The sequence below is a fragment of the Calidris pugnax genome, unplaced genomic scaffold, assembly GCF_001431845.1.
Source record: "Calidris pugnax isolate Ruff unplaced genomic scaffold, ASM143184v1 scaffold31, whole genome shotgun sequence".
Lineage (NCBI taxonomy): Eukaryota > Metazoa > Chordata > Aves > Charadriiformes > Scolopacidae > Calidris > Calidris pugnax.
In genome coordinates this window covers 1,423,142-1,485,210 of record NW_015090786.1, presented here as the reverse complement: position 1 = coordinate 1,485,210, position 62,069 = coordinate 1,423,142, and the positions used below count along the sequence as shown (strand labels likewise).

The 62,069-nt window shown below is 40.7% G+C and overlaps 1 long non-coding RNA gene across 5 annotated transcripts; it reads right to left on the bottom strand.

The window, feature by feature from the left end:
• Nucleotides 1-3,670: 3,670 nt before the first annotated feature.
• LOC106902736 lies at nucleotides 3,671-28,147 on the bottom strand. 5 transcript variants are annotated; one of them, XR_001414574.1, is made up of 6 exons: nucleotides 27,991-28,147; nucleotides 26,697-26,818; nucleotides 23,098-23,409; nucleotides 13,101-13,223; nucleotides 5,700-5,760; nucleotides 3,671-4,222 (listed from the first exon to the last, which is right to left on the bottom strand). It is a non-coding gene; the product is annotated as an uncharacterized LOC106902736 (long non-coding RNA). The 5 variants fall into 5 exon arrangements; XR_001414572.1 differs by having other exon boundaries at nucleotides 27,862-28,146; XR_001414575.1 differs by lacking the exons at nucleotides 26,697-26,818; nucleotides 27,991-28,147 and adding an exon at nucleotides 26,415-26,588.
• Nucleotides 28,148-62,069: the final 33,922 nt, after the last annotated feature.

The following is a 62,069-nucleotide window of genomic DNA, read 5'->3' as shown; positions in this document are numbered from 1 at the left end:
ACCCCCCAGCCTTCTACCAGAGATGAATTCTTCCCCTCATCTGAGTCAGTAGAAGAGAATCCGGAGCCATGATTCAAGCCCACAGCTAAAAATTGTGAAGGAAATATTCAGCAGTTTAAACAGGCAGAACTCCAGGTCCTTCTAGTATTTTCTGAAAAACAAAAGAAAAAAAAAAAAGGGGGGGGGGGGGGGGGGGGGGGGGGCAGGGAGAGGCCGGGCCAGCCCCCGCCCCGCCCGCGCCTGCGCACCGGGCGGCCCCCGCATGCGCGCCGGCCGGCCGCACGTGCGCCTGCGTGCCGCCCCGCCGCCTGCCCCCCCGCGCGCCTTACATAACGGCCCCCACGTGCGCCGCCCTCACGTGTCACAACAGCGCGCGCCGCGCAGGGAGCGGGAAGGGAGGCGGGGCGGGCGCTTCCCATGCAAATTCCGAGGGGCCGCGGGCCAATGAGAGCTGCGCGTCTCCCCCAGAGGTGGGCGGGGCGCGCGTTCCCGCCGGGGCGCGCGTTCCCGCCGGGAGGGTGAGGAGGCGGCGGGAGCGGCGGGGCCCCAGGGCCGCAGGGAAGGGCGGGCGGCCCTAACGGAAGGTACCGGGCTCCTCGGTGTCGGTCCCGTTGGTCAGGGCGTGCAGAGCGCCCATCAACCCCTCTGTCCGGCCCAGCGCCACACCCGAGAGGATGGACACCTGCCGTACCCGTATCAGCTGTGTGGAAGGTTACAGGCGGCAGCGCTCCCTTAGGGGGAAGTTGGGAAGTTTATGGGACCCCCTTCCCTGCGGAAAGTATCAAAGGCCTGGAGGAGATGGAGGCTGCACCAGGCAAAAGGCCTCAGCACCAACCCCTTGGGCCTGGAGAGCAACTTTGGCTTGGTGACTTCCTCACGTAGCTGGAGACACCTCATCTGCCATCCTCGAGCTTCTCATGGGTGTAATGATAAAATAAAAATAAATTAGAAATCTGACCTCAAAGTTTTCAAGTTCCTCACTTTGATGGCATTTTCAATGAAAGTGAGTATGAAGTTGTGGATGTTTTTCAGCCGCTTCTGGTGCCCGTTGTGTCCCAGCTCTGCCTGGGCACAGGGGGGGCAGCCCACAGGTTGGCAACCTGCAGGTGCAGGGAATGTGCCTTTTTAAAGGCTACCTAGGCCCTAGGTCTGGGAGAGAGGTTAAGAAATAGGTCATCAACTGAAAAACACGTAGCATGGTAAATCATTATACACATGATCTAAGAAAAAGGAAATAGTAATATAAGCACATGGACAGCAGAAACACCTGAGCTAACTCTAGAAAGAAGGTCTGGCAGCCCCTCAGGAGACCCCTCTCCAAGGCAAGGTGTGTTTAGATTTCAGTCGCACTGGTTACAGAGACTCTGAAAAGAAACTGATTCAAATCAAAAGGATACGTCTAGGAAAATAGTTAACCCAATGAACGGTAAAATGCCATAAAATGAACTTCCATATTCTGCCAGCTATTTTGCAAAACTTAATCACAAACTTAACACAAAATTATTGTTTAAGAAATTGTTCTATGGAACTAAAACTAGTATTTCCACAACAAATCCTCATCAATCGACGGTGTTACAGATGTTTTATCTGTTTACAGTTCTCAAAAAAAAAGTGTCAAAGAATCAAAGTCAGCTTGCCCCGCTTCACTTTACAGTGAGAATAAAGCACGGTGGCACGTGAAAAAAATGGAGAGCCTGAGAGTCTGCAGGAAAATGAATTTACTATTTCCATTTAAAGCCGTGTATCCCACACGGCCGCTCTCTCCTCAGCGTGAGCAGCCTGCAACAAACTCACTGACTGACGCTGGCTGCACCATTCCTGAGAGGAGAAGTCACAGTTACTAAGTTTATGGCTTAGCTTGTCAGGGTCAGCATTTGGAATGATAAGAGTTAGAAGAATGCCTTTTAAATTCAAGCACAAGTTTACAGTAATTGCCCAAGTAATTTTTCATCCTGACGTCCACGCAGCAAGCTCCTACCAGGCTCCATTTATCTGGCTACAGATGCTAGATAAGCGGAGGGAACATGGTTGTGACTGAATCTGGACACAGTATTGCTCCCCATCTTACACTTATTGTTTGCAACATACACTTGAAAATTGGAGTCGATCTGCAGAATTGTTGGGCAATATTTCAAATTGTGCTTTTAAGTGCTGAATTATTTCAAAAGGTGAGGTGCTGTATCAATACCTTTTGCTCAGACAGAAGTGGAAACATGCACTTAATCTTTTGCATTTCACTAGTAGCTTGATCATCATCTTGGCGAGAAAAAACATTGTATAACCTGATTTCCAACATCTTAACAGTTGAGGGAAGTCTTTTAAGTTTTCTTGCTAAAATTCAGTTTAGGAAAAAAAATTTTCTTTGGAAGCCTTAAAGCTTCAGTTATTAATTTAACACTTAGCATAAAATGTTGCTATGTTCAACTCAAGTAACCTTTCAATTAGTTTTTTATTATCTTACAAGGTCTGCCCACAAGGTAATTGCTTGCCCATGTTCATAAAGCTGCCTGTGACGTTATTTTACAAGTCAGCAATTGCAGAACTCACCAGTCTTTAACCTGGAGCTGTCAGACTTCCCAGTGTCTTCGTGAGCAGTGCTATCCATCATCTTTTTCCACTCTGCAGTAAAATTTTCCTCCATTCAGCTAGCAGAAATCTGGTAATTATCAGTTTGAGACAGATTGAGCTATTTAAATCACAATACAGTTCTTGCCCTTCCCTCACTGTAAAAGCTGAAGAGTGTAAAAATTTTTTTATTATTGTGAAATGCTGGGAATTCAAAACACACAGATCTCTCTCCACATCCCCTAACTAACCCCTTGAGCCCCAGCAGATGCTGTTCCTCCCCTGCCTCGTTCCCCCTCCCTAGCACCCACAGCTCTCCCACATGCAGGGGTTTCACTATGGCCTAGTGCTCAGGGACTAAGAGAGAGCTGCCAACAGGGAACATCTCATTTCCAGCCCTTTCTTACAGCTTTCCTAGAGAGGCTACATCGGTAGCAGCATCTCAAATCTGTGCAGGAAGCCAAGGGAATATAGCTAGGGAGCTGTTCATATCACTACCCATTTTATTTTGACATCACATGTGCTTAGAATCACAACCACCACTGGTCTCTTCCTCTCATGGTAGAGCATCAGGCAAACTTCACAGCAGTCACATACTCTCTAAAAGGAGCTTTGGCCACGGATAGTCCTGTTTTAAAGTGGTTTAAGAAAAATAATTTGGGATGGGGATTCTTTGTTCTACAGCATACTTATAAACAGAGGTCACAAAACAGCCCTCACGTAACAATACTCTTCTGATACGAACTTCCCCTATCTTCTCTCACTTCCTATTTCCTTCCACCAACCTGGGATGTACAACAAGGGTCAATGCTGTCCTGTTGCTATGGCTCTTGTAAGTCTGAAGTGCAATCTGTCTGAACTCCTGTTACATCAGACTCTGAGTAAAGCCTATCAGCTCCCCAGGGAATACCACTCTATAGATTTTCCTTAAGACACGCAGCACGATGCAAAACAAGCAACTGAAAATGACAAGGGAGCCAAAGGGAAGGTGACAGATTTCAAGGTGATGCTCTCCTCTTTTTGTGACCACTGTTTGTCCTGACTGACGTGCATGACACTTAAAGGTTCTGGCAACAACAACGTAGTAAAGAATGACACAATCATCCTGTAATTCTGAGAGTTACGTGCTATAACTTGTTTTTCACATACAGTTGCCTTTATTGATCCCTGTGAAAGCAGAAGACAAACCAGGTACTGAGCCTGCATGTATGTTGCCCCTGGAACAAGCACAGAAGGCCACATGTAAATCATCCTGGGATGTCAGTGGTACCAAACACCATCATTGGCACTTCATAGCCAAATTTGATGCAAGCCTTCCACCTCTAAAAAAGGTATTATGCCATTCAAATAACAGAAAGTGCTTCTAGAGTCCCAATTCTGCACATATTAGGTTGTTCTTGAATTAGAAGCGGCTCTAAGAGGTCTGGCTTTAAATTAATCTTCCTTGAACCTTGGACAGCCTTTGAGATGTCTGTGTTCATGATGAAACTGGGTAGAATAGGCAAGGTAGGTGACATTTCAGAGAGTTTCTGAAGAGATTGTTCTCCAAAGCCAATATCCTTTCAGTTCGCTTTATGCTGCCCTTGTGCATCTGACTGAAGTACTGTTCATTTTTTTTTTTGATGGCTAAGTGATTAATTTTCCTTCTCCACATGCCCTGCAGGAAAAGCAGATGGCACAGTCAGCACACCGGATATCTAACAGACAATGATATAATAAAGACTGGCAGTAAGTTTTAAAATTAAATTATGATTACTGTTCCCCACAGTAGATCTAAAATTAAGCTATGATTAGTGAAACCCATTTCCATTCATGACCAATGGCTTTTTTTTTTTTTTTTTTTTAAAGGAAAATTCAGACCTACATTCATATTTACTACCAATCCTTCAAGACAGCTTGCTATGGAAATGGCACAGAAGTGGTATCCATTTCTTAGTTGCTTATGTATGAGAAATACTTGATTTAGGCTTTTCCCAATTAGACAGGATGTTTTATACCCCATGAAAATCCGCAGTGTATCCTAAAAGACTATTTTCTCATACTTACAAGGAAGTTACAAACTTGGAAAGGTGTATTTTAAAAAAAGCTAAGATAGCATTCAATTAAATGCAGTCAGTTTCTTTAAAAAAAATTAAGTCTTAAAATGCTTGAAGCCATACCTCTCGTCCCTTAAAAAAGAAGACAAAAGAACAATAATATCCAAGTCTAAACCTATTTCTTAACATGCTAAGAACGAGTTCCAAGTTCAGGCCAGACTATCTGATTTGAGGGGCTTTCTGCAAAGTTAAAGTATTTGGAAGGATGGCAGATTTGGGGAAAAAGGGAAGGAGGCTTCATGGGCAGCACCGCCTGCCAGAAAACTTTACAGAAGCTTTAGAGCAGTTTGTTGTGCCCATGTGTCGGTAATTGCGGAAAAACAGTTCCTATGGTAAAAAAACCTAAGCATATGTGCTCAGTTGGTTATCCAAACTTAACACTGTTTTATTCCAAAATGAAAAGCAGATACAACAAACTGTTACCACAGTTTTCTCAAGCTTTCATTTCTTCAAGTAGGATTTTATAACATAGAAGTTCTGAACATTATGGCAATGAAGGGCTCATAAATCAAACCGAGTAAGGCATGAGAAGAAACTTTTATCTAACCTGAAACTAGTTAAACAAGCATGTACTGTATCCATGATTCTGTCATTCAAAGGCCTCCATTTCATGCCCTTTCACTTTTGGACCTCCTTAAAATTACTGTTGTGCCAGCTCAATTCCAGAGCTTGAAAGAAGAACATGGCTTGCATCAGTTTACTCTTATCGAAAGCACAGTAGGAATTCTTCACAAAGTACCCATGAGTAACTTTAACCATATATTTGACATGTAAAATTAACGGCGTTCTTATTAAATTTTAAAATTAAGTTTATTTTCAAGAATAAATTATATTAGATATTCGTCTGCTTCTTAAGGCCATTCAGAGATACGATATGAATGGACAAAAACCACCTGCTCTGTGGTTGTGGAGTCTGTCATGTCATATCTCTCCTTATGCTAATGGCCATTTAACAACTCTCTTCAGCCTGTTTAAAACTGGAAAACCCTCAGACTGAAAACAGAACAACGGTAACTGGTGAACCTAAATCTAATTTACCTGAAATGTCGTCTTCCGTGGCTGTGTCTAATCCACTGTTGTTCATTGCTTGTTCAGATTCCTGTAAGTTTTTATAAGGGAAAAAATAAATGACTTGATTTCAAGAAAATATGACCCAAATTACTAGTTTTCTTGTATTGTGAGCAATGCTATAGAAAGTAATTACTTGCTGTAGTTTTCATAGGATTCTGCTATTTCCTTCCCAGTTTGGTTAAAACTACTGCTGTGGCAGCCTCCCACCAGGGTTCATTGGACAGCTGGTGACTGAAATGCTATCTATGCTGCAACTGCAATAGCAGCTGTCATCACCTTTGTTTAGTTAGTAAAATGTAATAAAGCTATTTTTGAATTTGCACCAATGTTTTTTTTTTCCTTGCTAGGCTGCTTGTTCTTCCCCACACAAACTGGCTATTATGCTGAGAGCGTATGTTAAAAAAAAAAATAAACAACAAAAACAAAGAAAAGGACAAAGCTGCAACTGGTAACCTTCTGTATTTTGCAGATGTAAGAAACAAATATAGACAGAGCATCTGGACTTCACTGTTCTGGCAGATTCTGTCTGTTGTTTGTACATGTTTGGTGCCTTACCCTGAAACTTTACAGTAGTCTCAGCAATGTATCACTTCCTCCTCTGCCCTCCTCTAGGTAAGAGCAACAATCATGTCCCAAAGCCACCTCCTTTAGGGACATTACAAATAACAAATTAATATTTCTTTCATTTCCCTACTCCTCATTAAGGTCTGTCACTCAGTGCTGAGGAACAAGTCTCAGACATTAGTGACAAGTATTACTGTTATTATTGGGAGGAGCAGGTGACACCACAAGGCTGTGCTGCCATACGGCCAAACCCGGACAGGCTGGAGGGGAACCTGATGAAGTTCAACAAGGGCAAGTGTAGGGTCCTGCATTAGGGAGGAATAACCCCATACACCGGTGCCAGCTGGGGGCTGACCTGCAGAGAGACACCTGGGAGTCCTGGTGGACAACAAGTTGACCATGAGGAAGCACTGTGCCCCTGTGGCCAAGAAGGCAAATGGTATCCTAGGGTGCATTAAAAAGACTGGGGCCAGCAGATGGAGGGAGGTCATCCTGCCCCTCTACTCTGCCCTGGTGAGGCCACATCTGGAGCACTGTGTCCAGTTCTGGGCCCTCCAGTTCAAGAAGGACATGGAACTACCAGAGGGAGTCCAGTGGAGGGCTACAAAGATGATCAAGGGAGTGGAGCATCAATCTTATGAAGAAAGGCTGAGACACATTGGCCTGTTTAGCCTGGAGAAGACTGAGAGGGGATCTCATTAATGCTTTTAAATACCTTAAAGGGTGGTAGGTGTCAAGAGGATGGGGCAAGACACTTTTCAGTGGTGCCCAGTGACAGGAGAAGGGGCAACAGGCACAAAATGGAACACAGAAAATTCCTTGTCAACATGAGGAAAAGCTTCTTTACTTGGAGGGTGCCAGAGCAGAGGTGGCCCAGAAGGGCTGTGGAGTCTCCTTCTGTGGAGATACTTAAAACCTGCCCAGATGCGTTCCTGTCCAACCTGCTCTACGTGAACCTGCTTTGGCAGGGAGGGTGGACTAGGCGATCTGGAGAGGTCCCTTCTAACCCCTGCCATTCTGTGGTTATGAACCAGAATCTGTACTCTAAACCTGTACACTGAATTCTTCTTTTACCAAGCCAGTCACACACACAGGACCACTTACAGATTTACTAGTGAAATTGCTAAAGCAGCCCCATGATACTGTTCAGAAACTGCTGTCCTTTAGTTCTCTTCAGCTAGGCACTGCTCCTTCAAAAAACAGAGAACACTGCTTTCTCACATACCTCCCCTACTGTTTCCAGGGAAGCTGCATCTGTTCTGAGGCCAGAAGAAAGGTTAATTCTTTAAGATATTTATCCAATCCCATAAACTGTCCCCTCAGCAAGCCTTTACACTGCCCTTTTAGTTTGCCAGTTTCCCTAACTTTTCAAAATCGTGGTTTGTCAAGATACTCTTTCCTAGTTAGTGAGCTTGAACATTTTTATTGCAGTTTGTTTTATTCTGACCCTGCCTAGAGCAGATCTCAGGCTTAGGAACTTTATTATACTGACTAGTTTCTTTTCACAACTATTCACCAAGTCCGGCTGGCTTAAAAAAAACAAAACAAACTCTTCAAAAACAGCTGAAAATTTTATCACTACTGCTGTGAAAGCTGTGTTTTTAAGACATTATAAAGCTAAGACTAAATCTCGTTTTCTGTATGCATGTCTATTGAAGCCTGTAGGAGACATTATGGAAATAAAATGAAAGCTTTGTTTGCGTGAAGTTTTAACACTACACTAAAAGCAAAACCAAAACACAATTGTACTCAAACATGCAGCCAGGGTAATGGTCAACAAAATAAAGAAACGCAATGTTTCTCTATGCCTACAGATCTAAAATTACCTATCTATGGATATTTAATTTAAAATTTACAGAACTTGCCATTAGATCTGCGGAGTTTCTCTGGAAAAAAAATAAATCTATAGCCTGGCAATGGCAGTTTGTAACTATGGCTAAATCAAGATGATGTAACTTGAAAAAAATCTCTCTCTCTTGTATTGTGTACGTAGTTGCCAGGTGACCACAAAGCACAGAGCTCTCCTTTCGAAGGCTCAGAGGGAGGGAGAGAGGGCCACAAACCTGACATAGGGGCTCTAACCATGGTTTGCACAGGATGACTTTCTGTGAAGTCTTTCTTTATCCTCATGGTGAGGAGGGATATTTCTACTTAACATTCGTAGGACAGCGCTACCAAAACCAGCATCAGGTGTGTGGCTGGCAGCCACTCCTGGTAATGTGGTTAGCATAAGTAATGCCATTTTATAAAGCAAGCAGCCATCCTCTGTGACTGACTGGGTCCTGCATTTTTTCCCTTATTAGCAGGCACTGAAGGTACTGTAAACCAAATACACAAACAGATTTCTTCTTCCCCTCCCTACTGGCCTCAAGGTTGCTGGGCGCCAGGACGATGACTCCCTTCCTTGCTGGCCTTGAGGGTGGCAGGCACACGGCCAGGCTGGTGAGCCCAAAAAAACCATAACAGCACACAGAGCACTGGCTATAAAATCAAGCAGCTGCAAGTCCCAAGTGGGAACCTGGACCCCAACTGCTGCTGGACAGTGAGACCTGTGACCCCCCCCGGTGACCAGGGACACCTCCATTGTCTTCTGCATCCTCCCAGGACTGAGGGGGTGACTCATATTCTCGTATATGATTTTTCAAGTCTAGATTATAATTGTTATATTGATACAGCAAACCACATACTAAGATTTGACCCGACTTGCAGAGGATCCAGGTGATTAGAAATTGTAAGTTGTATTATAAATGCTGTATTACACTATTTATAAATTGTACTTTACTGAATCTTCCTTTAGAAATCTTATGCCATTCTAATGATAAATTCTGTGCTATACTAATCATAATATCCAGTTAAGAAAATGAAATTTTAATGGTAACTACAGCTTACTGCCATCATCATTCTGCCCAGGATCCCTAAAAGAACCTGTCTGTCCCCTTAGTGTTGGGTGACACAGGTGTGGATACACCAGGACTGAACACGTGAACTGAGTTTGCACGGACACCGTTTATATCTCTACTAAACAGTGGGATGCCCAAGTCCTCATGGAGACCTTTCTGACTGGGCCAGGCACCTACTTTCTTTCAGGCTCAGTGGGACCGCAGACCAGTCACCTCCAGTATCACACGGGCTGCAAGTTCAGCAGCTTCCCCCAAATTCTGCACAGAAAGTGAACAGAACATCCACCATACAACCAGCCTGAGAAGTCCCCATGAGCACTGTTTCTACCATCAGCCCACAGACTGCTCAGTTCTCCAGGAAAACACTGTTTTCACTGTCAGCGTAGAATAAAACAAAGGACCAAGAGACTTCCCTGTCTTCTCCAAAAAACGTGGCAGCACTCTGGAAAGGCTGTGGTCACCTCAGTACTGCACCAGTTCACATCCTGCCCCACGCTGCACAATCAGTTATGCTAACAGTTGAGCCTTCCAGATTTAGTGAGTGTTAGTTGTAGGGCTCCAGCTTCTGACTCATCCTCACTGACAGGACAGCTGGAGAGGTCAAAGACATCTGACAAAGGCATTTTGAGTCACCCTACTACTTCAAGGATAGAATCAGTGGGATTTTAATCAGTGCCTAACCCTTTAAATACCCATTTGAGATAGCTCACGTAAGCTAGACACTGCTATACTTACTCACTGGCACGAGGGTTTGAAGAAAAGGCTGCATCGTAGAGAAAATTAATTAAGGGCGGTAGATGGACATGCTTTTACAAAAAAAAAGTTCGGTTCACCCACCAAATTTTGGATGTGGACACAGCAGAAGTGGCATGTTATACACAGATATTTAAGACTCATTTCCCAAGCATTCTGCCAAAGATCCAAACCTGGATACAACGTTCATTTGCGTGCTGAAGGGTTCTGACTTAGTATCTGTCTTGCTCATCCAGATGAGGCAGCATCAGTTCTGCCTGTTTCTTTTTTCTTGATGTAACCTAGGTTTGCACCAGGGATATGGTGGTTTCTGCTCATCCCTGAGCAGCTGTTGATGATTCAGTATGCCCATTTACTAGTACAAGCTATCTGTACCTACCCAAACACAGCACAGAATTCTCACCTAAAAACCTTTTCTATTCCGAGGAAAAATGTGTTAGAAAATGCTGCTATTAAATACAGAAGTATTGCTACATGTAAGACTGTGGGTGTATGCTGCTCTACTATTTAGATACTGATCTGGAACTGGTAAAGAATGCAGAAATATTGCTATGAATCAACTGTTTACTCAAGATTATTTTTTTTTTAAAGTCATACATAGGTGTTGACAGACAACACTAATTTAACTACAGTGTTACTGAATGAAGCATGCCAAATTCTGACAAGTTTTTTTTTTTTTTAAAAAAAACAAATAATAAAATTGTCTGTTGTTGCATAAATGAGTAAAGAACCAACTCTTAAACCCAAGGATCTGTACTACAGATGGCACGAATCAGAGGCTGACAGGCACTGTACATGCCTGGCCAGTTCTATTTACTATTTTATCTCTTTTCTAAAGAGAAAGGCTCCTAGGGGAAGCTGTCAGAGCACTGGTAACAATGGAAAGAACCATTATATGTAGCCTTACCACCTGTTTTCCCTTTTTCCCACTGTGGGATCACAAGATCTGTGACTTTTCCTTAACAGCAGTTTAAATTCAAGGCTCCACCAGAGCAAGCATTACTCCTAACGTACGCTCAATAATCATGAGGATCCCACTGCGAAAAATACAACTGTGTTTTTAGTATTTTTAGATCAATAACTGCTGAGGTAAAGCAAGAAGAAGTGGCAACCTCTGCTGCTTTACAAATACACAGTGTTTTATACCACAACATCCAAAAATAAGCGTTTTGGTTTTGGATGAGAATTATCCAATGAAAATCACTCAACCTCTCAGAAAATGTAACTTACTAGCTGAATTGTGTCTAACAGGCATGTATCCTCTTTCATTTCACAATGACTTGGAAAAAACACTCAGATGCTCTCCCCAAGTCTGAGAGAACTTGTTTTACACCCTAATCACAAGTAATCTTCTGATCTTTCCTCTCCACAAAACAGTAGGCATTCCACATGAGAAAGTTTCAGATCATCAAAGATGCTCTCAAACGTGACAAATGCTGATTTTAGGTTAAAAGCTTCCAAATAAGATTTTACTTAAAAAAACCAGAGGCTATTTGATTGTGAACTGGTAGTGGAATGTGTTCAGGCAAAATACACCACAAAATTTTATGTTTTATTTTTATTGTTAGTGACTTAACACATCAGTATCTTAGCATCATCGTTCGATGTACTGTAGAAACATTTATAGCAGATGGACTGCAAGGAATGTGAAGAAGGAAAGCCAGCTCATGCTGTAGGGAGGAACACATAGTTCTGGCATACTAAAAATAAAAAGAAAGCATTAACACACCATATGCTGTGCAGCAGCAAATAGCATTATTTAGAAGTGTTCCAATAAAAGCTAATGACGGCAAAAGTTCAGACCTGCTAAGAAAAACTAAGGTGACTTAAATCAGCCACATGCTTCACTGCATAAAATAAATAGCAGTTTAATACTAGCAATGTAGTTTTTTCATTTTACACAAACCTTAGGATAACATACACTCAATTAAGGAGTCTTCCTTGGTAACAAAATTATTAACCATGCCAGACAGGAGTTGAAATGCAAGAGTGGTGAAGCAAATTTTGGGTTGTACACAGCCCACGACTTTTTTCTTAAATGACTGACTTGTCTTACGCCTCAGTTGTAGTACCTTTCCATGGAGTAAGTTGTTTCAACCCCTCTATTAGCTCTATTGTGCAGACACACATTCTCTCTCAAGGTGTATGAGCAAAGCAGTAAAAAAGGGAGAAGGTCTTTACTAAAGCCAAGTGTTTTCTTCCAAGTAAAATTCTTTGTTATCATAAAGCCATGTAATTTCAACTCAAGTAATGTTTGTTTTCAGCATTTTTGCAAGCCACAGGCAACAGGGGTGCAAGAACATAGATGTCTTTTGTGTGCATGCAAAGTGGATAGTCAACAAACAAGCAATTTTTTCTGTAACTTTAAAGTGAAGATAGCAGCCAGGACTAGATAATTTCTTAGAACGTGTCAGCTAATGATTTTGCAACTGGGGAGAAGCCTAAGGAGACTTAGGAGAGGTAAATCTTTCAAGCAATATAAATGCTTCAAACTGCCACACAACAGACAAGACTCACTTTTCAACTTATAACCTGCCAAGTGAAAAAGAATAATACCCTGAGAATCACCAGGCCTGGAAGGAAGAAGTCTCCACAGAGACACAAAAAGGCTCCTTTTTCTCACCTTCGTTTCTGTCAATGTAAGGGACTGCTCCCAGCCCCTTCATACCTGAATGGAGCTTTTAGAAGTTGCATTTCTTTTTCTTAATTCATGGAGTAGGGTAGGCCAGGCAGGGAAGAGCAGCAGCACACTTTTTTTGAGCAATCTCATTCCTCTATACCCACATTCAAACATAAGGAATGCCTACTAACCCTTCCCAACATACACTCCTGCCACACATAATATGCTTCCTTTCTCCTACTACTGTACCCATTTTTTAGTTCAAAACCAGCTAATGCAAACCAGCTATGACCACAACCTTGAACAGGCTGAGCCAACTGCCGTGAACCTGAGCAACTTCAGACACAGCTGAAGGCGAGCAGGAAACAAGGAGGACGGATATTAGTTCAACTTGATTACAGCAAAGCTGTCCCCTCGTTGTTACAAACAGACTGACCAGGCTCAACTCCAAGATCAGTCTTTTTCCTTGTTTAGATAGGTCTGAGAGTTCTGGTACTGTTTTCCCCTTAAAATTAAATGCATTGCTCTTACTCTTCAGCTGTCCTTTTGTGTGTCCAGGATGTGTCTGCTTCAACTCTTCATCGATCGAGGCCACGAGCTCCAGCTTCAAATTTTGTTTCTGCCTCCTGTCCCATCACACTTTTTTTTCAAACTCTGAAAGAAAAAAAGGTGACTCAGTGATTGCTTGTAGGCAAAAAAAAACCAAGACGACCTCAACTTTGCCTTATGCCAAGCTGCCGCTTTCTTTGAAATGATTAAATCTTTATTCAGTGTAAAATTAAACAAAAAAAAATAATCAAAGCTATATGGTCCTATTTAATTTGTTACCCAAGTTTAGGTTATTCAAAGAACGTGAGGAGCAGACTGCTACAAGCACAAACAGGGAAATGAGGATACCTAATGACAGTACTGAATAGGGTACCCTTGCTTCAGCGTTGCTAAAGAGCAGAGTGGATGGATCTCCAGCAGTTTCCTCGCTCTACGTGTAGATATTACACAGTATATGAAAGCTTTGAACTTCAGTCATTGATAACACCAAATTGTTGACCAACATCAACAAGGATCAAGAACAGCCTGGTTTTTTTCCAATCCAGAAATTTGATAAAAATGAATTTATCAAAATTCATTTTTAAGAGAAAAGTAATTTTTCCGTGACATTTTGATCATAATCACTACATTTAACTCAATCATTTTTGTCCCTCTTAGTTGTTTAGTGTTTTTATGGGAACATTTGTAGGCAAACTATCAACCTCATTATCCAAACATTTTGACTAGGAAGAGCTTAATATTTGTCATGGAAAGGAACATCATCCTCTGATAACTAGAGCTGTGAGGCCACCAAGTTATTTTTCTACTCTTTCAGCAAAGCACTCTATTTTTATACAGTCCCTCAAACCCCTCTCATCTCAGAAGGCTCCAAACCCTGCTTAAATCAATACTTTAATTGTACCATGAGTTTTCAATAAATAAAGCTTTTCAAACTAATCCAGAAAGCAGATCTGGCACTTTAAAATTCAGTAGGGAACTAAGTGATCCCAGGTAACAATCTCAAGAATATATATTAAAAATATATATATTTTTTTTTTCATTTAAATACATTGTATCCTTGCTTGGTAAATTACAGTCCCATACAACTAGTATGTAAGAATACTGTGTACCTTGAGTTTAATCTCTTTCTCAATATTTCAGATAAATCATTAAGCAGCATAGCAATACTTAATGTAGTATATCTTTCAGGAAATGAATATTTTCCAAACGAGTTTAATAAAAAAGCTAACTCCTCTATTTCCATGTATTGAGATTACTGTGCTAACAGTATAGTCTGACTCCTTAAATATTTTTCTACCGCACTGAGGTTCTTTGACTCAAGACTGAACAAATGCCATTTCAATGCTGTGTATGAACTTGAATACTTAAAAAAAACCACGTTCTCAAGAACAATGATTTAGAATGACCATACGTAAGTGGTATACATAAGGCATACTTTCAGGATGCCATGAAGAATATGCTTTTTTCAATCAGATATTTGACCCTGAAAAACACACATGAGAACACATTAAAACTGATGCAGGTTTTTTTTTTTCTTTAAATTTAGAAAACCACAAAACATCAAGACTATCCCAAAACTGCAATAGTACTACACAGAACAGGGGCAAGAGCACTCTTACAGCGAGGTCCCAAAAGTTAGCGCATACTTTTCAGCTGTATACATTCCTTACTGCTTTCATATAAGATTATTTACCTCTCACATTGGTATTGAGAAAAACAAACATACTGTAAGAACTCCATTATTCGCATAAGTGTTGGTTTAAGACCACAAAAAGTGATGATGATTATTACCAAGCTAAAAAACTAGCCAGCTCAAGGAAAAATGAAAAATCTCTAAGGGAATTCTTTCTCTACACCCTTAGGAAGTGCTGAGTAGTACTGACTCTGTTCTAATTAACTGCTAAGCTCATTGTATCATCTATCCATAAGCTATGAATTCAGATGTACATTGAGTGTAGCTCCAGCCACGACAGAGCAAGTATGTGCTCAACACCACCAGCTATCCTAGAGAAGAGCTGTAAGTTTTTAGGGTTTGTGGTAAAACAGTTGCTGGCTAAGAACACAGAAAAAGAAACAAACAAAAAAAGAAACATGAGAAATTTTACAGGAGTTTGAGACCAGTTGTTTTCAACCAGTGTCATAAGCGTGTGGATCATGAATTTCTTTTAAGAGACCTGCAAAAGATAGTTGGTAAAAACAAACCTGAATCTGCTAATATTGCAAGTGTTGTATGTGTATGTTCTTATCCATCATAATTTTCCCAGGAGCTCTATTCAGAAACCAGTTTGAAACAGATTTAGACATAGACTTCAAACACTATGAAGTTTACTATGTTTAAAAAAAAAAAGTTCTGAAAAAGGTTTTCCTCATTTACAAGCACTTGTATAAAAGTATAAAATTTAAATCAAATAGCTATAGAGCAAATCCATGACTTGTAATTAAAAGGTCATTTTTTTAAGTAATTGTGTATCATTTTATGCGTGTATTTTGCAAAGGGAATAAAAAAAAAATCACTACTCTCACATTTATATTACTTCAATATGAAGAGAGGAAGCGTTTCCTGGAATGGATCTGACAAAAAGAGACTAAATTCTAAGAGACACCTATAGGAGATACCCTTTTAATGACAGATCAATACAGAAAAACACCTGGGTCAGTTGTTTTCAGAAAGTTATGTTTTGTCATGTTTCACTTACTGCTTTTGTGGCAAGTTTAGAATTTGACTGTAAGACTGTAATGCAACATTCAGGGATGGGGGAGAGCGTGAACTGGAGAACAGATCACTTTGCAACTCAATAATTAGTAAAAAATAATCCTTCCTACGTCAGCCTAACTCTAGATATTTATTCATAATCAAGACAAGCAACACGTCAAGAGTCCTTGTTTGCAATCATTAGACAAAAAAAACCTCAGAACCATGATGTGGCATTAATTATATTAAATTTCTCTTTCCTGAGAGTAAGGACACTGTAACTTCCCAAACAAAAAATACCTTGAAGAGGTTGTGAAATGAAGGATGAGTCAGAGTACTGATACTCAGTGAAGAAAAGGATAATCTAGTGGCAACTGACTCAAATTCAAGTGATTTATCTTCTTCAAAAGCCATAATAAAAGCCTATAGTATTTGAAGAAGGGTACAGCTAGTGGGCTATCAAATACTTCCTCATTCTGCTATAAATTACTAAATTATCATAATTTCAAAAACATTGAAAGCACACTGAAATCTGGCTTCTTCAGATAATCATTAAGACAACTCAGGGAGTGTTTGTACATTTTGCTAGAAGTATAAACACACACAGTTTATGAAAATTTATACATGATGGGGCACTATGGCTAAGTTTTCTGCTCTTGAAGAGGCAGCACTTTTCTCAGTAGCTAATTAGATCACAGTAAAAAAACCTAAAAATCAGCTTATACAATGGAAAGTCATTAGCCACTACACTGCCAGCACAGACCTTTTTATTGCTAATTGAACAATAAAAAAACCATCACAGCAAACACCCATGACAAAGCAGCCTTGCTGGCTTCATCTTCTTGATCACTGTAGCTGCTTAGACAAGTATATCGTATTGATACTATTTATATACACACACACACACTCATTTATGAGAAGAAGAGAGACATTAAATTTTCCACCTGAAATACTTCAAAGTAAGCAAGTATAAATAAGGAATTCTGAAGAGTAGTAATTTAAACCACCCCTAGATACTCTTATTTAAACCAAAATTTGTCTTAGAAGTCCACACAGCTGGCAGTTACAGGTGGCCATCAGTATACTCCTCAGTGTCAGAGGCAGACAAGTTGGACGTAATCACACAATTTTAAACATTCTGAAGTTTTACATTTTAGCATCACTCAGTAGCTATGGATACACGCTGCTTCAACAGAGCTGTTGATGCCTCATTTGTTTCTGTTTAAGATCAATAACTTCCTTCCAAATAGTTTCCCTCCTCCCCCTCAAAAATTCAAGGGAAATATTTCAGTAGATCTTAAAAAAGCCCAACATTGACAGAAAAAGGGTGAAGGTTTGTATGTGACACTAAACTACTCCTCAAAACAATCATCAAAGGCTTCCTTCATCATGAAGTAAAACCTATTCACATGAAAACAGAGAAGATCTATGGAGGTAAAACAGGGCCAGTGAAGAGATCACTACTGACACATCCTAAACCTTATTAGTTAAACTGCTTTTGGCTGTAGTTACTATCTCAAGCAGGAAATACATCCTGCGTAAAGTTGGCATCAGAAACAAGTTTCCAGCACCCTTCACTGAGTAACCGAAAGGCAACAGTAAGTGCCATCCCATGAAGCATTGTGTTGCTCATGAACACAACTAAGTTTTAAAAGCAAATACACGTGACATAGTGATAAATTACACATGCTTGTACCTGAAGCATGGATGACCTTTAGGTTCCCAGAGTTGTAAATCTGGATCCCATTTATTACAAGCCATGCACTAAAGTGATATTTAAAGATGCCAGAGGCACCGCGAAGTGAAATTTCCATTTCGATTTAGACAAATTAAATTTTCTTTCTCAATTTACTTAAAGAAGAGACCACACTGATTAAAGAGGACTTCATCACTTCTTGAATATAAAAACTCTACACCTGAAAAGCACATATGGCAACCAAGAGGGGGGGAACTGGAAACAATACAGAGAAGAGCATGTTGGTCAGCCTTGGTAATGGTTGCCATGCTGTTGCGTGCTTACGTCACGAAGGCTGCAAGTAAGGCAATGTTTCTACAAAGAGGTAATACCTTTTATTAGATGAACTAATATAGCTGGAAAAAAGACCTGATGTGCATCTGGGCACATAAGCCCTTTGAGGTAATGTGTGACCAAAAGCTGGCCTGGCACCCTGTCTCAGCCCTTTGAGGTAATGTGTGACCAAAAGCTTGCCTGGCACCCTGTCTCATTATAAAGATATTATAAATTATAAAGATAATTACCTCCCTCCACAAGCCTCATCTGATATATATTATTATACCACATGCAGTCTCTGCAAAGAGATGAGAGTGAAAAATCAGGATACTGCTTTAGCAGGAGTCACGTACCATCACAATCTCTCAAGACTCTTACAGCACTTCGTCAAAACATCCTGAGCAGCAAAAAGCTATGCCAAACAAGCAAAAAGCCTCATATAAAGGAAGACAGTACAGTGAGGGAACTCCCTAGATTGAGGGAGCAGCATCCTAATTGCTTATTTTCAGTCCATAATGCAATACCATCCTAATTGCTTATTTTCAGTCCATAATGAATATAGAAAAAGGCAGCAGGAGGAAATTCAATTCCTGGGAAGAGGGGAGAACTTAATTATCACAGTGGTATTTATTAAAAGGACTTCCTGTATTACAGGAGCTGTTTCTTTCAGAAAAAAGAAGCAACATGGGAAAGAAAGTTAGACGACAGTCCATCCTGAACAGATGGAAAGAGATGGTATTTCACCTGGAGAAGCAGAGATTATGGATGTCCAAGCTACTCCTGTTGACAGCCTCCTGAATCAGCTTTAAAGGTCAACTCTTCAAGAAAGTACTCAGAAGCCCTGAAAAGGTCTCAGTGAAGTACCAGTCTTCAGTTGTCTCCTTGGCTTTCACCACCAGGAGTTCTCAGAAAAGCCTCAAGTTGCACAAGGACATGTTAAGCAATTTAAGTTTCACAACTTTCTTTTACAATACAGGATTTAAACCTCTGCTTAAGAAGTGCGTTCTCATAATACAATTGCACATCAGACATAACTGAGTAACTGCAAAAGCATAAGGCACTCCAGGCATACTACATTTCAGCCACCTTCAGGCATCTAAAAAGATGATGTCTAAGCTAATGACTCAGATTCAGGAAGCCACAAACATCCAAAAGATAGTCTATTCCATACTAGAAGAAACTGACTTAAGAGATTTAATTTTCAAACTAGAGTTCCTCAGTTTAACAGGTAACTTATTTCTTCAATTGTCTACCCTGCTAGATACATGAACACAAAGAAAATTAATAATAATTTGATGAGTACCGAGATCCTAAAGACAATATTTGGGAATGTGGTTCAACATTGTTAAAAAATGACAATGCCAGGAACCTCAAGGTTGCTGGGCGCCAGGACGATGACTCCCTTCCTTGCTGGCCTTGAGGGTGGCAGGCACACGGCCAGGCTGGTGAGCCCAAAAAAACCATAACAGCACACAGAGCACTGGCTATAACATCAAGCAGCTGCAAGTCCCAAGTGGGAACCTGGACCCCAACTGCTGCTGGACAGTGAGACCTGTGACCCCCCCCCGGTGACCAGGGACACCTCCATTGTCTTCTGCATCCTCCCAGGACTGAGGGAGTGACTCATATTCTTGTGTATGATTTTTCAAGTCTAGATTATGATTGTTATATTTATTGATACAGCAAACCACATACTAAGATTTGACCCGACTTGCAGTGATTAGAAATTTAAGTTAAGTCGTATTATAAATGCTGTATTACACTATTTATAAATTGTGCTACACTGGTACTGCTTGTAGAAATCCTGTCCCATTCTAGTAATAAATTCTGTGCTATACTACTAATAATATCCTGTTAAGAAAAGAAAGCTTTAATTGTAACTACAGCTTAGTACCATCCTCACTCTGCCCGGGATCTCTAAAAGAACCTGTCTGTCCCCCTAGTGTCAGGTGACAGAATAGGAGAAGGAAAATGAGATTGAAGGACCAGAACAAGCAAGCTTGTGTGCTTCTAACATTCACATTAACTGAAACAGGATATTCAAATTCCCAAATGAGAGTGCTGTTTATACAGTTCTTTAGACACAGATGCTAGATTTGCAAGAATTGCCAGCATTTTAGGATCATGCACAAGTGTGCCTTCTGAGACAGTACAGTTTGTGTGTTTGAGTCTTTTGACATTTTCAACTGAAGATAATTTATTAGGTTGCTCACCATGAAAAGTTTTCTTGTAGCACAGCACAAATACTGAGGACTACAGAAGCTGTAGTCATACTGTCTGCAACCAGAATAATTTAATAGTAGCAACACTAACTGAGGGTATCCAGCAACATTTGACAAAGGTGTCTCACACCTTACAAGGTAAGTATGAGTAACCAAGAGTCCAAGATTAGAGCACATCTGTATCTGTGAGATATCCTAAGTATAATATTTAAAACCAATGAAGAAACTAAGGGTATTATTACCTAGAAATATAAATTGAAGTGACTTACTTTCCTTTTCATCTTTCACAGCAACTTTTTTTCAAAAAAGGACAGGAAAGGGTAGTTGGCACTTGCCAGAACCACATTGTTCTTGCTTAGCAAAGCTCAACTCATTGCATAACTTTATGAAAGTCATTTAAAATGAAAAGCAAACACAAAGTTTAAGTAGCATCTCTTTGTGTCCAAATAAAAAGGCAAACCAAAACATTTAAGACTTGCATTAGCAAGGACAAGAGTATGTTCAGCTGCCAAAACTGGACATGGATGTGGCCAAAGTTCCTATGACCTTCTGTGAAAAAAGAAACCGACTGAAGTTCTTCCCCAAAATGGGACTGGAAGGTATGGAGAGAGGGGGAAAGACAGAAAGAAATCTTCTCCCTTTGGACTTTGAATCTTATTTACAAAATACTCTAAAGTTTAACTGATTATTAAGGTTTCCAAGTTTGCACAAAGCCCCAAAGTGCCCATGGCAGTGGGGGTGGAACTTGATGATCCTTAAGGTCCCTTCCAACCTAAACCATTCTATGAATTGATAAAGGAACATATGACAATTGTACTCTGCACAAATTGGAAGAGCTTATATCAGGTAACATAAACATACACATACTTCTAAAGTTTAACTGATTATTAAGGTTTCCAAGTTTGCACAAAGCCCCAAAGTGCCCATGGCAGTGGGGGTGGAACTTGATGATCCTTAAGGTCCCTTCCAACCTAAACCATTCTATGAATTGATAAAGGAACATATGACAATTGTACTCTGCACAAATTGGAAGTACTTATATCAGGTAACATAAACATACACATACTTTTTTTTTTCCTCCTCCAAAATCTTATTTTTCTGTAAGTACAACTTTTTTTTTTCAGTTTAACTTTTTTATAGCTGTTTCTGATGACTGCCACTGAATTACTGAGTATAACTACTTTTCCTGTTAAAAATTAAGGACAGAAGCCATTGAGTGCAGAAAAACACACCTAAAGACTAAAACTTTGTTGCTATCTTAGGATAACTAAAAATATTTATGAAACTTGTCATAATATTTGGAGCAGGTTTGTGTTTGTTCCCCCCCCCAGGTTGTGACAGACTGATTACTCAGACAATTTGTGCAAAATTAAAATAGAAAGAATGACAACAGGTTCTTGGAATGTATCTATAAAAAAGTTAGTAAAACACTTCTGCTGGGTTCACTTGCAGCTTACATATTTATAAGATACTTTTAAATTTCACTCTAACAAAGAGAAACTAGCGAGGAAAACTAAACTGGAAGGAAACTGATGAACGATCATAAAATGATGAAGTTACAATCTTTAAAAAGGGAACACCAGGATAAAGAAACAAGATAAAAATAAATTCAGACAATTGATAAGACAGATCTCATCAGATGCAAAGTGATCTATAATGCATTAATAAATTAGACCGTAGACACAGTACACTGTAAATTAAGAAACAGTATATTTTTCTGCAGAAAAATAAGAGGAACAATCCTCTGACTGACAGGTTCATAACTCAAGCCTTAAGACCAAAGCAAGTACTCTTCAAACCAAGGGTATGTATGCTTTAAGTACTGGGCTTTGAAGCAAAAAAGATTAATCCTGCCTTTGTTTCTAATCATCCCCTGTAGCTGTGCTCTGAGATACTACATTGGACAAGACAATCACACAGACATAATATAACCACAGCAAATCTCATAGAAACGCAGCTAAGATGACCCAACGTATTTTCAGGGACAGACTTCACAGATTCCAAAAATCCCAGATTTCATCATGCATGAACTTAATCTTCACCCAGGAAAAAAACCCCACACAACTCAGAGTAACAGAGAAGCAGAGGAAGTAGCTAGGTGAAGGCTAACATATATGGAACACAGGGTAGAGAGGACAGATTCTTTTTTAACTCTTCATTAATAGAAATTACATGAAATACCAAAATTTTAAATAATGCTAAGCAGTTTACAAAATTGAGCTAATTATCTATTTTCATTCTTGCTTTACACTTCTTGGGAAGTTGAGCACAGCTTTCCAAACAGCATGGTGCTCTTCCTGCCAGTGGAATTGCTGAGCTCTTGCTGAGAATTTGTTCGACAAACGTCCAGAATGGCACACCACTAATGCAACAGCTTGGGCCTTTATTTGAGAGCTATTTTAATAAACATAGTCTGCTTTCAATCTTTTGAGTCACAAGAACAGGTTTAGGCTTGTACAGCTTAGTTTCTTAAAAAAAACCAACACAGTATTGATCACCATTCAATCCAATAGTCTTTCCATGCAATTGCATTCAATTTTTCATTCCTATCCCTTGGCTTACAGTTACATAGATATGACAGGCACCCCTTTCCCATGAAAAAATTCTCTTGGGGCAGGTCATCATTTCTTAAATGACAAGAGCAAACTAATTCTCGCCTTTTCAACGTGGAGGTTAAATTACTAGGCTGTGCTTTCAGTCTTCTTGACATCATACTCCAATTCTAGATGATTACTTCCACTTTGATTTAGTGCTCCAATTCAGAATGATGAGTGTAGAAGCACTGAGTGCTTTGGCTACGTTCCTTCCCATGCAAAGTTCCCTGTTCTAGGAATTGTTACGTACAGAAAGCAGAGGGAGTGCATAAAATTCAAGATCTATTTTTTAAACTTTATCAGTAATGCAACCAAGAGTCACGATTAATGTACTTCAAGAACAAATCAAATCAGTAAGCATATCAGTTAAGGCTTTTGTAGGAACCTCAGTACAAATAATCTTGATTTTGCAATTCAGTTTGATCATTTAAACCTCTACAGAAATACTAACATCACTAACCTTTGTTATTGCTTTGTCTTTTTAAGTATTCTGCTGTGAGAAGACGCTTAACCCAAGAAAGATATCCCAGCCAAAGGGTGATAATTGACCATGATCAGCTCCCTGACCCAATTCCGTGTGCAGCTGGCAAACCCTGGAAGGACGACGCAGGGTCAGCAAAAGGTACATCAAATCACTACACTTTGGACTCACCTGCCCACTTCTCAGCTCGTTAACAGCAACTGGCTGCAGGTCAGAGTGCTCTCAGGGGCTGGTTCTGTCACTAAGAAGAGGCAAGCAGGTTCTTGAGAAGAGATGAAGCTTTAACTGATCCTGTCATCACAAATAAAGAAATAATAGGGAAGTTAACTCCGGTCTCTGAAGCTCATTTGGGAGACACTGTGCTAAGAAACCCCTAAAACACCACAGACACACACCACAACCCTGAAAGTACAAATAAAGAAATAGATACACACATTGATGGAATAAGAAAGTACAAATAAAGAAATAGATACACACATTGATGGAATAAAGATTCAGAGAGACGTCTATACAAAAAGAACATTCTAAGCAACTTCTCTGTCTCTCTTTAAGAGAGGATTCCCATTTATGCAGTGGATCTGTTATGGATCATAATGTTCTATACTTGTCGTATTAGCTGCATATTTACACAATGCACTGAAACTACCACAACACCACATCAGACAAGAGCTTGTAAACACCACTAACTTGTAACAGACATCTTATTTAAAAGATGCACTGAGGGGGCAAAATACATTCCATTTACTGAATAAGCCATAAAATTAACATTTTAAAAGCTGAAAAGCTTTTACTGACTCAGGGTTTCACAACTCTAGCATTTTAGTAATGAATGACAAATTATTTTTCACAACTCTTTCAGAATTGAAATTCCTTATTTCACCTATTTTAATGGAAAACTGTGAATACTATTTAAGCCTACATAATAGTTCTGCCATGGTATGGTGTGGTTTCTGGAATCAGAGTAACTCGATGGCAGCATTCCATGAAATACCTGTTGGTCAGAGAAGCCTCCATCTACAGTTCACAACTGAATAGCCTCGTAAAAATAAATGGGGGAAAAAAAACCCTAAATACTTTTGATTCTTCCCCTTGAGCACACAAAAGTCTGTAAAGACAAGGATTGGCCCGTTTTTTAACTATCATCCAGAAACAGCCAGCCTGACTTCTGAGTTCAAAGTGACAATTCTGAAAGCTACAGAATCAAACCCCACACAATCTAGCCATATATAGAGACACACTTCTCACTCGCTCTGTCTCAAAAGACAATTCCAAATAGGAATCTCTCATACTTGACAGGTATTATTTTCTTTTAAATATACAGAGAAGCTCAAACCCTGACATCTAAAGCATCATAAACAGCTCTCATGAGCAGTTATCAAGTTTCTTGGAGTGTGAGCAGCAAGTCCTCTGTGAAAAGCCTCTCTCAGCAAGCCATAAATTCAATACTAAATAATAATTCTTTCAGAATTGAAATTCCTTATTTCACCTATTTTAATGGAAAACTGTGAATACTATTTAAGCCTACATAATAGTTCTGCCATGGTATGGTGTGGTTTCTGGAATCAGAGTAACTCGATGGCAGCATTCCATGAAATACCTGTTGGTCAGAGAAGCCTCCATCTACAGTTCACAACTGAATAGCCTCGTAAAAATAAATGGGGGAAAAAAAACCCTAAATACTTTTGATTCTTCCCCTTGAGCACACAAAAGTCTGTAAAGACAAGGATTGGCCCGTTTTTTAACTATCATCCAGAAACAGCCAGCCTGACTTCTGAGTTCAAAGTGACAATTCTGAAAGCTACAGAATCAAACCCCACACAATCTAGCCATATATAGAGACACACTTCTCACTCGCTCTGTCTCAAAAGACAATTCCAAATAGGAATCTCTCATACTTGACAGGTATTATTTTCTTTTAAATATACAGAGAAGCTCAAACCCTGACATCTAAAGGATCATAAACAGCTCTCATGAGCAGTTATCAAGTTTCTTGGAGTGTGAGCAGCAAGTCCTCTGTGAAAAGCCTCTCTCAGCAAGCCATAAATTCAATACTATCCTAAAATAATAAATGCACAAACCCAATGTAATGCATTTAATTAACAAAACAGCGGTAAACCACAGTGAGATTATCTACTGATACAGTTGTTACATTCTTGCCAGGTATGGATTAAAAAGTTATCTTCAGCCACAACTGTCAGTTTTTCACTCAGCAACCTACATGTAACACCACAGGCTTCATGTAAATAAAACTCCCACATCCTTTCATGATGGCTTCAGTCCTTCCCAAGAGGATCTTCAGCTGAGGCTGCCCATTCTGTTAACACCGACCTCAGTCATATGTGCTGCAAAAAGAATTGTGCCTCACAAGCACACAAAGTCTCTTCACAGCTGAGGCTGCCCATTCTGTTAACACCGATCTCAGTCATACGTGCTGCAAAAAGAATTGTGCCTCACAAGTCTCTTCGTTGTATCCCAAGTGACCCAGCTCAGACATTTAACAGATAAAACAGACTCCACGCTTTTCTTGATGAGACTTCTTAAAAGGAGCTGCTCTGCAGGTTCCTGCTCTTCCTCTAGCCCCTTTACTTTGTCACAATTCCTCCCCTAGCCCCTGGTTTCACTTATCTATCCACCTGGGTTACAGGCAAGATGTGCTGCACCTGACCTGAAAAGACTAAGACACTGGAAATCTGACTAGCATGGTCCAGGTGACCACCCAACTGACTACTGCTTCTTACAACAGTCAAGCTGCTCAATTCCTGCCTTGGGTGGTATAAATAATCTGTGACTTTCTCTTCCATGAGGGTACTAAATTTTATAAGATTTGGAGGACCCTATCCCTTTTCAGGTGTCACAGGAGTGAAGACGCATATATTGTGTATACTTCATAAAGGCACAGAACCTTTACAGATCAGCTGTTATCCATGACAGCCAGCAGAACTGATCAGCTACAGAAGCCTTTAATGCTGTTAGAATCACAGAATGGTTGGAGTTGGAAGGGACCTTGAAGACCATCTAGTTCCAACCCCCCCGCCATGGGCAGGGACACCTCCCAGCAGACCAGGCTGCTCAAAGCCCCATCCAGGCTGGCCTTGAACACCTCCAGGGATGGGGCATCTGCAGCTTCCCTGGGCAACCAGTTTGAGTGTCTCACTACCCTCACAGTAAAGAATTTCTTCGTAATCTTTAATCTAAATCTACCCTCTTTCAGTTTAAAACTGTTGCCACTGGTCCTATTGCTACATTCCCTGATAAAGAGTCCCTCCCCATCTCTCCCACAGGCCCCCTTTAGATACCAGAAGGCTGTTATAAGGTCTCCCTGGAGCCTTTTCCAGGCTCAGACTGTCTTCACAGGAAAGGTGCTCCAGCCCTCTGATCATCTTCATGGCCCTCTTCTGGGCTTGCTCCAACAGGTCCATGTCTTTCTTACGTTGGTGGCCCCAGAACTGGATGTAGCACTCCAGCTCGGGGTCTCACCAGAGCGGTGTAGAGGGGCAGAATCATCTCCCTCAACCTGCTGGCCATGCTTCTTTTGATGCAGCCCAGGATGGGGTTGGCTTTCTGGGCTGTGAACTCACATTGCTGATTCACGTTGAGCTTCTCATCAATTAACATCCCCAAGTCCTTCTCCTCAGGGCCTTCCCCACTCAGCCTGTATTTGTGCTTGGGATTACCACAACACTGTTGACCCTAAGGAAGTCTGGAAAAAAAAACCAAAACCAATCAGATTGAGAAAGACAACAAGATCTGTATTAAAAAGAGTACCAATTGCTGCATTTCATCACTAGTACTTAAAGGCAGATGTCTGGATTATAGTTGATTTGTCAGACACAGTTGAAACCAACCAGTTCCCTACCACCATTCACAAAATTGTCTCACTTTCATCTTTTCACCTAAAGAAATGACACAAGAACACACAGAGCACTTTGCTATGTAAGACATTAGAAAACAATATTTTATTTTTTTAAAAAAGAACCATCAATGTGGCATTATTACTTAAACTAGCATTTCACCTAAAGGCAAACAGCAGCCTCCAAAAAAGACTCCTTTTTTCTGTATTAATGAAAATAATTTTTCTTACAATGCTTTTTCAAGAACAGAATAAAATCCACAAAAGGCAGCATACATCTTTCTCAAGCTATTTTTGCCAACCTTAGTCAGAACCACTAGGTCCTCGCTAGGACACTTTAATTACTTTCCGTGTTGCCTTCAAGTGTTCATTTATTCCAAGACACAGGAACATACAGAATCCACAGCATTACCTGAAGGCAAGCATTATTAAATACTCTTCCACAGCCTTCCCTTCTAAAGTGGCTCTTCATTTGGGAAGACCCATCTTGGTTTTAAACTGCAGCCAATCCTCACAGCAGCCTGCTAAGGATTAATGCCAGGCCCTGCTACGTACATACCCAAACCACCATGAAACTTCACCAACGCAGCTAGGCGTCACCTGGGACCACTCTTGTGGCAGCCATATGCCATCTGGGCACCAGGCAGAGGAAGACTTTGTTACCAGAGGTGCCCAAGAACCAGCTCTGAGGCCCAGCGCGCTGCCCCACAGCTAAAGTCTATGTGCCAGGGCTTCCAGCTCTCACCTGGCTGAGGGCTGCCCACGTAACTGTGAGGTATTAAACCCCCACAGGCTGCACACCCCAGACATCGCAGTTTAACCTGGGGCGGGGCAGGGCAGATAGGCCGAAGCCTCGGCTCTCCCTCACCGCCTGGGCTGAGCCCGCCCCTCACCTCACGGCACCGGGGGTGAAGAGGCGCCGCTGAGGGTGAGCGGGGCGAGGATGGGGCACCCCGCCGGCAGGGTCCTGCGCCCCGGCCCGGGCCGCGCTCCCTACTGACCCCGCTGGCTCGGGCACGCACCGGGCCCGCCGAGGAGCTCGCCTCCGTGCCGCGTCCTCCCCGGCGGCCTACTCGCCCCACAGACGCCAGGCGGAGCAGCAGGGTAGAGTACCGACAGCCGGCCGACGCTCCCTCAGACATGTTGATCCAGGGCGGAAGTCCCGTGACTCCTCGCTCGTTCCCGGGCGCGGGAAGGTGTTTGCCCTTAAACAAGATGGCGGAAATGGCCGGAGGGGGCTGGCCGGCGCAGCTCTTCCCGCTCCGTTTGCCGCCTGAGGGAGGCTGCCGGCCTAGCCCCGCGCTGGGCTCTCTCGGCAAGAAGGCGTGTGGCCCTGGGGTAGCCTGCGGAGCGGTGAGGAGGAGCCCTCAGCCAGGCCCGGCTGCCGCACGGCCTCCATCCCGAGCCCCCGCCCCGCTGAGGAGAGATGTGGGCCGGGGAAGCGCCAGGCCGCCTTTCAGCGTGTGTGGCACAGGGGAGCGGGCAGAGAGACCTGGCGGTGTCACCCCTCTGCGTCCTGCCACGTAGCGGAGCTCATGCTCACCTGTCTAAGCTGTGGTAAAAATAAAACGTTTGTGAATGGCGGTGTCAACAACCTCCTTGCTAAGAAAAGAGGTGAACAATTCAGCCAGAGGGAAAACTGTCCGTGCCACTGTCTTCCTGAATTTAAACACTTTCACATGGCAGCACAAGTCACCTGCAGCTAGCAATTAGGAGTGTTGGTCCTTAAGCTTTCTCTGGACACGAAGCTGCACCTTGTGGTGGGTTTGCAGAGCAGGGCGGGTGGATGTGTCCGCAGTGACGGCGAGGAGAGCCATTGGACTGGATAGCCTTCCCTGCCTCTATGAATTCTTCAGGATCAAGAATCCTGCTATCGCATTCACATCTTTATTTAAATAAAATAAATATTTCCTGGGGCCTGGAAGAAATATTTAACTAGCTAATGTATGTTTTCCTGGTTAAATTAATTCAGGAAAATGCTAGCACATGAAGGCAGAGATCATGGAATTCTCAGAGTTGGAAGGGACCTCTAGAGATCATCTAGTCCAACTCCCCTGCTGAAGCAGGGTTGCCCGGAGCACATTACCTTACTCAGGACTGCATCCAGGTAGGGCTTGAAAATCTCCAAAGAAGGGGACTCCACACCCTCCCTGGGCAGCCTGTTCCAGGGCTCTGTCACCCTCACCTTCCTCACTTTTGAGTGGAACTTCCCATGGTCCAGCTTGTGCCCCTCGCTCCTCGTCCTGTCACTGGGAACCACTGAAAAAAGTCTGGCTCTACCCTCCTTCAACCCACCCTTTAGATACTTGTCAGCATTAATAAGGTCTCCCCTCAGCCTTCTCTTCTCCAGACTAATGGGAGATGGAGGCTCCTAACAAATACCTGTCTCCTGTGACGGTGTAGAGCGTTCAAGTGTCAAAAAGGCACACAGTAGACCCAAGCTGCTTGCATCTGTTAGAGTAAGGTAGCAAAGAGAAAGAAAATTACACTGGTAGTAGTCAGACAATACATGCAAAGAAAGAATATACACCTAATGCAGTGTTGGGATGTTGGCTGAGATTAGAAGAAAACCAAAACTGATGTATTTTCATATTCATGGGAAGGACTAGCAATAATCGCAGTAAGATACTAATCTGGATCTCAAAGAAATAATATAGAATAACATCAAGACACAAAAATATTTTGCTGTTCAAGGAAGACAGACAGACACTGGGTAATGGTGGGATACTACTGTATAGTGAAGTGGTAGCAGACTTTAAAGGAAAAGGGAAAGAACTGGGTTGGTTCAAATTCTCCTTGTTAAAAAAATTAAAAGAGGCTGTATTGTATCATGTTGGGTATCTGCTAAAAACTTTGGCTCTCATTTGGTTACGGTTGTGTTGAGCAGCTGATATAACTAGAAAAGTAAGTTCAATAAAGTGGTTAATCATGATGGCTGGATTTCATTTCCCGGTATAGACTGTCCCACAACAGTGGGACACAGTTGTTCCTAGTGAAAGTTAACAGATGTCTTCATCAAAGATCTGAAAAAAATAGATTATTTTATTAAACAAGCTTTTAAAAAGCTGTTACAATACCATAGAAAAGCTGAATTTATTCAATTGAAATAAAATACAATAAGAAACAGACAAGTATCCAAGGCCTGGTCTTCAAAGGGTACATTTTGAGAAATGTAAGAAACTATTGAGAGCTGAGAATGCAACCCTGTTAGCCATCCATTAATGATATTTCTGACAAAGTAAGTTTGGAAACCTTTTCAAGAGGATGAAGAACTGGAATATCGAACTAGAAAATTAGAAAAAAATGTACTAAAAAAAAAAAAAGGTAGTTTTGAAAAATGGATTGATAGTCTTTGCATGACTGAAAACCACGGGCTGGTTTTCAGAGAGAGCTGAGGGGAACCCCAGTAATGTGTCTCTGGGCAAAATAAGAAATTTCTGCGAGAGTCCCAGGATGGGGTGGGTGCAGAGGAGGCACGCAGGCACGCGTACGGTCAGCAGCAGCAGCCGCTCCTGCAGTGATGTTTGTCCCAGCTCCCCCAACAATGATTCCTGTCATTTCATGGCACAAAGTGAAAAAATGTGATGAAATGCAAAGTCATGTATTGAGGGATGAGCTGCAAAACTCACCTGTAAACTTAGAGCTCATTTGTAGGAAATGAATGTCCGAGATACATCAGGCAAACACAGGATGCCTGGGACGTGCTGACACAGTATGGGCCAAGAAAAAGAAGAAGACAGAGTCAAGCAGGCCAAGTATTTCTGAGCCTCACAGAGATGCTGAAGCTGGTTATGTATGAGAATATTCTCAAGGGAATGAGCTCACTCTAAAAGACAAATCTGATCAGCTGTGTTCAAAATCAGGTGTACTAAGATTGCAGCTTTAATGGAATTTGTTAATTTGTTTAAAGACAATAAATGAGAACCATTTGCGCTTTTTTCCTATTCTTTCATTGCTGAAGAGTTTTTTTCCATTTTAGTTATGTGAAAATAAATTTAATTTTATTTCTAGGTTTCTTTCTTTCGAGGTGGAAGATAAGCAAAGGAAAGGTACTTTTTTTCAATTAAAAATCTCATGTTGGATGAAGACACTGTAGTACAGTTTTGTATCAGAAATAGCCCTCAAAACCATAGGCCAAAGAGAACCTCCTTAAACTAAAGAGGTAGAACATACAGACATTTTCAAATTAAGGTCTTTCTGGGTAAAATATAAGCGTGGTTTTAGCGCGTACCTCTAGGTGGTGCTAACGTTATTCCAGTGCCAAAATCGCCGTTTTAAGAAACATTTCAAATATCAGTGAAAACATTTTGTGCACAGCTTTTGAGGAGAGGGAGGTACATTCTATTCAGCAGGCCACATATCGATGATTTGCAACTAAGCAGGATTCATGGGCTCAATTTCTGGTAAATGAATCACCCATAAATCTGTGTTCAAAAAACATTTCAAAGTCTTGTTCGAAGCAACAGAAATTAATAATTTCAAAATGGAGTTAAAAACCCATCTTAAAGCAAATGTTGAATCAAAGAATTGTGGCATTTTGGGTATTGGTTTGCTCATTATTGGGAGTACCATTTTAAACAAGCACTAATCTAATGACTGAGCTTTTAACATATTACAGCTTGCAATTTTTGTTTTACCTGTGTGTAGCATGTAGTAATTCTCGCATTGTAGAATCTGTAGCACTAGACTCACAGCTCTGTCTCCCAGCAGTTCTCAAGGCCTTTGGGAAAGCAGGCACTTGTAAGCCTTTAACTGAGTATTTTGGTAGGAAAGCAAAGCAAAACCTTCTACAGGAAGAGATTTGTGCAGAGTTTGCAGAAAATGGAAGGAGCTGGCATTATTTTATGCCTACTATAAAACAGTATCTGTTCTTTGATATTAAATAAAATATGATTATTCATCCAGCCTTGTTTCCTTTGGACCGTAGTGTAAAATTTCTACATAGTTCAGGATACTTTTTCTTCCTCCTTTCTCATTCACACATACTTCACTTGGCAGCCTAGGTTGCTTGGCATTCTGATGCTAACTAATAGCTTTTGGATACCGAAAAGAGGGAACTGACTTCTGAGGCATTGTTGCTGACTGATAATTTTCTTTTTCAGCATTGCAGTTCCCAGTTGAGGCAAAGCCCAGAGACAGGCTGTCCTGTAGCTCACCTCAATCCTTTATTAAATTAAAAGGCAATCTGTCTGAAGCAGTGGCTCGTTTGTGAGGTGGTAGGTGGTCTGCACAGAGAGGAGGAGGCTGGGCCTTAGGCCTCACCACCTTCTAGCACCCCAGGAGGCCCTTTGTCCTCTGTCCTCTGCTGGTTGAGTGCAGTGGGGACAGGCTGTGGCCTGCTCCCTTCCTGGCTTGCCTCTCGGTGCAGTGCTGTCCTACCTCTGGTTCGGGTCAGGGTGAACACTGAATGGCCTCATGGTTTATCCTGGGACTTGGGAATACAGTGATGACGCGAGAAATTTTGGTTTCTCTGCGGTTGATACAGTAAAACTCCACAAATTTCTGCACATTTAATCAGAAAGGCCTATTTAATATGGAGCAGACAACTCTGCTGACCTACAAATTGCATGTGGAAGTCTTTGCATGACTGAAAACCACAGACGTGTACTAAAGACAGCTGAGGGGAACACTGGGAACACGCCTCTGGGCAAAATGAGAAATTTCTGTGAGAGCCCCAGGATGGGGTGGGTGCAGAGGAGGCACGCAGGCACGCGTACGGTCAGCAGCAGCGGCCACTCCTGCAGTGATGTTTGTCCCAGCTCCCCCAACAACAGATGATTCCTGTCATTTTATGAATACTGAACAGACAATAAAGGAAAATTATTATAACCAGAACAACAAATATTTCATTTTGCTCTGGTGGGGCTCAGTTACTTAAATTTGTCTCTTTCTTTGCTTTTCTTGATTGTTTGATTTTCTCAAGTGCATTGTCCTAGGGCGTCCAATCTGAAATCCGCCCAACATTTGTCATCCCTTAGGAATCCCTTTTGGATTAGGTGTTGTGCACTGATGGAACAACAATAGGACTTGAGGACAGACAGTGCCTTGCAGGGCTGATCCTTTAATTTGTAAGGCAACACAGACGTGCAATCAGCATGGGTCTTAGTGTGGTGAGCTAACCACATAGGTAATACAAATTACTCGCTGCTTATGGGTAATTAACCTGCTAATTATTCACAAAACATTTTGCTCTGTGGCGGTTTCATAAGTTGACAGGAATCACCCAAGCTGAAAGAAACCTTTAAAAATTCTTTTTACCGTTGCCTCACTTCATGTCAAATCACATCATATCTCAGAACAACGTTTTTGTATATACAATGAGGTAATAGTGAAAAAAGAAACTCCTTCCTTCCACGTGAATGCCAGCTGTCATTTCAAGTAACCAGAGATACCCATCTATGTGAGGAATAAAGGAGTACAAAGAGCGTGCCTTTGAAAAGCATGTACCTGTTCCTGATTCGAGTTTTAGTATTCAGATAAGTTTTAGATAAGATCTAAGTTTTAGATAATGTCTGAAACTTAGATTATGATTCTACAATTTTATGCCTCAAAATTTCCTTTTAAAAAATAAGAGAGTATGTTAATGCTTGTGTTTTCTCTAGTCATTTTTTGCTCCTAATCTACAAAGGGTAACATCAGTGCACTCTTGGTACATATGGGTGCAAAAAACAATGGACCATACCTGAATCTTCATGAAATGATTTCTCTTGTGTTTTTTTGTTTTTTTTTTTTTTAAACAGGATGTGCTCAGTGGTAAAGCCAAACCCCATAAAATTAATCTCTGGTATGCTTATCCCTTTTCAAGAAATAAATTGATATATAAAGAAAGAAAAATGTCTTGGGAGACTTTAGGCTGGGATTCTACAGAGAATCTAAGGGAACTCAAACCTTCTGAAACTCAATATGAGCTGTTTTGAAACTCCCACCTTTAGGCTTATGAAATAGATGGCATAATTATCTCAAGTATGTCACTGCTTGAAAAACAGCTGTACTTTGAAAAATACCATTCTTTCTCTTAAATGACAGATTGTGAATATCTTTGAAGATTTCTAGGGACTGAAATGGTACATGCACTGTAACTAAGCTGTAGGGACAACACAGAAGCTCCTTTCCAAAATGGTGAATAGAGGACAGGGCAAAACCTTTTAAGATTTGTTAGTTCATACTAGACCATTTGTGCATCGTTTGTCTGTTGCCTTTGAAAATGGCAGTTGTTCTGAAGTGCAGGAGTAGGGACGCTCGTACCATAATGCACTTTGGCAGTTGGGAGATGCAGGAATCAAAGAGCCAAGCCAGTTGATAGCTTACAGAGACAGAACAAGTCTGTGCAATGTGTTCTAGAGATGCTTTGCATTGTGCTGCTAAAGGACACTGAAAATTTCCAGAAAATGAAGGTGATTATTTTACTATCAAAGTCCTGCTTAAGCAAATCAGGATCACAGAATTTTTATTTTTTTTTTTTAATACAGACTACTTTAGAGAATTTCTTTCAAGAAGTTGTTGGCAGTAGCAGTTGGCATTTGCCGGGTGTACCAAGTTTTATTTTCTTGAATTGCCAGAAGATGAGAAAAACGTCACAGCAACAGTCTCATCATGCTTTCATTTGTACGCTTCTGACGTAAAATAAACAGGCAAGATGGGAAAGCTGAAAACAAATTTTCTGCAAAGAAATAATGTGTTTTTTTTCTTATCTGTATTCTTTTCTGTCCTTCAAGACAAAGGTGAAACTAAAGATACCAGTTGGATTGTTTCTTGCTAGGTGGATGGCCAGTTACTGTGGATGAATTTGTCTGTTTTCAGAGATGGAAAACACTTTGCCTTTTACTGAGGTCGAAATACAGTCTTCATTGCTCTTCTTGAAAGTGTTTGACAATGAGGCTTAACATACAATATAGAGATACAATACCAAACATAACCATATTACAGTGCAGTTGTTTACTTTTCTCTTGAATGAATAACAGCTAAAATTTCCCTTTCTTTTGTTTTGAGAAATTATATTACCTTCAGAGCAGGCATGCTATTTTCATGATTTATGACCTCTGTAATGTGTATTGGTGATTCTTACCAGAGTTCAAGAAGTTTAGTGGAACACACTACAGAAGGGTAGGGGTTGCTCATACAGAGTAGGTTATAAGAATAAACAGGGAATTTATGATCTGACCTTCTTTCTAACATAGGCTGTAGAACTCCAGTCTGTATTTCTTGCATCAAGACCATTACTTGTGATGGAGTGAAAATATTGGATGACCTGGGAGTTAATATATGTACAATGGGGGGAAATTAATCTCATATAACTGTAGATATTTACCAGTCAGTACTCACATCTACACCTGCCTTAGTCACTCTCCCCTTGTGGAGAATGAAGGATAATAAACACTTCCAGAGTGCAAGTCATCTGATTTATTTCAGATGTAAAACTTTCGGATTAAATGAGTCGTTCCCAAAGTGGGAATACCACTTCCTGGTATTAGCTTAGCCTTGAGGTCTGTTGCCCACAACATAATCTATACACCAGCCATCTCCTGTCACATAGGAGAGATTGTTGTCAACGGTGCCTAGTGACATTTGAGGTGCCCTATGGCATCTCTAGAGGCTTGGCCTGTTTGGAACAAGTCCTGCAGGACATTGTCCTGGACAGGCAGCTGAGGCCAAGCAGGATACATTAGGGCATCTAAAATTAGAGAATAAATGAATCCTTTCCTGTTTATTTCAGTTTATTCTGCTTTTGAAAGATATGCTATGTCTGCCCTTGGTTTCTCTTCTAATTTTGTCCATCTTCCCTAGACAAGGGTGTTTTCTAGCTCTCTTGTTCATGTTGCTCTGCTCTACACTTGTCTGGTTCTCCTGCATCATCCTTGAACTATGTTCGAGAGCTGTACTTTATACCAAAGCTCTTGTTGCTATCGGAACAGAAGGATTCCTTTATAGATCTTGCAATCTGTAATCCTAGTTAGAAGTCTAGTCTGGTGGTCTGTTGTTTACCTTTTATAACTTTTTTTTTTTTTTTTAACCTTTATTATGGCAGCAGCATGATGTTGCTAACCCTTGTTTAGCTTCTAATTCTGTATAACCTTCCAGTCAGTTTCAGTAGAACTGCAACTTAGCCAGCGGCTTCCTATTCTCTGTTTCCAATAAATTATTTTTTTGCATTTTTCATACCAGAATAACATTTTACTTTTCCTGAAAAAAGATATTTTTTTAATTGTTATTTTGTCCTCTGACATGGTTGCAATCCCTTCCAGCTTCGTGTTGCTGGTATTTGCATTAAGTGTACTCTGCATTGTATCATTCTGGCACTTAATTTAAATACTGAACATACTGCATCCAGGAAAGACCCTACAGAACTTTAGTTGCTACATCTTTCCAGTCTCTCAGTGTCACACTAGAGATACTCTGTAGATATGGTTATCTACCAATGCTCTTCCACCCTATTTCAGCTGGAGTATGTTTGGTAGGAGCAAGTAGGAAGCAAGATGCTTTGCTAAAGTCAGTTATTACATTGCCCTAGAAGGAAACTAGAGTGGTTTGAAACAATGTATTTTTGACAAACTCCCACTCTCCTCCTTTACTTCTAGCTATTTAATTATTATCAAATGTTGTGTGATTTCTGAAACCTAACTGAAGTTATGTCGACTCAAACCTTTATCTCTTTTTTAAAGGTAGGCACTATTTTTTTTTATTTTCTAGGCCTCTGATGCCTCCCCCTTCCTCCAGGAGTTCTCAGGAATACCTGCTGCAGCAGCCTGCTCTGCTGGCATCTTAGAAGCAACTCTATAAATAAGGCTAAGCAGTTCTGAAAACATCTAACTTATATGAACATCATCCCCCCCCCCCCCCCACTTTCTCTTCTTCTTTCTTATTCTGGGGATTGCAAGCTTTGCCTTTTCTTGTCTGATCTACCAGATCTTTTTGATCTGTGGCGTCTTTGATCTGATGGACACTTCATGGGGAGTCATTCTGGAACAGTATTGCTAACCTTGACATTTTTGCTTACAATTTTGAATAAGTAATATTACCTTTAGGTTCTTCTGTTTTCTGGCCTTTCCTTTCTTTGTGTTACTTACTTATAAGCTTTTGGGTAAGGAGACTCCCTTGCTAGGTGTGTAACTTTCAGTGCCCAAAACGGAGACTTTGATGAATGCTGGTTGCTGGGGGTCCTCTCCGTTTACTTTTGTAGAAGGCAGAAACTCTTCTCCTTCACAAAGATGAAGTGTTCAGTTCTTCAAGGGGACTTTCTGAAAGATGATCAGAGAAATTTGTTTTACTTTAGAAGTGCATTTTGTTTATATGTGCAGGGTTGGCCCCAGCACACGACCGAGTACCCACACAGCCCCTCAGTCACTGCCCTGACAGCAGGGTCTGGGGAGAAAATAGGAAGAACAAGGGGGCGAGAAGATTGTGGACTGAAATAAAAACAGGGAAATAATCTGCCATATAATCTAAATATTTGAGTACTTATTTGGGTATTAGGAAACACACATAAAAACTCCCAGACCTTTAATAACACCCGTCTTCCCTCATTCCCAGGCTCAGCTTCACTCTGTCACTCCTGTTATCCTGTCAATCCCTTCAGCGAGGCAGGGAGCAGCTCAGGAGGTAGCTGTGGTCAGGATGTGGCAGTTTCTCTCTGCTGCTCCTTCCTCCTCACGCTTCTGCTACACTCAGGTGTGGGTTCTCCTGTGGGCTGCCGTCCCTTTGGGAGGATCTGCTGTGCCATGGAGCACCTCCAACTCCCCTGACCCTGGTGCTTTGTCTTGAGATCACAGCACCCATTTCATACCACTGTACCTCTTCCGGTTGTTCTAAAAAACCCTACGTGGAGTTTTTGGAAGACCAGAGACTTGGGTTTCCTCTCCAGTTTTGGAGTGTTGTGGTTCTCTTCTCTTCAGGGGTGACACCTGTGACCTGCACTGGTGTAACTGGGAGCAGAAGTAACTCCGTAGACAAAAAGTCAGGATCACTTTGCTCAGGGAGAAAAATAGTGAGAGGGGATGTGGTTTGTGTTGCCTATAAAGACAACAAGCCAGTAAATATCAAGAAGGAGAAAAAAACGTGTAAGATGAGTGCCAAAGTCTGTGGAAGAGCCCAGACAGATTCATCCTGGAATGGAGAAGGCGGCCTCCCACCGTCAGAGCCTGATGTTCTGGAATAACCTGCTGGGGTAAGTAACACAGACCAAAACCCACACTGCTTCAGATTATGTTTCTGAAAAGAATAATATGGCAGGGTGTGATAGCAGATGTCTGGACCCCAGGCTTCCTTTCCCAGCTTTGTCTTTTATTGGCTTAAAAAGACTAGGAGTTAAGTGAGCATCCCATGGCTCTTTTTTGCACAAAATGCAGTTTTCACATTCATTAAATATAGACGACTGTCTAGATAACTCCTTTCCAATGCAAGTTTCTTTTGTTTTGGATTTTCAGTCCTGTCATCACGATCTTTCAGGTTTTCATAATGAGCAGCTGTTGCGTTTTTGTGCAGAACTTGTTTCTGTGCAGAAAGTTCCTGATGGTGCAAGCTGCCGACCTCTGCTTGGTTTCGGTAGTGAATCCCCGAATGGGATTTCATGTAGTGCTTACTAGGAGGAGCTTTTAGTTGCTTGGTAAACTGGCCATCACATTTCACAAGCGATTGATGTATCTGTAGCCAGTCCTTTAAGTTGACTGGGATAAACCTGGACACTGTAAATAACAGGACTGATTTTCTACTCATGTCAAGAGGCTGATTTCCAGTGGATATTCAAATCTATTAGAAGGAAGAACAAAGTTAACCTAGATAAGTCTTTGAAGGGCTATATGTCATACATGAAGAGTTTGCATTTCGGTTGCTGTTATCAATCAGAGCTGAAAGAGTGGGAAAAACCTAAAAGTTCTGCAGATTCAGCCATTAGTGTCTCAGACCCGTGAATGTTAAGCTATGCCATCCATTTGCCAGAGACCTAGTATAGCTACACTGAGGAAATGGCCAGTGTGCTACTAAATTATAATAATTTCTTGCACTACAGGTTGTACAAGTTGGAGAATTACATTTGAATTTAACCCAAGTTCAACTTATATCTGGTTAGGGTGAGAACAATGACAGCTTAAAGGCTTAAAGGCTTCATATATTGCAGAATCCTAGACCGATAGCTTCTAGTTTTCCAGGTGAATCTCTGTTAATTTTTGTTTCAGTGCAGACCTCATTCAGTGGAGACCTTCAAAACAGAAATGGCCAATGGATATTAAAACCATTCTAGTCACACTTTTATGGTGCATAACTTTGCTTGTAAGCACTGTCCATGATTTACTTCATTTTACAGTTGCATGGCCTTTTCATATCCCATTTGTTTAGCTGCCTGCCTTCTTCCAAGCCAAAGTGGCTGCATTTCAGTGGTGAATATTTTCTCGTTTGAAAAAAAAAAAAGCAAACCCCTAACATTTTGGGATCATTCATGCTGAGAAACATTGTAAATATAAAAGTGCTTTCATGACAGCTAGCTGGCTGTGATGAGACGCTAAACAAAAACATTTGAATACAAAATATTCTCAGTGACATAATTTCCTTTCAGTATTTTTTGGAAAGATTTTATGAGGACAAAACTAATTTTTGTGGTCAATTATATGCTTTTATTTTAAGTCTAACTGGATACAGAATTATGCAACAGAAGTACTTCTGTCTGATTCTTCCCAGGCCTTGGCAGTAATAAGCTTACTGGTTACAAATTTTCAGTGGGGAAAAAAACACCAGTGAAGTGAAAACAAAATACTGCGTCTACCTACTGAGTACAATGGCTTATCAGTAAATAAAATGAAGCAAGTAAAAATACGGAAGATCAATGTTGAGTGCAATTGGCATTTCTTTGCTTCTGTCTCGCTGATTTCAGCGGAGTTTGGCAGAGCAGACTGTGCAGTAGGGTGATTCATGGCATGTCATACTTTCATAAATGAAAATGTTGTAATATATGGATTTCCTCCGATGGTTCCTACTGCCACCCTGGTCTTGCTTCTTTTCCTGACTTCTCTAATTATCCACTACATATTCATTTTCATCCTTCCCAAGGTAACAATAAGCCGTAATAAATTACATCCCTCAGAATAATGTGGATTCACAACTTTTTGTTTCAATTGTCCTCTACCTTCCTCATGGCTGTTGTAAACCTTTCTCCCAGGGTAATCGCCAAATAACATTTAAATTATAAACACAGCTTCTTCTCCCCCTGATCTTGACGTTTTGATCTTTCCAGAGTCTTTCCCCAGATCTTTATCCACTCTTTTCAAAGGGTTTCCATCCATTTGGTTCTGGTTTCTGTACTCCTCCGCATAATGATCACTGTTACCATGATTTACAGTTAACACTGTTGACAAACAAGGCTTTTATCCCCTGAGTTTCACTACTCTGAGCAGAGAGATTACACTCCATTTTATGTTCCTCGGCCGTGAGTAGGTGTGCCTGGTGGGGTGAACAGAGCTCTGAGGACAGGGCTCAGTTTGGTTTTGTTCTGCCTGCCTAACCTGATACAGGGTTCAAAGCTGAAGAAGCAGAGTGAAGAATCAACTTGCTCCTGCCCTGCCCACACCAAGGGAAAAAAAAACCCCAAACACATCTGTCACTTGGGTGATTGATAGAAGCAGCTCTGAAGAAAGCAGGCATGCTCTCACTTTGGCTCTTTTTCTGAGCCCTGCTATTTAGATCGTTGCCATTTTAAGAGCCATATGGAATGAATATCATAATTAGGACTGTGTTGTGAAGCCTTTTTCAAGAAGAGTTATTTTTGGGAGTAAAGGTGTTAAGAACAATGATGATAATGACAACCTTGATGAACTTCAAAACAGTGTAGCTTCATTTTCAGAGAAACAAAATCAAGATCCCAAACACAGATCTTTTCAGAGAAACAAAATCAAGATCCCAAACTGTTCTAGCACAGTGCTGGATCCTTATTGCAAAGCCCACAGCCCAACTCAAACTCCACTCCCAGTGAATCTGGTCACTGGAGAGAAGAGTTTCCTTGGGAGAGAGGCAGCATCTCCTTGAGTTCAGCTTGCTCTACTAGGCTGCTGGCTAGATTTCACTGACTTCGATGATCAAGTTCTAGGAGAGGGGCCATAAATAGGCACAGAAGGGAAGGGTTTATGCTTGACCAAATGAGGACTTTAAACAATGGGTCATCTGAAAGGCTGAAATATATAGCTACTTGTATTTTGTTTTTACTTATAAAACTAAAATTGACAACGCAGACTCTCAGGACACTGAGCCACTATGCAGCAGCAGCAAGAGGAGCAGCCACATTTTGGAGACCATTAGGGAAAGCAGTTAGGCAGAGATTTCTTCCGATACTCAGTCTTGTTCCCTGTCACCTTGTGTTCCTTCTTATATAAGGATTGTCTAATCTTCATCCTGAAGTGTTCGTGCTTTTATTAAGGTTTTATGCTGACAGATCTCAAGAGTTATTGGATAACTCGGCAAGACATATGTACAGTTAATTAGAAATGAATGTGATATTACATCAAAAGGCTTCAACTGTTAAGTTTTAAATGGTTATAATTAACTTGCTCTTTGATTCTGAGCTGGATTGACTAAAGAGACAATGAAGGTCAATTTCCGTTCACTTGAAAAAAAAAATAAAATAGAATGGCCATTAATTTAAAAAAACCCCAAACCCTCAGTTGTGAAGCTGTTCGGTTATGCTGTACTGCCTTGATGTGAAGGCAAGGCAATGAAAATCCTTTTAATAGGCACTCCTGTTATCCTTTATTATAAAAATATAGAGCCTGATTCACTTGAAATGGGAAAGAAAAAGGAGAGTCCAGTCAATGTTATTTAGTCAGCTTTGTGCAGATTTAGATTTGATTTTAAGACTTCCAAGCTAAGGAAGACTGTTGATTTTTAAGTAGTACTTTTTCAGGTGAAAATCCATAATAAACTTGTAGAATTTGCAAATATAGCTAGTGTTAGTGGTTTTATTTAAAGAAAATACAGTTTTCAATACTTCAAGACAGTACAATTTTATTATTTAAATAAACATATAAACTAGTTTTTCAATATGTATGTAAAATTGGAATCCCATCAACCTCAAGAGCCCTCCTCACCACACCCTGCATGCATAAAATTCAGTTATTTCCACTAAAAGAAATAGGATGTCTGTCATTTTGAATTTTTCTATCCATCTCTTTTGGATATATTTATCCCCAGAAAAGTAGCTACTTTGGTTTGAGATTTGCTTACTGCTTTGTTTAATCTTGAGGAGAGGCCATTAGCTCCTTCGACATCACATGAAAAGGGCAAACGCAACACATAATCACATCATTAGGACAAATACAAACACAATTATCCCTCCACAGCGCAGCAGAAGCAAAATGCAATCTAAACACGAAAATATTGACTGAATGCTTATCGAAGTCTGTGGTTGGCTTTGTGGGTCTGGCAGAAGGATCTTGGCTGTGCCGCCGTCTTCGTTATGCCTGCTCTCCAGGTAATGTGACAGCCAGAGCCTCTCTGTGGGTGGCACCAACACTGAAATCAGCAGCACGGCCTGATCGCCTGTGCCACCAATATTTTTAAGGCTGTGTCCTTTAAAACAACACCACTAAAAGTTTGTTTATGCTGCAACAGAAAATACCTGTACTCCTGCCTTTGCTGTCAAAGGAGAAAATGAAGGAAATGGAGCTTATACCTTCTGGGCTATCCTGAATGCCAAATTCCGTAGTGCAAATTATCATATATATAGTGCTTATCGTCAAGTAGGATCATGAGTTGCTTGGAAAATTCTAGTACCAACCTTGTGCTGGATTTTTGTGAGCAGATTTCCCGGGGCTTGCAGGAGATGAACAACTGCAGCCCCAATCTCATCCCAAAAGAGGGAGCATCCAAGTCTGGAATTTTTTTGTCATAGATTTTGGTGCTGTGGGACGGTGACTCTGGATACAGGAGTTCATAAAAAACCATGATGGTATAACAATAAGATTTATAAACATTTTTGGGATTAGTCTGTACATTATTAAAGTGAAGGTACTGCTGAAAAAATGTTGAAGGACACAGAGCAACAGTGTACAGCATCGTAGGATAAGAAATCCATGCTACAACTATGAAGGAAACAAAGTTTTAGGAGAACAGAATACCATAATTATCCAAACTTGAATCTTGCCAAGGCACTAGAGCTCACATCTTTGCAGAGGGATATTTTTATGACTGTAAACAAAAACTGTTTCAGTCCTAAGCCTCGTCCACTGCACAGCACTGGGCCATAGCTTGAAAAGCACGTTCTTGGTTTCTCTGTTCAGTCTGTGAGGAAAGTGTTGCTGATGGTTTCACTGATGTTTCCTTTGACGATCCCATTTCAATTTTGAGATCTGACAGGAAAGAAATCTGAGCTAATACAACCACAAGTTTGTATAATTTCTTTGCATATAGTTTTCTCATGTTTTAAAACTGAGCTCACTGCACCTGCATTACAATTAAAATATCTTTATTTGGCGATTTCGTAGACACAGCCTGAGATTTATATCTAGATCCTTATTCAGATATCCACTTTGTATCTCAGAAATCATCAGTGGGAAAACTTGAGTATTCAGTGCTATTAATGCTGAACTTGTGGGATTTCTGCATTCAGATCTGAGTCTGAATGAGAGCTCAGAGACCTCAGCCAAGTCTGACAACACGGAGTCGAATCTGGAAAGACCTGTTAAATATCAAACCATTCCCTTTGCCCTCACAGGAATGTGCCTTACGTTTCAGGTGAGACTGAAGGCTTCCTGGCAGTGGCCTTTCTATCGTAGACCTTGGGTAAAGCTTTGATTTTCAACAGTCTGCCCCCAGATTCACTTCAATTCTTACCGAGGCAGGTACCACAAGCCCAGAAGTGCAACGCTCTCTGGCTGGGTGGGCAGAAAGCTTGGAATAACACCTGAGAGAATATCTTGAGCAGTAGGGAGTGTTGATAGGCAAATAGATTTCCTCTGGGAATATATGGGTTTTTTCCTTTTTACTTGCTCCAGAGAAGTTTCTAAGAAAATGCTGCATAGTACTTGGCAGGTGAGAATGGCCCTTAGGAAATATATTTTCTGATTGTTCTAGCCTGCACATGTTTGACTTACATGTTTTCTTGGGAGGATCAGGGCTGGAAGGGGAAGGCTTTAAGCAGCCCATTTGCATGCTTAACAGAGGAATAAATCAGAATATTTACAAAAGTTTCTAAATCAGGCTCATCCCATTATACTACTTCTACATTTGCTCTGGAAGTCTCTTCTCACCTGGAAACTGGGGTTTTCAAAAGGTTAACAAATAAAATGATGTGATGCCAGTATTTTGTTTAACAGACAAAAGAAATTATAAATCTGAGGATTAACTAAGTTAAAATAATTTTAAAAATGGTAACTAGTTGAAGATTTTAACTTTGCACAGTATTTCTCCCACTTTTTATACGTAGATAGAAGTTTGTACAGCATCGTTTTTGAATTCTTTTGTCATGCTGTGTATGTTTATGGTATGTATGCGTATGTGTTTATTTATTAATTTGAAAATGTAAATAGCTGTAAATATTGGAAATTGTAATGCACTGTTCATATTTTAGATGAGCTTAAACTCTTTCACATATTTTCTTGTTAGGTTTTATTTCAGAATTTATTATTTCAATACACAACTAAAATCTGAGGTAGCTGAAAATAGTACAGTTGATTACATGGTATGTAGTCATCTGGTGCTCATAGGGGTCTGCATGTTTTAGAATCAAAAATGAAAGAAATTGTTTGCAACTTGTACCCATGTTACAAAACCTAATTTGGATTGTAAACTGTTCTGCAATTTTAAAATCAATTTAATTCTTTAAGATATGTGCTTCTTGTGCACCTTTATGCATTCCTCACTCTGTATTTACTAGACAGTGTTTATAAAATGCATGCTTTTTTTCTGTCCTCTTTCATGTATATAGCACACTATATAGCAAAGACTTTGTGCAGTTACTTTGTAGAATGAGGAAGTCGGTTACAAAGCTCATCACACAGAGCTTGCTTTCTAAAATAGAGAACAAGGTAAGAGCTAAATTCTCTTTAGCTTAAGATCAAATTCTCTTTAGGTTTAAGCTTAATTCTCAATGATATAAACCAAACAGAGGTAAGCCTTCTGTAAACTGAAATGAGCTTTTGCATAGCTTTTTGTATCGGTTTAGCTAAATTAAATGCAAACTTTAAATAAAAGCGTATAACTTTCCATCTAGACAACTTTTGGCTGACTACTTTGTTGGCCTAATATGCTAGCAGATATTTACTACTTTTCTCATTGTTATCCTTAATTTGTAGCATATTGTGTAAATGCAATTTATACTTACATATCATATAAATAGCTTTTGCGGTCTAGCATGGCATATACAAAGCAATATGCATGCTAAAATAGATTATCCATGTGTGGCTAATTGCAAGAGAGTGCAACACAGATATATCATTGTGTGCTCTTGTAATTAAAGATAGGAATGCAATGTACAAGTGAAAAAGAGTAAAGACACATTCAACATTGATTTTATATATTTTGTATTCTTTGTTGTGTCCTTTTAATATTCTCTGGTTATGGGAATCTGTTAAATTAAAGATAATTCATTTTGGCAAGTTGTTAATCCTATAAAATGCCGTGGAAAAAATTTCACGGTACTTTGCAAGCAAAGGCTTACTTTGAAAAATGTGATGTGGGATTGAATTTAAGAGCATTCTTGTAACACTGCGATTATGTACCTGCATACCACTCTGGAACTTCATAGTTTCAGGTTGGAAATTATAATTCAGTGTTTCTGTGATTGTTTTGATAAATACATTTTACTTGCTCAGTTTTGTTATGTAGAATTCATGTTCTTTGGATAGGATTTGACTTTCACAGTGTTTTTTAGCTTACTTACCAAGCCACGAACAAAGATCTGCAAAACCACTGATGATAAAGAAAACTCTTTACCTTGGAGGTTATCAAATACAGCACTATTTTTTTTCCTGCAGACTAGATGAATCTGCTTCATACATAATGAATTGCAGAAAGGATTATGAAAATAATTGGTATCAATTATCACACTAGCATTACAGCAAAAAGACTAAAGGGCAAGCGAACAGAATGTCCTGGCTGCCGTTAGTACGTTCCTCATAACAGTTTCATATTTTCTAATAACCTGGAATAAGAGGAAAAAAAAAGGAAGAAGACAATTCTCCAGCTTATTGTGAAATATCTGTGATGATAGTTTCCCTTGCAGCGAAGCTTTTTAGCTGTGCGTAGTTCATGACCTTTAGCATATCTGAACTGTAAGATAATGTAGAGATTAATAGTTGATTTAGTTTTCATTAGATTAAAAACACAGTGAGAGAGATCAGTTCTGCAGATTTGGTCACTAAGAAAATTCATTAAACACCCTTCCCTTCCCTGCCCCCAGCACTCCCCCCGCCAGAAAAAAAAAAAAAAAAAAAGAAAAAAATCAGTATTGTATTTACCCTTTTACAGCTCTGTAGTGAATCTTGCTCACTCTCAGTCAAGTCTGTCCATCCCCACCCCACCCCCCCCCCCCCAAAAAAAAAAAAAAAAAAAAAAGGAAAAAAAAAAAATCCAATTTTTTTCTTAGCTGAAAAATGTTTGGACAGCAAACTGTCTCTACAGTGGAGAGAGACTCCTCTGTGGGAGTTTTGGCAGTCTGTGATATGTGTCACTCCTCTCTACTGAGCCAACTTTAGATGCTCTCTTAGCTGAAAAGTCCATTCTGGAGTCATAGAGCATCTTTCTGTTCTGGGAAGCTCCCCAGAACAGGAAAAGGGATGACGTGCACGCACCCAGCCCCGGCTGCGGTCTTAGACCTCCCCTTGGCCTCCCTCATCCCTCTCTGTGCATGGGGGAGACCTGCAGAGAAAGCAGGAGGCTTCATCTCTTTTAGGTGTGCAGCTGGTGGAGAAAATAGGGATATTTACGACATTAAACCAAAATACTTCATGATGCGGAAGGTCTAACGCGTGTACTGCCTGCAGAACAACGCAAGGAACCTTTCCCTTTGCTGTCATCACTTTATCTTTGACTGAACTGATGATTTCTCAATATTTAATTAGGTGTGCAGAGCTGTTAGCTGTCTATTAGTGTCTGTTTCAGTGTAACTTTGGGTCATGTGTGACAGATTAAAAAAAAAAAAAAAAAGGAAAAAAAATAATCCTATTTTTTTCTTAGCTGAAAAATGTTTGGACAGCAAACTGTCTCTACAGTGGAGAGAGACTCCTCTGTGGGAGTTTTGGCAGTCTGTGATATGTGTCACTCCTCTCTACTGAGCCAACTTTAGATGCTCTCTTAGCTGAAAAGTCCATTCTGGAGTCATAGAGCATCTTTCTGTTCTGGGAAGCTCCCCAGAACAGGAAGAGGGATGACGTGCACGCACCCAGCCCCGGCTGCGGTCTTAGACCTCCCCTTGGCCTCCCTCATCCCTCTCTGTGCATGGGGGAGACCTGCAGAGAAAGCAGGAGGCTTCATCTCTTTTAGGTGTGCAGCTGGTGGAGAAAATAGGGATATTTACAACATTAAACCAAAATACTTCATGATGCGGAAGGTCTAACGCGTGTACTGCCTGCAGAACAACGCAAGAAACCTTTCCCTTTGCTGTCATCACTTTATCTTTGACTGAACTGATGATTTCTCAATATTTAATTAGGTGTGCAGAGCTGTTAGCTGTCTATTAGTGTCTGTTTCAGTGTAACTTTGGGTCATGTGTGACAGATTGCACATCTTTTGCAAAAATTAAGCAAAAAGAAAAAAAAAAGGCAGCTAATTTTACTATAAATATAACTGGTAAAGTTGTTAATTGCCTATCAGATAAAATTCTGTCACTTGGAAAATTTTGCTAGACTAGATGTCAGTGACAGGCTGGTGCTGTTTGTGCGCGAGTAGAAAATCCCATCAAAATATTTTAGCTACTGTTGAGAGTGTGGTTGGGTAAAATACACTTAATTAAGTCAAAAGTCTTTGCTTACCTTCTGTTCAGATACGCAGCACTCTAAAATCCCTAGGCTTGTGTGTTCACTGCCTCTCTCCCCCTGTCGGGGCGGTGAGCAGGTCTCCCTGGTTAACAGCACGGGTTGAGAGGATGAACCCAGCTTTGCAATGGGTCCTCTTCTCACCTGACATCTGCCTCTTGTGCATGGAGCCATACTGCTGCCACCATCATGGCAAAGACCAAGGCCTGACATCTACAAGGGAAAGACGAAGAGGAGCTGCTGGTACAACTGGATGACCAGAGGCTGGAGCAGGCTCAATACCACATGCTGAGGATCCCTGGGGGAAAATGATTTCAGATTTTTCCAAATACATGTGGTCTCTAAATCCATTGCCAGAGCCATGGCTGTTATCAGTCAGTACCAGAAGGTGAACTTGAGGAAATTTTAGAAAGGCAGAAAACACAAGGCTCTTCAGCAGCGGTCCAAGATGACACATGGTTGGGCAACACGTGCAAAATAAGCACAAAGACAGTCTGAGACCAAAAGACATCAACAAAATGAACAAAAAACCTATACCCTACCCAGAGGTTCACTGTTGGGACATAAAACTGCTGTGTACTGATGTTCGTAATTATTTTGGATAAGTATTTTCTCATTAAACTAAAGTTTGCTTTGGAGGAGAAAAAATTTGTCCCAGCTGGTTCATACAGCAAGGAGAGAGAAACTGTGGCTGTATAGACCCGCTGAGGAGATCTGCAGAAGGACATTACTTGATATAAATGCAAAATGGGAAAACAATCTTGTGTATGGAAGAGGCAAGGAAGAGATAAAACTGATGGGATCAGGCAAAAGCCTGATTAACAAGAAGTGGAGAGCAAAACCGGGACAGGCTGGACTTGAGGAGAAAGGGCAAGTAAGATTACAGGTGAGGCATATTTTAGAAAAAAAATGCTGGGTTTGGGAACTTGGGGAAAGATGCCTGTAAGTGGAAGTCTGAAGTCTGTAAGACGACATCCAGACCAGAAAACATTTAGCAAGGGAGAGAAATGGGAAAAAATGCATGCTTCTTGGAACAAGGTGACTGAGCAAGGCTTAGAGCCAGAGAGACTGAGAGTCCCTGGAAGAGGAGCTGGGGAGACCTGAGGAAAGCAAAGCAGTAAGGACAAGGATGTTCCAGATTAGGCCTCGAGGAGCTGGTTAGTGGCGGATGTCTGTAGGGAAGAGCAAGAGGTTCCAGCCCTGCAAAAGGCACATGTGGGTATGATTACGGAGCTGCACGCTGGAATTCGGGCTGGTTTCTTTTCAGTTTTTGTTTGTGGTGTGTTGTTTTTCTTTTCTTTTAATCTGGGGCACTGCACAAAAATAAACTGTCAAAAAACATGACTGAAGTTGGGAGTTTCCGCTAGCTCGGGAGTCTCTGTAACACGAGTCTCTGTAACCTGAGTCTCAGGGGCACAGTTCATATGAACTTACAGTGTCCCTGCACCAATAGACTGTTGAGGCCGTACCAAGGCAGCAGTTTATGTTATTACTTGCTGCTAAAAGGGTGCCTGGAACCAAAGAAAATAGTGGCTATCCGTTTTGCACGAATATGTATATACATACATATATACATTTGTATAAATGTGTGCATATATATATATGCAGAAAGGGGAAATATATGATGGTATAGTTAATATATATTTTTCAATTATGTCATATATGATGGCATGAAGGGATTTGCACCCGTTCAGATTAAGAGCCTGTCTGTCCTACCAAGGAGCATCTGCTCTTTGACAGCAGCTGCAGAAGATGCCCGTGGAAAAATAATCAACTATACAGTCATACTATACTGTCTCCCTCCTTCCCAGTTTTCAGGTTGTAGTGATCTATGGCTCAGAGATTTCCTGTGCTGGAGATAATATCTTAATGTTTATAGCCCTTGATGGATTTTTCTTCCCACCCACAATATCCCATGACAATGAATTTCACAGTTTGTAAAACTGTGTGTGAGAGAAAGGATCTCCCTTTGCTTATTTGTACCTGATGCTTGATGTTTACTAGTTTGTGTAATATGAGGCACACTGAAAAATTATTCTCTGTTCACTATCTTCCTGCCATGCTTCAGGATTATTCAGATGCTTGTCACATCTCAATCTCCTCTTTTACATGCTGAAAAGACCAAGTCAGTGTACCTGCTTAGTACCCTTTGGTTGTACTAGTCACACTTTTCAGTGAGATATTATCATCTTACTCAGAAATAAACAAAATTACATTTGAGTGAGATCAGGTAGCCTAAAAAAACCCAATAAATTCTTTAAGTTCTGCCACAAAATCCTTTTTTGAGTATATACTACATAGATATCAAAACATGATTGCAGGTGTATTTGAAACAGTTTGAAAACCTTTTGTAAGACTGATTCACCTGTGTCTTTGAAGGGAACCATATGCTCTTCTCTTCCTTCCCTTCATATAACTCAGAATAATTCATTAATATTTAGAAATGTGAACCTTAGAAATCTGATATAAGAAACTTTGTTGGTCTACATGCAAGAAACTCATGAAACAAATGGGATAAGCCATGTCTACAAAGGAAAAAAGTGACAGAGTTTAAGTGTGACCATTTCATATACAGAAAAAATACTCCCATTGTTATAGGAACAAATCTACTAACTTCTAATCCTTACATACATGAACTTGGGAGCACAGATTTCACAATGGAAAGAAAAACAGTAAATACTCCAAATGCCAGCTTGATTTCATTAATTTATTCATTAAAGTATTTGTTTTGATGTTCAGACTGTCTTCTTGAAACTGTGCATTTGATTTTTCCAGTAATGTTTTTACTGAAATGGACAGGATTTGAAGGTAGTGGTCTCATAAGCACTTGCAGAACTGGAAGATTTTGTATATATGCAGAATCTTAGAGATAAAATCATAATAAGAAAGGCAAAACTACTATGATTATATCCCAGGAAAATAGCACTAAACAGTTCCTACAAATAGTATATACCTAGCTCTTTTCCTTAAGTTTTTGCACAGGTAACGCTGCTGGGATTTTTAAAAAAGGTATTTTCACTAACTTTTCTCATAGCACCTTCCTTTAGCATGGTGAGCAAATGCTTTCCTTCTTTTGCTTTGAGGCAATCCACTGTTCTCTAGAGAATGGCAAACCAGTGCCATTGCATGTAATTTGAGTCTTACCCCTAGGATCTTACTTTTATTAAAAATCACTTCAATGATTTTTAAATGTAACAGTTAAAAATCACTGCAGTAACTCTTTTGTAAACTGTTGTTTTTTCTGTGTGTGTCAGTTAAAGTTTGTGGTAATTTTATTTAAAAATAGAATGAAGGCAAGGGGTCCTATGAAGATGTTAGGTCACTGGTCTCCCTTTTCGTTTTCCAGTTAAAAAGTAAGGGGAAAAAAAACTTCCTTGGAGCATTTCCTCTCCAGCAATGTGTCTCCCACAATGTGGTTCAGAGGATGTTCTAGGAAAGGCTCAGCAGGCAGTGATCCGAGACACACCAGGATAGGGAGAAGGTATTCAACACACTAAGCAGCCAAGCCTGAAAACAATATATGAAGCTTCTCATATCACTCCTCAAGCAGGTGTGTTGATAAACCCTACATATACCTCTAAACTGCATGCAATCCAACCCACTCTTACAAGTGTTAAAAGTTATCACTGCTGGAAATGCCTTATCTTTAGATTCGTCAGAGAAGAAACATTAAAAATACATGAGAATTAAATCCAACAAGAAAAAAAATCAAATTATGTTTTCCTTTTGTCTGCCTTCTATATTGGTATTGTGAGCAGTTGTGTGGAAGTGAATGCAACATGATTAACATCAACTCTAGAAATTTTTCTATACTGCTTAATAATTAGATTTTTTTTGTTGCTTTTTTGAGAAATGAATACTTCATGTCTCTTTCTAATGGTAGGTGCAGTTTCCAGCCGAGTACTTGTCAGGTATTCTTGGTGGTAGCACTTGCAGAATTTGCTATGGAGATTTCCTCTAGCTTCAAGCCAATTTGCCTAGTCTCATGCACATGAAACCAAAACAAGGTACCTGTGTGCACACACCACTTTTGTATATTGGTTTGTATACAAATTAAAATCCCACAGGATTTATCTGTGTAACAGGTAACAACTACCAGAGAAAAATGTTTTACTGTAAAGTACAGGGTGCTTAATGTTCTTTCTGCACTAAAAGCAGTGGCAGACAGAACTGAGGTATCATCCCACAGCAAAAAGGGACACACTTTCCCTGGGGTAAGCTTTGCTGCATCATAGCAGAACTACCTACCTACCTTTTTTTTTTAATGTTGTTAATTCTTATTGAACCTGGGGTGCCATTACAAGGGTAATTTATAATCTTTTGGGGAGATGCGTAAGGCAGGATGTCAATATACATTTAATGGATTCTGTTCTCTGTCATCATGAGATCTTTACTTGGTAGAAATGCCTGTTTCCTAGGCAGATAAGGAACTTCTGACTAAGCACCTCCTAACCCTGCTTCCTGTCCTTGGTGAACACTAGTCCATTTTCAGTGAGATGTGGAAAATGAGGAGGCAGTTCAGAAGCTGACCGCTTCCCAGGCTGAATGAGTGGCCTTAGTGATTTTGTTTATCTTGACTGGACTATCTACTCTGGAACTTTATTAAAAAGACTGCAATTTGGTTCATCTTGAACAATGCAGAGCTAGCATCTGATAAAGCTCCAGCTGCCTAGAATGCACTGATATAAAAGACCATGAATTTTGTTTGAATGAAATCAGACCGCTCTGTTTGTGTAACTCCAGTTTTGGAGCTAAAAGGAGTCCAAGATCAACGAGCACCAAGCACAGTGGTGCAGGAAGTCTTAACAGAAGAGGTATAGGAAGCACCAAGCTTTGGGAGAAAGCTTAAGTTTTGTTGTTTAAGTTAAGAGAGAAGGTGAATCACAGGAAGAAGTAAGTTTGGAGGACATTCAGCATACATATTTTTTAGTCACAGCAGGATGAGAATGCCACTTAATTCTATTGTGTTATTTGCCTCTGTTTTAAGTAGAAGAAGCTATCCACAATACCAATTTGTTTGTAAACCTTCACCTTGCATGTGAGTTCCTGGGCAGGGTTAATTGGGAATAATTAGGCCACCTATCATTCCGACTTCCCATACAATTTAATTAGGTTTTCTTTTTCTCTTGTATGTCAGAAGCTTTTTAGGGACTGAGATCTTTGATGCGAGAAAAAATCTCTGATTGCTAAAACATACTTTGGAATTTCCTAGTCTGTTCATGCCAGCAGTGCAATTTTATTGCTTTTACTAACAAAGAGTCTTTAGCCGGGGCTTGAGCAGCTACACGGCACAGTAGTATACTTGCTATGTAACCATTATTATTTCAAAGGTGGTGCATACCAGGGAGGATAATAGACCTTCCTATTCACTTGTCTGCTTTGAATTTTAAATATGAGCTCTGATGCATATGCATTTGCGGTGCAGGTTTGAGTGATCCAGGGTATTGAACACCTGCTCTGAAGCTTCATTTGCCACTTTCTTTCCCCAAGATGTGGGTGGTCTTTGGATATTCCATAATAAGTACATTTTTTTGTATTTTAAACTGCCTCTGAAATATAAACACTATATTCTCTCCACTGGCATTTTATTTTGGAGTTACGTGATGAAACTTAACTTTTATCTGTGGTTCACGGACATGGGTAGTTATCAAGCAAAAAGAAGGCTTACTAGGGAAGTCTCTTAGTATTAGATGTTAATAAATGGCTTTCAGTTCCATCACCATTCATATCTTTTAGCTCAACAGACCAGAAATTTGGAGAAAAACCTCTGCTTTAACTGCAAGTTCAGAGTTGCCAGGCCTGTACCTAGGCTTGGACTCAGTGGCTACAATTGTAGAGAGTGCATTCATTTACTAGCTCATTGTCACTGAAATAGGAAAGGTCTCCTTCCCCTCTTACTTCTCTTCCTTGTAGCTTTCTGTTTCAGGCTCCCATTGCCTGCCTTGTTCTAGCTCCGGGTCTCATGTGAGTCAGCTTTTTTTATGAATACGGCAAATAAAAATGGCCATCCGTCTTAATGAGTTAGAGCAGATCATGGCAGGATCTAGTGGATGCCACAGCCTCTGCAGGAAACACTGAGTCTTTATGGCTAGGTAGAGAGAAGGAAGACAGGCCAAAAAAGGAACAAGGTTGAAGCCTTGAAACCTTGAAGCCTTTTACTATGAGGGTGGTGAGACACTGGAACAGGTTGCCCAGGGAAGTTGTGGATGCCCCATCCCTGGAGGGGTTCAAGGCCAGGCTGGATGGGGCCTTGAGCAACCTGGTGTGGTGGGAGGTGTCCCTGCCCATGGCAGGGGGGTTGGAACTCGATGGTCTTTGAGGTCCCTTCCAACCCGAACCATTCTGTGATTCTATGATTCTAAGCCTCCTTAGATAGGCTCACTTCTACCTATGAAGCCATGGCCTGTGAGGAGCCCATTCACTCCCAGCTAATCTGAATGAAACTCAAAGTCCTTCTCAGATCCTCAGCCCCGGCTGACACATGCTGCTGACATACTCAAGTCTGGACAGAGCAAAAATCTTGGCAACACTGGCTGAATCATTCCTGCTGGACTCCCTGTTTCTAGAAGAGGGAAGAGATGAAGTGCCAGACAGGACAGAAACCTCACCTACAACATAAAGTGCCAAAAATACAAAGATTAAAATTTTACCATACAGGGCAGCTCTGGTGACCCTGCATTGTGTCCAGGGTAACTGGTAACTTTACCAGTCCAGGTTGCACTCTATCTTGGGTGCTTACTAGACATCTCAGAAGTGCAGAGGTTGAGGTCAATATAGACATCTGGGAAGTCGTTTGTGGGCTACTCAGAGATGCTCCAGGTATCCAGTTTTATCAGGTACTGCCAACCTACAGCTTCTCTGTGAGGGTAGAATCTATAGGGAATGTGGCAAACGTGCATCCCTCAGACACAGCCGCTGGTGCAGTCGTATTAGCAAAAGCGAGTCTGCAATGTTTCTTTGTTCAGGCAAAGAACATTTACTGCTCTTTGTGGGAACAGATAATTGGGGAGGAAGTTTTGCATCATAAGGGGCATTCTGTGAAGATTCTTGGATATGCTGTAGTTGATTTTCAGGGTGATGCATAGAGGCCCAAGTTAGCCTAATGCTATTCTTCTGAAGTTTATAGAAAGCATATTCAGTGAGTGGGCCAACATGATATATTGATTTTGTTCATGTGTTTCTGTTTATGGTGACTGAAGCTGGAATTGTGGTGATATAGTTCCAAAGATCATTAATCTTCTAGCATCTTTTTTGTTCTTTCCTTCTTGTTCAAGTTATAGATCCTAGCTGCAGATAGAGCTGGAAAATGGCCGTCGGAATGGAATACGATAGGGAGTTGCTGGAAAGGAGCCATTGCTGTGCCTTGTTACAGATTCAGAGCAAAAGCTTTCAAAGAGCATTCATCTGGCATTCCTACAACCTCAGTGTGTGGCTCTCCTGAAAAGTGTTTGGACGAAGGCATCTGACCCACCTACTTCTCTTTTTAAAGCACATATTGACTACAGGGTTAAAGCTGGTGTAAGGAAAATAAACCAGTGGAGGTTGATTTTTAGTTCTGCTGGGTTGAAACAAAATCAAAAGGTGCATACCAGGGAGGATAATAGACCTTCCTATTCACTTGTCTGCTTTGAATTTTAAATATGAGCTCTGATGCATATGCATTTGCGGTGCAGGTTTGAGTGATCCAGGGTATTGAACACCTGCTCTGAAGCTTCATTTGCCACTTTCTTTCCCCAAGATGTGGGTGGTCTTTGGATATTCCATAATAAGTACATTTTTTTGTATTTTAAACTGCCTCTGAAATATAAACACTATATTCTCTCCACTGGCATTTTATTTTGGAGTTACGTGATGAAACTTAACTTTTATCTGTGGTTCACGGACATGGGTAGTTATCAAGCAAAAAGAAGGCTTACTAGGGAAGTCTCTTAGTATTAGATGTTAATAAATGGCTTTCAGTTCCATCACCATTCATATCTTTTAGCTCAACAGACCAGAAATTTGGAGAAAAACCTCTGCTTTAACTGCAAGTTCAGAGTTGCCAGGCCTGTACCTAGGCTTGGACTCAGTGGCTACAATTGTAGAGAGTGCATTCATTTACTAGCTCATTGTCACTGAAATAGGAAAGGTCTCCTTCCCCTCTTACTTCTCTTCCTTGTAGCTTTCTGTTTCAGGCTCCCATTGCCTGCCTTGTTCTAGCTCCGGGTCTCATGTGAGTCAGCTTTTTTTATGAATACGGCAAATAAAAATGGCCATCCGTCTTAATGAGTTAGAGCAGATCATGGCAGGATCTAGTGGATGCCACAGCCTCTGCAGGAAACACTGAGTCTTTATGGCTAGGTAGAGAGAAGGAAGACAGGCCAAAAAAGGAACAAGGTTGAAGCCTTGAAACCTTGAAGCCTTTTACTATGAGGGTGGTGAGACACTGGAACAGGTTGCCCAGGGAAGTTGTGGATGCCCCATCCCTGGAGGGGTTCAAGGCCAGGCTGGATGGGGCCTTGAGCAACCTGGTGTGGTGGGAGGTGTCCCTGCCCATGGCAGGGGGGTTGGAACTCGATGGTCTTTGAGGTCCCTTCCAACCCGAACCATTCTGTGATTCTATGATTCTAAGCCTCCTTAGATAGGCTCACTTCTACCTATGAAGCCATGGTCTGTGAGGAGCCCATTCACTCCCAGCTAATCTGAATGAAACTCAAAGTCCTTCTCAGATCCTCAGCCCCGGCTGACACATGCTGCTGACATACTCAAGTCTGGACAGAGCAAAAATCTTGGCAACACTGGCTGAATCATTCCTGCTGGACTCCCTGTTTCTAGAAGAGGGAAGAGATGAAGTGCCAGACAGGACAGAAACCTCACCTACAACATAAAGTGCCAAGAATACAAAGATTAAAATTTTACCATACAGGGCAGCTCTGGTGACCCTGCATTGTGTCCAGGGTAACTGGTAACTTTACCAGTCCAGGTTGCACTCTATCTTGGGTGCTTACTAGACATCTCAGAAGTGCAGAGGTTGAGGTCAATATAGACATCTGGGAAGTCGTTTGTGGGCTACTCAGAGATGCTCCAGGTATCCAGTTTTATCAGGTACTGCCAACCTACAGCTTCTCTGTGAGGGTAGAATCTATAGGGAATGTGGCAAACGTGCATCCCTCAGACACAGCCGCTGGTGCAGTCGTATTAGCAAAAGCGAGTCTGCAATGTTTCTTTGTTCAGGCAAAGAACATTTACTGCTCTTTGTGGGAACAGATAATTGGGGAGGAAGTTTTGCATCATAAGGGGCATTCTGTGAAGATTCTTGGATATGCTGTAGTTGATTTTCAGGGTGATGCATAGAGGCCCAAGTTAGCCTAATGCTATTCTTCTGAAGTTTATAGAAAGCATATTCAGTGAGTGGGCCAACATGATATATTGATTTTGTTCATGTGTTTCTGTTTATGGTGACTGAAGCTGGAATTGTGGTGATATAGTTCCAAAGATCATTAATCTTCTAGCATCTTTTTTGTTCTTTCCTTCTTGTTCAAGTTATAGATCCTAGCTGCAGATAGAGCTGGAAAATGGCCGTCGGAATGGAATACGATAGGGAGTTGCTGGAAAGGAGCCATTGCTGTGCCTTGTTACAGATTCAGAGCAAAAGCTTTCAAAGAGCATTCGTCTGGCATTCCTACAACCTCAGTGTGTGGCACTCCTGAAAAGTGTTTGGACGAAGGCATCTGACCCACCTACTTCTCTTTTTAAAGCACATATTGACTACAGGGTTAAAGCTGGTGTAAGGAAAATAAACCAGTGGAGGTTGATTTTTAGTTCTGCTGGGTTGAAACAAAATCAAAAGGGCCTTTTGCTTAGTCGAAGCAATAAAAACACAGTAAGCCAAACAAAGCACAATGAAGAGTAAAAAGAGCTGTTAACTTGTCAGTGATTTGATTCATTTGTTGCAAGAAATGGAAATAAAACTGAGAATCCACTTAGAAAATCAGACATTTAATTGTTCAAAAAAAATAACTGTTAAAGCAATCATGAAATGCACGTATCCCGTGAAGGACTCTAATTCTGATTGCTGTGTTTATAACTCCAGCTCTGAGTGTGTGAGATAAATTTAAGTGAAAACAGTGCCTCGGAGTGGAGTGGTTTTGATCCAGGTGTGGAAAGGGATTCAGAGTTACCATCTGCAGCTGTTTCCTTGCTGATGCCTCTCACAGTGATGAGATTGCTCCCTCATACTGGTGTATGACTGCAGCTTCAGGTAGATAATGATTTAATTACTCAGTTTTTGGATCGTTGATCAATGTCATTCATCTAGAATGTGCTTTCAGTAACTCTTTATATTTACTGGGTTGGTAGGTATATGCTCATGGGCACGACTCTGATCTGTTCAGCTGAGATAACAGCAAAATATCAGTCTATAATTAATACACTCACTTGTGCTTACTATCTGACTATAGAGAAAAAAATAAATAACTGTTCCTGCCAGTGTTAGTATTCATCCTTCTCTCTGAAATTCCTTGAGTAATTTTGTAAAGCCTATGTTCTCAGAAAGCCAACTGCAAGGAAAAATTCAAGATGTTTCCTAAACTATGTTCTTGAGTTCATAATTTAGTTTAAAAGTTTCATGGGACAACTAGATAGTGTTGAAAAACTTTAATTAGTTAACTTTCTACTTAGCAGCTTGGTTATTTCTCTCATTTTGTTGTTTCATTACATTTGCGGCACAATCCACTTACAATCTTCTCCTTCCAAAGGAACGTGTTTGTGACTTTGGAAAACTGCTGGGAATTGTGACTTCAGTAAGCTTGAGTATGTGAGTGGACACAGCTGGCCACTTGGCCGAAGGACTGTTGTTTTATTCACTCTGCATTTGACTATACATCTATAATCTGCTCAAATTCCCAACATCAACTCTGCTTATGGTGACTGTGGAGGTGCTGTTATTGACAGGAGACTGGAGTATGTTTGCAGTGTAGCTACCACACAGAAAAACTGCTTTGTGAACTTCATGAGCAGTGGCCCACAGAAAAGTGGTGTCATTGACAGCTTCTCCTTGGCATTTGGAATATTTCTAAAGTTGAAGTAGAAAACAATATCTCCAAGCTTTTGGCAGTTTATGCAAGTATTTCATTCAAGGTCACCTGGGCAGATCTTGCTCACTTCATACCAACTCACTCAGGCTGAAATCACAGGGAGGCCCACCGCTTCTCTGGTCCCTCAAGTGTATCTTCCTTCTGTTGGGATTTAAACCATCAGGGAAGTTGATTTCTCTGTCTTCTGTGAAGAAGTTGAGTGAAGATACTTCTTCCATGTCTGATATGGTATGTGCTATTTCTAATGTCTGCATTGCGACAGCACAGCCAGGATGGAGTGAGCGGTTCTGAAGCATGGTTAAGAATAAATAAATGTTCCCATGTTCAAATTAATGACCCGGAGCTTTTTTCTTACTCTGAAACTGCTTTGATCCCCAAAAAAGGAGTAGCCAATAAATAGGTTTGATGTATGGCACCAAAGTATAGTATGGAAGTACAGCAGTAAATTGTGGAAGAGTACATGCTAACAAACACAGTATCTACAAACTGATGGGGTTTTATTATTGTTTACTGTAAAAAAAACTTGCTGTAAAGAGACAGTGCTTTTGCTTTGTTCTGCTTTGACTCTAAGAATGGATAAGGGACAGGGCACAGCTTGGCATTCAGGGAGTGGCAGCTCTTTGGCTACCTCCTATGTGAGCAAGAGGCAAGGCCAGCTCTGGGTAGAGGCAAAGTACTCCATCACCTACAACAGCAGGCTCTTGACAGCCTGACTCTGGATCCCTAACTGCCTTTATCTGCGTTAGAGACAGGGGTAATCAAATTTGCTGGTGTCTGTCAGACAGCGGTGTCAGAATGTGTGAGAAGGCAGCTGCTTTTGGGAACGTTTATTACTCTCTGACCAGGAACAGCAGGATCGCAAGCCCGGTTTCCTGGAGTTCCCTGACAAACCTGTCTCATCTCTCACCTGCCTGTTCCAAGCAACTCAGTTTCAGGTGGGGTTCATTTTTTGCTAAGAAGCTCTGAGAAGCTAACTTTGGCCTGGGATGATATTTGGCTTGTCAAGCTGGATGTGACACACGCACAAGCATACAAGCACATGGGAGTAGGAAAAAAGAGTAAGTTCTGTTCATATATCATTCTCATTCATCTGCCTTATAAATGCAGGCAAAAGAAGATCACTTGGGAGGGGCAACAGAAACCTCTAACCTTCTAGTTAAAGCACCATTCACAAGGCACTTTGTAATTCCACTCCTAGAATCATCACAATACATTTGTTTCAAAATCCTGTGCTTGTAAAGACATGAAAATTTCCTTGTCTAAAAGCTGTCTGTAAAGTGCCTAGAATGCATGTTTTTGTCTGTTGATGTATATCCATTAAAATGTTTTTTTTTTCCAGAAGAATTCTGCAGAAAAATAATTTTATTAAATGGAAACTGAGACTGGATTTTAAAAGTTGTTTTTTAAAAAAGGAATCTCTGTCTCTCAAGTTGTTTAGAGTCAAACTTCTAAAAGAATTTTCTAAGCACTGAAAATGGTGACTCTGAACCACAGTCTTTCCCTTAGTTGAAAATAGATGCTGTTTGCTTTCATTTTTTGAACTGCAGCACGGGTCACACATAGTTCAGGTGCACATCCAAGGCATCTCTGTTTCTACTAAGGGAGGAAATGACTCATCAAGAGCTATTCAGCCAACGCTATGTGGGCACTCTGAGGATGCAATGGCATTCCCAGCTTCCCAACCTAATCTCACAGTGGTACCCTATGGAACCATTATCCTGTCCTATTTGTGAACTATTCCAGGAGTTCCCCCTTGTCAGCACTTTAAAGGGTGTGGTATACGTCTTGTGGCCCTCAGACGGATGAAGGTTTTCTTATGTGGATCACAGAGCAAGAATATTAATCAGCCATCTTTAAAATGTTTTAGATGAGATGACAGGACCTGAACTGCATCACTTACTGGCCTTAGAGCAAAGGGGTTTTTTTTGTACACGGGTTGTTCTGAATCTCATTTTACATATGAAATGAGCTTGACTGGACCCTCATGCACACTTTGTTGAGAGAGCTCAAGATATTAGCAGAAATGCTGAATTGAGCAACTCACAGGTACACAAGACTCATGGGTTCACATTTTTGACTTTTCTTTTCTTTAGGCAGGGAGAGAAGTCTGCAGAAGCCACACCATTTGCTTCAGCTGACAGTGAAGTGCAGATTTCGTGGTTGTATGCAAAGCGTGTTGGTATGCTCTGCAAACACTTAAAGCTGCCGTTGACATGGTATTGATACTCACACAGATTTCTTCTTGTTATACAATTATGGAAATGAGCCCAAAGGATGCTTAATCAATGACTAAACAACAGGGCTGAAATAATGGTAAGGAGCACAATATCCTTACTAAGTGAGCACTGCCGGAGAGAAGCAATGATATTCGTGAATTATAAACAGGTGCTCTGGAGTACCACATCATTGCACATTTTTAATCGAGGAGAAAACAATCCTTTCATGTCCAAAATCAAAGTACAACAAGAGCAACTGTTCTTAAACTGCAATCCTAACATTACATGGCTTCATTTTTTTTTTTAAATCATTGGATTAGCATGTTAATTTTTTCTTGGAATAATAAGGACTTCATTTATTTGCAGTAGATATAGCAATTTTAGAAATATTTTCACAAAGAGTCTTTTGCATATTCCCCACTCTTACAGTCTTCCTTGTCTGCAGGCTTTCAGTCTGCATTTATGAATTTTTTTTTGTCTGCATCTGCTTATGTATTTGAATAAGAGGTTTTCTAGATATATGTTAATTTAGGGCATGTCCTTTACTCCCTTCTCCAATGTATGTACAATATGTGATTACATGCGGTTTTACTGGAGAAACCAACTTTTGAGGACAGAAGTCATGTTTGTTGCTTATCGTATCCCACTTTCTATGTGCATCTATGGCAGTAGATCTGAAGATAATCTAATGTAAAATTGATGTTTCTATCTGAAAATTCAGTATTTTTGCCGCAGGAAGAACAGAGTTCCTCTAAAGTTGGATGCTATATTAGCTGCTTAGTTTCACAAACACAACATAAATGGCATTGGTCCTTGGTGTAGACCAAGCTGAGAAGAACTGAAGGCAATTTTCATCCTAGCTGTG